The sequence below is a fragment of the Sander lucioperca genome, chromosome 16, assembly GCF_008315115.2.
Source record: "Sander lucioperca isolate FBNREF2018 chromosome 16, SLUC_FBN_1.2, whole genome shotgun sequence".
NCBI lineage: Eukaryota > Metazoa > Chordata > Actinopteri > Perciformes > Percidae > Sander > Sander lucioperca.
In genome coordinates, this window is record NC_050188.1 from 14,308,627 (window position 1) to 14,376,803 (window position 68,177).

The 68,177-nt window shown below is 39.4% G+C and overlaps 8 protein-coding genes across 25 annotated transcripts in view; 5 read left to right on the forward strand and 3 right to left on the reverse strand.

Annotated features, from left to right (window-relative positions):
- The window catches only part of akap9 (A kinase (PRKA) anchor protein 9), a 76,824-nt gene extending 73,961 nt beyond the window's left edge, over positions 1-2,863 (reverse strand). For 9 of the 10 annotated variants that reach the window (XM_035993336.1, XM_031296131.2, XM_035993330.1 and 6 more), the window contains exon 1: positions 2,618-2,862. In XM_035993336.1, coding sequence (XP_035849229.1) covers positions 2,618-2,665 — 48 coding nt within the window. In that variant the 5' untranslated portion in view covers positions 2,666-2,862. Of the gene's footprint in view, positions 1-2,617 lie in introns of all 10 variants that reach the window. The other variant, XM_035993329.1, reaches the window with a different exon arrangement.
- A 4,328-nt stretch (positions 2,864-7,191) lies between these two features.
- LOC116047372 (transcription termination factor 1, mitochondrial) lies at positions 7,192-10,354 on the forward strand. The gene is made up of 3 exons (XM_035993033.1): positions 7,192-7,318; positions 8,080-9,297; positions 9,639-10,354. Exon 2 carries the CDS (start codon positions 8,126-8,128, stop codon positions 9,287-9,289), a length of 1,164 nt encoding a protein of 387 aa, XP_035848926.1. The 5' UTR covers positions 7,192-7,318; positions 8,080-8,125; the 3' UTR covers positions 9,290-9,297; positions 9,639-10,354.
- An 863-nt stretch (positions 10,355-11,217) lies between these two features.
- Positions 11,218-13,834, reverse strand: LOC116047371. The gene is made up of 7 exons (XM_031296141.2): positions 13,450-13,834; positions 13,157-13,248; positions 12,373-12,687; positions 12,146-12,207; positions 11,956-12,053; positions 11,744-11,862; positions 11,218-11,623 (listed from the first exon to the last, which is right to left on the reverse strand). The coding sequence occupies exons 1-7, from the start codon at positions 13,790-13,792 to the stop codon at positions 11,315-11,317; spliced, it is 1,338 nt and encodes a 445-aa protein (XP_031152001.1). The 5' UTR covers positions 13,793-13,834; the 3' UTR covers positions 11,218-11,314.
- A 2,692-nt stretch (positions 13,835-16,526) lies between these two features.
- Positions 16,527-22,315, forward strand: dus3l (dihydrouridine synthase 3-like (S. cerevisiae)). 2 transcript variants are annotated; one of them, XM_031296134.2, is made up of 17 exons: positions 16,527-16,643; positions 16,864-16,974; positions 17,672-17,930; positions 18,026-18,377; positions 18,621-18,697; positions 18,795-18,884; positions 18,987-19,028; positions 19,226-19,378; positions 19,513-19,629; positions 19,874-19,939; positions 20,048-20,158; positions 20,355-20,451; positions 20,569-20,644; positions 20,916-21,104; positions 21,392-21,520; positions 21,637-21,655; positions 21,854-22,315. In XM_031296134.2, exons 2-17 carry the CDS (start codon positions 16,898-16,900, stop codon positions 21,953-21,955), a joined length of 1,956 nt encoding a protein of 651 aa, XP_031151994.1. In that variant the 5' UTR covers positions 16,527-16,643; positions 16,864-16,897; the 3' UTR covers positions 21,956-22,315. The 2 variants fall into 2 exon arrangements, with proteins under 2 accessions (XP_031151994.1, XP_031151996.1); XM_031296136.2 differs by lacking the exon at positions 21,854-22,315 and having other exon boundaries at positions 21,637-21,806.
- Positions 22,316-22,631: 316 nt separating this feature from the next.
- LOC118492916 (zona pellucida sperm-binding protein 4-like) lies at positions 22,632-27,613 on the forward strand. Of its 4 annotated transcripts, XM_035993030.1 has the most exons (13): positions 22,632-22,839; positions 23,482-23,735; positions 23,802-23,909; positions 24,015-24,168; positions 24,285-24,401; positions 24,512-24,681; positions 25,543-25,640; positions 25,727-25,878; positions 26,019-26,196; positions 26,271-26,406; positions 26,637-26,711; positions 27,173-27,287; positions 27,400-27,613. In XM_035993030.1, exons 1-13 carry the CDS (start codon positions 22,686-22,688, stop codon positions 27,402-27,404), a joined length of 1,716 nt encoding a protein of 571 aa, XP_035848923.1. In that variant the 5' UTR covers positions 22,632-22,685; the 3' UTR covers positions 27,405-27,613. The 4 variants fall into 4 exon arrangements, with proteins under 4 accessions (XP_035848923.1, XP_035848925.1, XP_031151997.2 ...); XM_035993032.1 differs by lacking the exon at positions 27,400-27,613 and having other exon boundaries at positions 23,482-23,724; positions 23,797-23,909; positions 27,173-27,358; XM_031296137.2 differs by lacking the exon at positions 27,400-27,613 and having other exon boundaries at positions 23,482-23,724; positions 23,803-23,909; positions 27,173-27,358.
- LOC116047369 (cytosolic non-specific dipeptidase-like) lies at positions 22,881-43,776 on the forward strand. 3 transcript variants are annotated; one of them, XM_031296140.2, is made up of 14 exons: positions 22,881-22,891; positions 30,768-30,773; positions 32,650-32,756; positions 34,140-34,217; positions 35,863-36,006; positions 36,205-36,367; positions 38,946-39,034; positions 40,191-40,391; positions 40,542-40,626; positions 40,726-40,886; positions 41,009-41,173; positions 41,739-41,880; positions 42,880-43,027; positions 43,569-43,776. In XM_031296140.2, exons 4-14 carry the CDS (start codon positions 34,158-34,160, stop codon positions 43,633-43,635), a joined length of 1,425 nt encoding a protein of 474 aa, XP_031152000.1. In that variant the 5' UTR covers positions 22,881-22,891; positions 30,768-30,773; positions 32,650-32,756; positions 34,140-34,157; the 3' UTR covers positions 43,636-43,776. The 3 variants fall into 3 exon arrangements, with proteins under 3 accessions (XP_031152000.1, XP_031151998.1, XP_031151999.1); XM_031296138.2 differs by lacking the exons at positions 22,881-22,891; positions 30,768-30,773 and adding an exon at positions 33,215-33,220 and having other exon boundaries at positions 32,712-32,798; XM_031296139.2 differs by lacking the exons at positions 22,881-22,891; positions 30,768-30,773 and adding an exon at positions 33,452-33,464 and having other exon boundaries at positions 32,716-32,791.
- A 1,568-nt stretch (positions 43,777-45,344) lies between these two features.
- On the forward strand, positions 45,345-59,426 carry recql4 (RecQ helicase-like 4). 3 transcript variants are annotated; one of them, XM_035993250.1, is made up of 28 exons: positions 45,347-46,125; positions 46,366-46,399; positions 46,515-46,630; positions 46,745-46,891; positions 47,041-47,192; positions 47,619-48,702; positions 48,784-48,866; positions 48,944-49,043; positions 49,398-49,566; positions 49,920-50,030; positions 51,064-51,231; positions 51,333-51,425; positions 51,587-51,723; positions 51,840-51,923; positions 52,223-52,411; positions 52,771-52,953; positions 53,155-53,356; positions 53,616-53,809; positions 54,206-54,289; positions 54,392-54,529; positions 54,704-54,814; positions 55,019-55,292; positions 55,576-55,705; positions 55,885-56,045; positions 56,558-56,735; positions 57,258-57,411; positions 57,501-57,609; positions 59,098-59,426. In XM_035993250.1, exons 1-28 carry the CDS (start codon positions 46,042-46,044, stop codon positions 59,217-59,219), a joined length of 4,791 nt encoding a protein of 1,596 aa, XP_035849143.1. In that variant the 5' UTR covers positions 45,347-46,041; the 3' UTR covers positions 59,220-59,426. The 3 variants fall into 3 exon arrangements, 2 of the variants coding, with proteins under 2 accessions (XP_035849143.1, XP_031152004.1); XM_031296144.2 differs by having other exon boundaries at positions 46,042-46,125; positions 47,616-48,702; XR_004895411.1 differs by lacking the exon at positions 59,098-59,426 and having other exon boundaries at positions 45,345-46,125; positions 47,616-48,702; positions 56,631-56,735; positions 57,501-57,519.
- A 3,122-nt stretch (positions 59,427-62,548) lies between these two features.
- Positions 62,549-68,177, reverse strand: part of slc39a4 (solute carrier family 39 member 4) — a 7,451-nt gene continuing 1,822 nt past the window's right edge. The window contains exons 2-12 of the mRNA XM_031296146.2: positions 67,481-67,807; positions 66,390-66,591; positions 65,951-66,099; positions 65,630-65,813; positions 65,147-65,319; positions 64,850-65,047; positions 64,222-64,326; positions 63,788-63,842; positions 63,524-63,676; positions 63,222-63,409; positions 62,549-63,126 (exon numbers count right to left, since the gene is read on the reverse strand). Coding sequence (XP_031152006.1) covers positions 62,998-63,126; positions 63,222-63,409; positions 63,524-63,676; positions 63,788-63,842; positions 64,222-64,326; positions 64,850-65,047; positions 65,147-65,319; positions 65,630-65,813; positions 65,951-66,099; positions 66,390-66,591; positions 67,481-67,807 — 1,863 coding nt within the window. The 3' untranslated portion in view covers positions 62,549-62,997. The remainder of the gene's footprint in view (positions 63,127-63,221; positions 63,410-63,523; positions 63,677-63,787; positions 63,843-64,221; positions 64,327-64,849; positions 65,048-65,146; positions 65,320-65,629; positions 65,814-65,950; positions 66,100-66,389; positions 66,592-67,480; positions 67,808-68,177) is intronic.

Sequence of the window (68,177 nt, forward strand, 5' to 3'; positions counted from 1 at the left end):
AAGGTGCCATATGAGTCTGTAAGTTTCTTTGACCTAACACAAAATCTTTTTAGCATCTTGAGCTTATCACTGCAGTTTCTCAAAAACTGACCCTTAACGCCTTATCTGCCCTGTAACTGTGCCCTGTAACTGGAGAACTGAGCTAAAGTCTTGCACAAGTAACTCCATTATGCTGGTTTCTTGTCGAAAAGTGAAAGCAACAATACATCTGCAGCCAATCACTTGGAACAATAGGTTGGCAACACCAGCCCACAATTAATGCTTCAGTACCTGGTATGACTCAGTAGGCAATTGCTTGGGATGGACGTCAATCCAAGCCGGCTATACAATAGATGATCGACAGTTCTCCTTTCACTTTAGACATTAACATGAACTCTTCCCTATACCTGATTTGAGAAACGCATTAGTCACTGGTCTTTGCCTCTTAATTTTAAACAGGAAAATCACAACACCTATCCTGATATTGTCATACTTCTTCTTAACTATCACCAAATATCTAATTCTGATTACATTTTGAGGCAAAAGTTGGGCCACACAGGCGCATACTAATTATACTTTTTTTTTTATCTTAAACAGCTAGTTTAAATGTTTTCCCTTTAGGTTTGGAAGTTTAGAGAGGCATTGGGTCATGTCATCATCTTAACACTCCCCTTAACTTGCTGACATATATCAGGTCAGAGGTTGGTAGGGCTGGGTACAGAACTACAATACTTTTAGGCACTGATTAAATTACCTCCATAGTATCGAGTATAGAAAAATGCCTTGTCAATACCAAATTTAAATACCTAAGGAGTAAATCTCATCAGCGTCAGTGAGCCAATAAGCATGCAGCATGCTTGTAACAAGATCTAATAATATTGGTGATTGGCTATCTAATGTTACACGTCATAGAGTCGTACAGGAAAAACACTGTTACGATTTTTTGGGGGCTTTTTTGGACTTTTCAAATATTATAATATTCGATAGGACAGCTGAAGACAGAAAAAAAGGGGAGAGAGAGGGGCATGACATGCAGCAAAGGGCCGCGGGTCAGACTCAAACCCAGGCCGCTGTGGTAAGGACTGAGCCTTGGTACTTGGGGCGCACGCTTTACCAGGTGAGCTACAGGGGTCCCATGATATTGAAATTTTCTGAACGATACCCAGCCCTGCATCTTGGACTCAATCCAAACTTACAAGATCCAATCTGACTTTGGGAGGCTATCAGAACAAATAATAATGAAATATCTTGTAAAGTTTCTCCCTGCATGTGAGGGCATGGTGACATGTTACTGTGTAAAATAACAGCAGACCCTCCTGCAGTACAGTGGGGCCTTTTATAAACCAAAATACCAAAGCTATAACAACAGAGATGGTGTCTCTCATGGTCTCTCCCACTGTGCTAACCTAAAAGCCAGAGCACCAGCTCCACACCAGCTCAAACATGAAACCTGCAGTGACCAAAAGAAACACCAAACGCAGCATATTAAATCTTTCCCTGCAGTGTCTAGATGGAAAGCATTTGGAGTGTAGCACCTTTCCAAGTCTGCCTGACAAAATGTATTTGTATTCTCAATACCAACACTTTTTAAATGGGTTCATAGAGAATCACAAGGACAAAAACTGCAATATTAAAAAGGGATGTTATATAACACAGTGATAGTGATATCTACGTGACTTTTGTGCCAAGATGAGGCTATAAAGATAACTTCTTTAATCCTTAGATTGTTACACTGATAGCCAAATATGTTTTGCATATAATTCCTCTCAGTAGCTACATGTCTTTAGGCTCGGTACAACACATCTTGTTAATATCTCCTTGCAGGCATGTTATGGACAGAATTTATACCCGAGATGTTTGGGTAAATAAATAGCAATAACAGAGCTGCTGCAAGGTAATGCCGTATCTCACCAGTCCAAGCAACGAGAAGTGAATAAAGCATAGGTCAGACAGAGCAGTGTACCATTTATTTCATTGCAATTTATAACATTAAACAACACTCATTTCTGTGACAAAAATAATGATGACATGGGCCTCAATCCAGGTTTACAAGGCAAAAGCATTACCTTGTTGTAGCAAGTAACATTGTTTTACATCAGTTATTGGATGGGTGGGGGTTGTCCTCCTGACCTAAATGTTGATGCTGATGATTGAAAAAGCCAATGTAGCACGCCAATTTGACATGTGGGGCAATGTTTGCGCTAGCTAGTGGGGATATGTCCTGTAAATCCTGTTACACCAGCCTGTCCGGCACACTTCAGGTGGCGTTAATAAGCCTTTGATAACGATGTGGCGGCTTGACTTGTGGGTGATTAAGTTGGCATTGCGTACACACTACTGCACGTTTCAGAAAAGTAAAATAAAACATCGGAGTAACGTTAGACAAGCAGGATGACAAAGGAGTCTGTGGCTAGCAGTAGCTGTGCTAACCCCGGCGAGCCAACCCCCGGCTGTCAGCAGGGCGCATGTTTGCTGGGACTGACAGCTGAGAAGGGCATAAGAAGGAACCCAAAAAAACAGATGACAGACCCAGCCGTGAGGAAATAAGTTGTCGACAACATTAACTTACAACTTTACAGCAATAAAAGCAATGTTAATGAGTTACCGGTATGCTAACACCAAAAACTGAGAATCCTACCTTTGCTTTGCCGGCCTCCAGCTTCTTTTGCCTCTCCTCGTCTTCCATCACCGCGGTCTCTGTGGCTGAAACAAGAGGGAAACTGCTTCATGCGAAATATCAGCGAGAAAAATCTAAAAACGAACGGTTAAATATGTCTCTCGTCTGTCTTCCAGCTCGCTGCCAGTCGCATTTACTAGGTGGTGCTGTCTCCTTGTTGGTAGTCCGCCGCCATGTTTTCCACGTAAACATGAGACGCAACTATGATGACGCCATGTAGGTGCCTTCACAGCCACGCCCCCTAGCATTACAGTTTGTTTTTTTTATTGCAAAAAAAGGGTACATAACATACAACAATAAAAACAAAAATAAAATATAAAACAAGATTGCCAGGGGAAGCTTATAGGCCATTACAAAGAGAAAGAGGACCATATGTTGACAGTTTTAACAGTTGACAGTTTTAACAGCCTGGCATTCCAGTTTGTTGCTTTCATGTGCTGTCAAAAATGTCGTAATTGATCAGTGGTAGAAGAGGAAATTTGAGCTGTTACTTAAGTAAACATAGGAGTAGCACGGCATTAAAGTACTCCATTACAAGAAAAAGTCCTGCATTCAATTTTTTTTACATTCGTATTAGCAACACAATGTACCTAAAGTATCAAAAGTAAAAGTATTCCCAGAGTATTCCATAGAAATAAAATGGATCAATTGTATTTTTACGAAGAATTATTTATCAGAATCAAATTCAGAATAAGCTTTATTCCAAAGGTAAGTTTTCAGTTGCATGGAATTTGCCTTGTTGTGTTTGGTGCATATAATAAACATATGAAAGTGGAAGTAGCCTACTGCAATAGTTAAAAACATAAATATACAGTAGAATAGAAATTTTACAATAAAAATACGTAAAAGAAACTATTATAGGCTACTACTTTAAATTTCATCATATGTTTTGTATGTCAAATCTCAATTTGTAAAGTAACCACAAAGTGTAGCTGACAAATAAATGTGGAGGATTCTAAAGTACAATATTTCTCTCTGGAATATAAAGTGCATCAAATGGAGGTACGTGTACCTCAAAATTGTATACAAGTAGTACTTTAATAAATGCACTAAGTAACATTCCATCACAATCAAACAGTTGTTGACTATCTAAAACTTCTTAAATAAACCACATGGCTATGTTATTTTGGTGCTTTTCTTTGTTATTTTTCATGTTTTCATCTATGAGGTTTGGACGAAATCTGAATTTGTAAAGGAAATACTGACATGGCAGGATCCTTTCATGTCTTAGTGTACAGTGATTTGTTTAAAAAGCATTAATGATATAATTAAAATATCTGATGATTTTCATAATGTCATACATGTCACTGTTTTATATGCAGTCTGAATCCTGCATAAAACCTCTGCTCAGTTTCTATGGTTACGAGAGAGAAGACAGAGCTGTCCCAGTTGAGAGGTTTCTTTTTTAACACTAGATATTTTCATTTCAAAGCTGTTTTTTTTCTTTCTAATAAAGACTTCACCTATCAACTCACATTTTACAGCATGGCATGGGCTATTGGCGTAAACTCTTGAAAAGAAAACATTTCAGCTTCCTTGGCTGAATGAGACAGCAGGTAACATAAGAGACTCAGTTTCCAGGACAGATAAAGGCGAGAAAGGACACAATGTACAAGCTATTTAACTTACAGACAGACTCCATGTGGAATTGATCTTCCATCTACAAATAGTTTATGTATCATTATAGCAGGTATTAGATCAATACCTGTTCAGGATATAGCTTACAGAATACAGACTGAATTGCTATTTTGGTTCACTTCATTCATTAATTCTTCCACATTAAACGTGAACAAATTGGAGAAGTTTGCAGCGATTCAGATGTCTGGAACCGGTGATGTAACAGAGCTGGAGTTAGGATTTTATTAGGTTAGGTTACAAATTCCCCCAACATAACTTCACCCTGCAGAGGCAACACATTTTTACTACCAAAGAAAGTTTTTGAAAAGATATCTGAGATACTAGTATCTCATATTGAATACTACTCTAAAAACAGGCATACTAAAGATCTTGAGTTTAAAAAACAATACACCTTGTGTATGCATATTTGTAAAATTTAAACTCAACCTTAGGTCATTAAAAACCTCCATATTCACAGGAACAACACAAGTTTGTCCTCAACTGAATATAGGTTGATGTAAAAACATTGTTAAAGTACTCTTGTAGGCCACAGTCCTGTCACCTTGTGTTTCAATATGGTTCATAAAATAATATGATTTTCTCAGAACACCTGCTGGAGCTACCAAAAAGAACAGATTTGTCTGCTTCTTCGAAACAATTAAAACATACCAGCAGCAGCAGGAGAGGATGCTCTGTGTCTTCGGTTGACAGGAGCCGAACAGCTTATAGTTTGGCAGATTTTGAATTCCACCCATCTTCTTTTAGACATTCTGACCAATTTGATACCACCTCTGAACACTCACTTCACGTGCAAGAGCGTCTAGGAACTGCTGAGCATTTGAAAGTTTCGACAGCTTTTGAATTATTGATTCGCTGAAGGAGTAAAGTGTCAGCAGTTACCTAAGCAACTTTACCAAGTACACCACAACAAATAGATCAGGACAGAAATCCATTTAATATTAAAAACACAACAGCAGACATATGCATGCATGAAGTAACCCATAAATCCACTCAACAATGTTAAGAGGTTCAGAGGGAGTGAGAAAATAGGCACACTGGAATTAAAATGGAATCAGATGAGCATAAAGGAATGAAAAGATGGCAAGTGAAAAGTATTATTAGCTATGATTAGAAAGTCATTTATGCGTTTTGGTTGAGGGGAAGAAGAGCCCCTCAGTTGCCAGTTTATTACGTACACCTGTCTGAAACTAATCCAGTCTAAACAACATGGAGGGAACAAAATAAAATAAACACTACTGAACACTATAAAATTGAATCAATATCCATTTAAAGCTGTTTTAACAAAAAACATTAAGGAATAGATGTATGCTATTTCAATGATCAGAATAAACCTACGTCAATTAGCATCTCTGTTCTTTTTATTTCTGCTATTTGATATACAATTTGTTTGAAAATCTAGTTTTTTGTAATTTGTTCTTGTAATCCCATGCAGGATGAGCCAACAGTCTGGCATGACAAAATAAAAACAAACTAACTGTATTAGACTGCATTATAGTTTTAGCTGGGTGTGCATAATAATGCACTAATATGTGCAAAAGATGTAACATTCATGAATTCTCTCAGTGTAGGAGCAAATTCATCCTTCTTTCTTGTGTCTTCCATTTCATCTCATCATGTGTCTTGTTAGACTCAAAATGATTTAAACAAGGCAGAAACATAGGCCAAAAGAGTTGCTCCCTCTCACATTATTATATGCAAATATACAGGCAGGAGTGCTTTGGACAAGTGTGAGAAAAGTGGAACTGTAATGACATATAAACTGGTCCTGTTGATGACTGAGACAAAATAAAACTGAAACCCTCACCCTATCATGGTTTCACTAAAACACCATGCTCACTTCAATCTTAGAGCAGCAGAGTAAAAGCTCATTTGCATAATGAAGATATCACTTTGAGGTATTAAAATGTGTGAGTGGGACTCATCAGTAAAGACAGACAATGGGTCAGTAGATGTTTCAATGCTAAGCTGTGAGCCTCAACACATGGCAAACGCTCTCTTGTGCCTCATGGGTATACAAGAACGTCAGCTGTATCACGTATGTCTGGCATAAATTAAGTATTAATGCCTGTAAAACATTAAGCTTGCCACATACAGCTATGAATGGACTTGAAAATCCAATTTCACTCTGATGGTTTTGCAAGTGAATGCTTATTTACAGTGTACATTTTGTGCAAATAACAATGCAATTATCCGGGGTCGTCTCCATTGAGAAGGTCAAGCACTTTTTATGGCCTCTGTGTATTTGAGAGTTTTAACAACCTTAGGACGAGTTCAAATTTTACATGTGCACACAAATGATAAATGATGAATTTCGAAGGCTGATTCCAGCAAATAGTATTAGAATTAATAAGATTATATTCAGAAATATAATGCAAGAATTTAGTATATCTTCACCTGAACTACATCCTTGCAGTGTAGAGAAGGCCATGAACCCTTAGGCCATCAATTATGAAGAAAAAATGTGCAGAACATGTAATTGAAAAGTTAATTGAATTGATAAGATGAATTGGGGAAAATCATAATAAAATCAAAAATTCTGCTTATGGCCCTGTAACCATTACTGGGTTGGACTCTGTTGTACTCCTCCCACTGCTTGCTTAAATGTAAACATTATTGTGAACAGTGTGAAAAGTAACCTATAACCTAATCCAAATACCTTATTTCGTATTATATCTGATTATATCATTCATTTATGGTTACGTTATAATCTTATCAATGTATCCTATAACAGGTAGACATTTGTAACCCCTGAATGAAAGTCATTTGCTGCCATCTAGTGGTAGAAAGCATTTAATGCAGTCTATGGTTGCAAATGAGCAGAGAATCCAATTTAACTCCAACACGCTAGATGGCGCTAATTAGCGATATTAGTCAGGAATGTTCTTTTTTCCCTCGGACGACAAATATCGCGAGAGTTTTACCAGTTTCACGTTTCCTCTTTGATTTCGCATGTTGATTTTTGCAGGACTGTCAAATATCCCTCACGACCATGTATGTGGCCAAGAGCCACTAAACATATATATGGTATGTGTTTTAATTACATTTTCTACTAGAAGACTATGGCTTGAGGCATTGATAAATGTATAATTAATTGTACGTGGTAAAAGTTGTAACGTTAACAGACTCAGATTTGGCCAGGACGTTCCATTTAACGTTAGTCATGAGAGCGAATAAAGTTTCTCAACGGTTTAATTTATAACGTTAAAGTAACGATTGACTTGAAACTTACGAGCAGATAGCTTAGAATATGACAGGACCTTAACAAAAGCAAATATTTGGCGTGTCAACACTGCATTTGGGGCAAGAACTAGGCTACGTTTAGCTACTCAAGTAGGCAGGCTAGCTACTGTAACACTACTTCACTTGACTACTTTCAATTAATGTAATGCTTCTTTATTTCTTGTACACCTTTTACTCCATTACATTTATCTGACAGATATGTTACCTTCCAGATTTAGAGTTTACATACAAAATCTGATCAACAAATAAAATATGATGCATTGTTAGTAATTAGTTCTTACAACACTAAAATGCTACAGACATGTTTGTGCATCAGTAACGTTACTTACTTGATAATACTTAACGTTACGGTGGTTTTACCTAAGTAAATTGGACTTTTAGTTATAATAGAGGATACTTTATATAGTGTGGAATTGCTACTTTTACTGAAGGATTTGAGTACTTATTCCACCACTGCATAATTGTGACCAAGTGGCTATGATAACTTCAGTTTTGTTTTTTTGACCAGATTATTAATCAACTAAATATGTTTATTTCTCTTTCAGGTCTACTAAAACTGGCAGTAATGTTACAGTGTAGCCCTCATTAAAAATGGCAGCAGTAGCTGGAGTGAGGGCTCTACTCAGCCTCCATCGATCAGTGACGTTGCAGCGCAGCTTTGGGTTAATTCCACTACAGTTGACATCAACCTGCCTTCCCAGGTGGTTTTGCAGTGCTCCTACAAGAAGTAATGAGCTACCAAAGCCACAGGTTACCCCAGAGAATGAATCTCTGCTGGAGAATCTGAATCTCATGGGAGTTGATGTGAAGATGGCACGCCAGCGTCAGCCTGGGGTGCTTCGTAAAGTCTTCACTAATGAGCAAGGTCTCGCTCAGTTTCTGCAAAGTAAAGGTGCCAGCCGCAAAGTTATAGCTGGCATCATATCCCGTTATCCCCGTGCTATCACCCGCTCAATTGAACATTTGGAGCAGCGCTGGGAGCTGTGGAGAAACATCTTCAAGACTGATGAAGAAATTGTGAGCATCCTGGATCGCTCACCTGAGTCTTTCTTCCGGTCCAGTGATAATGGGAACTTGGAAAAGAACATAGCTTTTCTGACCTCGCTGGGACTGAACACTAAAGACCTCCATCGGCTGCTGACCACAGCGCCGCGGACATTCTCTAACAGTTTAGAGCTCAACAGGCAGATGGTGGAGTTTCTGGAAGACATCTGTGCCGAACTTGGTGGGAAGAATCCAGAGCAGTTTCCAAAAGCCGTCATATCCAGAAACCTTTATATTCTCATCCGAAGCACTAAGAGAGTCAAGACAAACATCGATATCCTGAGAGCTTCTCTTAAGTTGAGCAATTCAGAACTACTTGCTCTTCTTCAAGGCCCTGGAGCAGAGATACTGGACCTTTCCAATGAATATCTGAAAAAGAATTTTAACAGTCTTCAACAAAAGATGGTTTTACTTGGCTGTCGGAAAGCTGACATAAAAAAACTAATCATCAGCTATCCAATGGTTCTGTACATTGGGCCAGACACGCTGGGCTCTAAACTAGACTGTCTCATAAAAGGAGGAATAACAATGAAGCAGATACTGGAAAAGCCCAAAGTTTTAGACTACAGCACACAGAACATAACAGGGCGACTAGAGGAGCTGCAGAGAGTGGGATATGACTTCCAGAAGAATGGCATCAACATCCTGGACTCTAGCCGAAAGCGGTTTGTTGCAAAGATAGAAAGGCTTAGTGCCTCACCAGACGACTAGTCTGGCTCAATAGCCGCTTTCCGACCAGAGGGATTTTTGTAGTTCCTAGAACATAACGCTCCTAGAACCCTTTTTTTCTCCGGTTCCAACTGGACCAATTTGGGGATTATTAAGATCCTCTGGCCACAGTTCCTGTAACTCTTTCAGCTCCGACTTCAGGGCAGGGTATTTTCCCTTTTCCGCATAGTAGTGGTTAGATGGCTATGATTATAATAACAAAAGGTCAGTTCCTATGGCCACTTGGCCAGTGTGAATGCAAATGGAAAAACCGGTTTTGGGGGAGAGTAGTTAGTAGAAGTGGACTGTTCCTATAACTACGTTCCTGTAACTACTTGGTCGGAAAGAGGCTAATGGATGTACATTGCTGGGATAAAGCCTGACATCCGGCGCTTTCGATATCTCCACTATCGGGGCTTAGTGCCGCCCAGATCAGTTGTAATTGGTTTTAAAAAAATACATACAAGCCAGAGTGTTTTTTTGGCTTCTCATTAATCATATTTTGGTCTTGTTCTAATTAGAATATGATTTCTGACTTCTTGAATATCTCTTTTGTAATATGTCATTGTATCTGTCGGGCTACAATGAACAATTATTTCACTATTGATTAATCTACCAAATATTTGATTAAATCTAAGTCTCTACAATCTACAGTCTCTACAGTGTCTTTAAATTTTTTGTTTTGTCCAGCCAGTGAACCAAAAACACAAAGATAATCAATTTACTACCACATAAGGCATCAGAAACAGCAAATCCTTACTAATGAGAAGCTGGAAATAGGACATTTTGGAATTTTTTAACTAAACAATGACTTAAACAGTTATCAGTTATCAAGACAGTTGCTGCTTAATTTTCTGTCCGTTTACTTATTGTTTCAGCTCTAATAGCTAGTAATTCTTTTTGTTGTTGTAACACTGAGACCTGCTAAAATTCCTTTCCCTTTAAATGTGCATGCATTATTTTATTTCTTGGTCAAAGATGTATAAAAAATGACATGTTGGAGAGCTGCTCTTGGTGTTCATGTGAGGATGGAATCTTGAAATAAAATTGATATCCAAAAAGGCATAACATCTGACTACATGTTTCAATCATAATTCTTTATAAAGTATGTAATTAACACTGCATGAAAAGTGGGATTTGCGTCCCTGTAAGCGCCCGGAAATCTCCTTAATTTTCAGCAGTTGACAATTTACAGCCTGTGAACGTTGCGTTCGTCTGTGCCACATATCTTTCCGACCAAGTAGTTACAGGAACGTAGTTATAGGAACAGTCCACTTCTAAACAGTTCTACGAACTACTCTCCCCCAAAACCGATTTTTCCATTTGCATTCACACTGGCCAAATGGAACTGACCTTATCTAACCACCACTATGTAGAAAAGGGAAAAGACCCTGCCCTGAAGTAGGAGCTGAAAAAGTTACAGGAACTGCGGCCAGAGGAACTTAATCCCCAAATTGGTCCAGTCGGAACAGGAGAAAAAAAGGGTTTTAGGAACGTTGTGTTCTAGGAACTGCAAAAACCCCTCCGGTTGGAAAGCAGAAAACGGGAACGAATCATGACGTATGTAGAGAGCTCGCGGAGGAGTTAATGGTCCTAATTAGCATATGAATAGCAGTGAAACCGCACCTGGCCAGAGAATGTCTGGCCTGGCTTGAATTTCCTCATTCAGTATTGGATGAAACCACTACTTTTAAACAAGAAAACTCACTCGTGATTGGTTGGCAGATCTGTCACTATTGGTCACCCTAGATCATTATAAATGTAAACCCCAATAATAAAATAATAATGATATATATATTTATTCATATGATATGCTACTATGTTGTATATTCATGTCATTGTTATCCTATGGATACACTATTATTACCATCAAGGACATGAATCAATGTATTGAGGAAAGGAAAATTTGCCAGGAATGTGCTGTTTATTCGAAAGAAAGAGCCTTATTAGCACAAACACACAACTATGTACAAAGTGTAGGAGATCTGCCCACACAACAAATGGGAAGCTCATGAGAAGCCCAAAATACTACAGCACCGTGAAGTGTCTGTTTGCCGCCTCGGAGCTGTTGGTAACTGGCGGCATTCTGTCTGAATTCAGTCCATTTTGCAGACGTCTGTGGTGCGTTGCCCTGTACTTCGGAATCGCCTCTAATCTCGACTGCAGCGTGGCACAGAGCTCGGTGAGCTCCTGGCTGCGAAAGGACGGAGGTCGCACAATCCATCCAGACACCCCGCCAACGATGCCGTCTTCCTCATCAGACATCAGGTCTATGGTGGCGCACTTCCAAAGGTCCACCTCATCCTTAGCTAGCACACTCTGTCTTGCTTCCAGCAGCTGTAAAAACAATCAATAAAGACAATCAGTACTGCACGATGCACTGCGTGGACATAACACATCTATTAATGCACCTGAAAAATAGTCACATTGACCAAAAACTAATCTAATAAGTCTTACCCTCTTTCTTCTCGATCGACTCCGAGCTGAACTCTTCACAGCTTCCGCCTGCGATGCATGATCTGGTTGTTTGTACCTAAAGCTCCTGCGTACTGTCTCGTAATATGTCTTACAGGCAGCTGGAAAACAATTAAATGAGAGTGGTATGAATAAAAAAACATAAGTCACAGTAAAATTAAACAAGGAAGGAGAAAACAGTAAAAGTTACTTACACACAATGGCGTCATTATCAGCATCATGTAAATCAGGACTTGCAGACATAGCTCCGAGCAAATAGGAGGTCACAGCCTCGTTATGAGGAGAGGTTAGTCTGTGAAAACAAAATGTACAGTTAAGATTGGTATCTGTTAACGTATCTATTTCCTTATACAGCAGAATGAAAGCATATTCTTTAAATCATACCCGTGCTCCGGTTCGTAGCGCCTACAATTTGTCTCTGAGTTGTGAAGACGGCGTACTGCTTCCTGTAGATTACAAGACCAAAAAAATACACTTTTATAAAGCAACTTACACTGGTTCTGCTCACTTGTTCATTTACAAGGCTACTTTTAGCTTGGGCTACTTAAAATAAAAAGCTTTGCTTTTAGGCTACTTTTAGCTTAACTAGCAGTCACCAAACATATTCTTACTGCAATCTTGGGATTGTGCACCCGTCTTCTCTTCTTAGAGTTAGTCTCTCTGTCTCCCACACAGTTTTTCGACTCCAAAGCAGCCAACCTATCCTCTATGGACAGCAACCTGGAGTTTACTACGGTGAACTGCTCATTCACATCGGCAGCAAGCAGAGTAAGCTGACGAGACAGCCCACTGATAGCATTCAGCAGTTTCTTCTCGCCGGTCTGCGGACTGGCTGAAAGGGGTTGATCGTGTCCATGCAGAGGAGTTGAAGGGGAGTTGAAGGCGAGGCTTTCCCCCTCTTCATCCTCTTCAGTCACATACTCATCCTATGCAAATGTAAAGTACACATTTAAAATGCATGCAATGCCCATACTCAGCACCTCAAACGGCCGTACTCAGTGCATGAATATGTCCATTTGAGAGTGAAAAGACCAATATTGCCATTTGAATATGAAAAGATTTTAAAACTGTAGTTTGAAAAGATTTTAAAACTGTAGTTTGAAAAGATCATGTGCATCTCAAACAGCTAGCTTTAGTGCAATGAACCTGTTAAAAGTACTCTGTGGGAACTTGATTCAGGGTTTTTTTTGGAATTGTTTATAATTCAATTGTTTATTTTAGTTGTTTTCATAGTTCCCAAACAGAAATTTAAACTGTACACTGAGAGTAACAGTAGTAGTACTGAGAGTGGAAAACAATAATGTGGGTGAAACATGTTGGATTTTCCCGTTTGAGCTCTGGATTAGCATGTATGGAACGTTATACTTGTATATTCAAAGGTAATTTCATTCTTACCACATAGCAGGAGATGTCTTCATCATCTTGCACTGACTCTGAATCGCTGGAGTCCAGGAAAAGATGAATGCTTTGGTCATCTGCTGTTTCGTCTGGAAAGCAACCCGTCCAGAAGATAGTTATGCATTACAATGCGATATTCGTATTTAATTAATTATTTCTACAATAACCACAACAGTGAAAAGCAACCACATTTAAACTAGACAATTTAAAGGGGAGACCGGGTACAGTTACAATATCTGTAGCCCACTGCTGTACAGGTGTAACAGTTAAATTCAAATTGTGGTGCTCACCGTTGTCTGAACTGTTAGTCGCTGGGTGCATTTCTTCAGATTCTTCCATCACTTCTTTTTCTCGGTCCTCGGAGTGCATTTCACTTTCATCAATCTCTCCAACTCCAGCCAAGTTATCTTCGAGGTCTTTACACATCGACGGTCCATAACTCCCGCCGGTTCGGTCATGACTGGATAGCAGCAGGCTCTGTACGTTATCTGACCTAGCCCTTTTGGATTTCTTCTCCCAAACTCCATTTTTGAAATAGCGCTTTCTATGGTCAAAATACTGTGTATGACAGAGTTCAGTGTTGCAATGTTCACAAAGGCGCCGAGGTCTTTTCTTCAGTCTTGGGACTTCCATCTTTCAACTGACGGCACACCGTGTTTACAGGCACACCGTGCTTGTTTATATCATAGACATTGTGCGAGCTCGTCTCGCGAGTTCTTCCGTATAACAATGACCTCGCATGTGATTGGAGGAGCCCGACGAGCCTTCTAGCCCTCGTCCAATCACGTGCGAGGTCATGGGCATGACTTAATTAATTTTGTTATTCTGTATGCAAAATTCTATATTCACAAGCAGAAATTTTGTAACTCATCTCCTAATTTTGTACCTTTTCTCATAGAATTTAAATCTCTACTGAAGTCACTTAAAACGTTGGATAACAAAAAAAGTATAAAATTTGTGGAAACTGTAGAGCTTTTTCTCCCTGAAACCTCTGACTAACTGTAAATTTATATCCTCTTATACTGTTTTGTAATGTCTATGTAATTTATTTCTTTTTTTTATATTTTATGTTTTTTTCTCGTTTGTATTGCTTTGTATGTTTCTATTTATTTACGTTTTTATTTTCACAAGTTTGTGCACTGGGGCCTGTTTCACAAAAGCAAAATATATAAATCCAGGATAACCGATAAAGTGAGGCTTGACCTAGTCTAATCTGTGCATCCTGGCTTGCTGCGTTTCACGAAGGCCAAGCCAGGCTGAGGAGGAGCGACTAGGTCGAGCCAGGCTGAAGTAATTCAGATAGATGCGCGTCCACGGCTTTCCTCAAAAGACCGCGAGGTCGATCACAGATTTACTGATGCCAAAATGGAGAATACGCATTGTTCATACTTTATACAGAGTGAGCAGCAGCTTCTTGTGGAAGTATGATGACGTGAAACACATTATTTGTATAAAAAGAAAAGAAACACGGCCGCTGTAATGAAACAGCGAGAGAAAGCGTAGCAGACAATCACGGACCGACTGAATGACTGAATGCGTAAGTAGCCTAAATATATACATTAACTGACCACTGCTCTGAATTGAAACCGTCATAATAAAAGTAATAATAATATAATAATAATAAAAATAAAGTAAGCAGAAGATAATGTTACTCAGGAAATTTACCATGAAGATCAATTTTCTACAACGCTAGAGTATGATGCGTAAATATCTCTTTCACTCTGTTTCTCCCTCTCTCTTTAATGGGCTAAAATACATTTCCTAAGTCATATTAACTTCCACTGCTCGCTTTTAATGCAAAGTGTACAACTGTTCGTTTTTGCAAATGACAAGGGACTCATTGAATGGTTTCAGTTAAGAGCAGTAGTTCATAAATGTATATTTTTAGATATATCATTCAGTCGGTCCGCTATTATCTGCCACGCTTTTTCTCGCGTTTTTTTATTTTTTATAGAGGACGAGTTTCCTTCTCTACATATTATATTCCTTGCACCCTTGTATATATGGACATAGAAGACACTGAAGAAATTGGACTCTAAAATCTAGAAACTATAAAGATAATTAAATTAGATTAAAATTAAATGATACATTCCAAGCACACTGTAAACATGAATGGAACAGAGTATATTCATCAGTTATCCCCCCCCAGCTAAATATAAGGTCAAAAACCAACGAGGTGTCCTCCCCCTGTTGTTACATGTTACATGTACAGTAGCCTACATCACTAGATAGTTACTGGTCCAGTAAACTAAGAATATAATTTGGGAGGATTGTACAATTAGGATATGTTCTTCAAATTGTACAATCCTCCCAAATTATAGTCCCAGTTTACTGGACAACACAATTTGTGTGCTAAGAATGCCAAATACAATGCACATGGAAGTGGAACAAACATGATCCTTATTGTTAAAGAATTAAAAAAAAAAAAATAATCAACTAAAATAATTCAAGGTGCATTGGTCAACTATAGAAATGTACAGCATTGTATGTATTGCCCTTAGTAACAGACTTCATTTAAAACACATTTGAAATTGTATCAGCCTTTTCTAATTATCTCAACAACTGCCATAATATATTAATCATACTTCTAACAACAATATGAACCGCAGTCTTCATACAGCAATATAACAGTAACAATGACTGTCACATGAATAATTATAATTTAAAACTTTAAATAATAACAGTACTTAAAGGAACAGCATTATGCACCTGTTGTATTTTAATCCAGGCTGATAACAACAGGGTAAAACCACTGCTGGGTGATCAGAAAAGGCTCCAGGATTAATAAATCCTGGCTGTTAACCTGGTCGAGAGCAGGCTAGCTGTACAGAATAAATCTCCATGGTGATTTATGTGCCTCCACTTTCGTGAAACCGAGTCAAGGCTTAAATCATCCAGGATAACTGATAAATCCCGGCTTAATCCCTTATCTTGGTTTTGTGAAACAGGCCCCTGGTTGTTCATGTCCTATCTCTGTTTACCTGATTTTTTTGTAAATTGCATTTTGTCAATAAAAAAAACAAAAATAAATTAAAAAAAAATAAAAAATAAAAAAAATGATGTAAACATATAAACGTTCACAGGCCATAAATTGTCGTTAACTGCCGAAAATTAGGGAGATTTCCGGGCGGGGGACGAAAATCCCACTTTTCATGCAGTGTAATAACATGAGTTTTTTTTAAAAAAGCAATACAGAAGATAGGTTTTTGGTGCCATTTCAAAACTGAAATATGTCATGTATATTCAATTAGCAGAGGTTATCTGATTATGTTGCATCCCTGGACAACAGACCTCCATTTAAAGTATTTAATAGTTTAATCTGAATATTGGGGAGACGAACAGTAATATGCGGAACCAATGTTCGTCTGCCAGTACACCACGGACTACACCAAACTGCAGCACAAGCGTTTTCTCACGCTCTTGCTGTGCATTTGGAGATGTGAGACAGAAATATAATCAAAGTATTGTATTCGCAACATAACAGGTAAGTAACTCTGCTAACGTTAATTTCAATTCAGTTTAATCAGACAGGCAACCCATATGGAAGTTAAGTAGCTAGACGTAACCTAGATTATAGTTAAATATGCAATACAGAGTTGATCTTAAGACAAAACGTTACTCGCTGCTCAGAACCAGGAGATAGCTCTTCTGTTGAGCAGTATGTTAGATCCAAAGTGATCATCTGATGTATCGACATGTTTCAGTAAAAAGGATTTGGAGAAAGCTTGTGAAGGTGTGATGGAAAAACCGGCGGAGGAAAGCGTTGAAAAGAGGACGGATGAAGCTGTGAAGGGTGAAGCTGCCCTCAAACCGCAGTAAGTTAGTAGCCATTTGTGGAATGCAATGAGAATCTTGAGACTTTTCTGTCCTCCATGCATCTTGGAAGTAGTTTAAGTTGAGCCAGAAATACCCACTCTGCATCATGTCTTGTCTGTCAGCTCCATCTTCACCATAACAGCCCATTATAAAGCTTAAATTGCAGCTTGTTCTTATGCTCCATTTGGTCCTCATTGGTATACCCAGAGATGCCCTTCGCTTGAGGCAGCAACTGTCTCTCAACCTGGTGGCGTAATCCACCGTTTTTCCAGCAGAGTAGCATGGACTCATACATTTTACACTGCACACTCCTTTATCTGATGGAGCCAACAGAACTACACAGTCAGCAAAAAGGCTCAGCAGCCGGTGAATGCACTTGACTTCTTGCACAGAGTATGGACATAGCTCTTGTTCCAGTTTTACAAGGTATGGCAGGTCCATATCAATAGCCCCTCTTGTAATTGTACCATTAAGAGAGTAATTAATGTGACCAAATATTCTTCCCTGACGCTGAAGTAAGGCACTGTGTCAAATTATATAGACAAATTGTAACAGATGGTTTTGCAGGGCATTGATGTTGCCCTATTCTACACAATGGTCGTTCCACTCTGTCTTAAAATATTGTGTTGAATGTCAGGATGTTACATCTTCAAACTGACAGGTCGATTAAATTTGTTTTTCTTCATGTATTTGCAGATTCCTAACAACCAAAGAAAAATTTCATGCGTTTGTAGACTCTGAGTGGCAGGGCTCAAAAGGAGAAAAGGCTAGTGAAAACGACAGAGTTGAGGAGACAAATGAGACACCTGAGACCAAAAAGCTCAAACTAGACGCAGATGAGCAGAATAAGGGCGGCAACCCAGACCGTAAACGTCTTCGGGGACAAAATAAGTCAAGGCCACACACAAAGCCTACCGCCTATGATGAAAAACGACTGTGTCTCTCAGTCCTTCAGGTATAAAACCAACCATTCACAAATGCCACTTAACAGTACTTTTCAATTGTTATGTCAGCTGATAGTTATTGTTATGCCTTTTCCCACCCATGCAGGCCAACAGGGAATGCCCCTTCGGTGACAAATGCCGCTTTCATCATAATGTAGCCGAGTACTTCGCCACTAAGCCCGCTGACATCGGGGAAAGCTGCTACCTCTATGACATATTCGGAAAGTGTGCTTATGGTCTCACCTGCCGCTTCGCCAAGGCTCACACTACACCTGACTTCAAAACCATGGAGAACGCAGAACTAATTAAGACCAACGAGGGCAGGAATGCAGTAAAGAACAGTCTGAGTAAGGACCTCCAGAATAGTCTGAGGAAGCGTTCGGTGGCCTTCAAGAAGTCAGAAGAGTACCTCAAAACACTTTCAAACTACAAAGACAAAAGAGACCAGCAAGGGAATGGTAAGAAGAGTTACAAATACGAGTCGCATTCTTTTCTCATTAATCCGTTAAGTAAGTTTGTCCTTTGAGACACTGACAGACGTGCCGAAATCAGCAGTGAAAAGGAAGTATCTCTGAAGTGAGTCTCTGTGGCACTTATTGGAGCTATTTTAGTTGGGCAACATGCATGCCATCTTAATCATTTAAGTTAAACGGGTGTAAATTTAAATTTTGTCTTTTAATTCAGTCTTTTGACACACTTAGGAGATCATCGTGCAGCTGAAGTATCTGCAGATCCAGCAGGAGGGGAGCAGCGTGCGTCTACTGAAGCTGAAACACAGGTACAAACTTCTACTCTGAGCAATTACTGTACACAGTAGGTATATATAGTGTGTTGCTTAACATATTTTTACCTGTTTGCTTTGTGACAAACTACAGGCCAGCCCAGATAAGCAGCCTCCAGTGAAGACTATTGGCCCATTGACTGATGTAGATCTCATCAAGTTGCGCCCATTTGAAAAGAAACAGGTATATCTTCAGGCAACTGTCTTTCCTCCAAAATTATATTTTCTTAAAATACATTGGTGACTCACAAGAAATATCATGTAATCTCCTTTCTCTGTGTTCAAGGTGGACTTTAAAGACAAGCTCTACCTTGCTCCTCTGACAACTGTAAGTACAACCAGACTCATTCGAGTACGGTCGTTGGATGTATTATTGATGTAGTTAAATGCTGCCCAACAAATCATTCCAGACAAGAGTTTATTTAAAATGTCACTCTAAAGAACCAGTAACATACCAAGCTATATCAAATTCTGGCCCATAAATAAGGTTTTGGCATGATAAAATACTTCCTTATCTTTCCTTAGTGTGGAAATCTGCCTTTCCGTCGTGTGTGCAAGCGCTTCGGAGCAGACATCACCTGTGGGGAGATGGCCATGTGCACAAACCTGCTGCAGGGGCAGCAGTCAGAGTGGGCCCTCCTGAAACGGCACGAAAGTGAAGATGTTTTTGGCGTCCAGGTGATGTCATCATAGGTTATTAAGACTCTCCAGAACCAGAGTTGTTGAATTACTCTGTTGAAGTTGTTGTTATAAACACGACTTGTGTGAGAGTGAAGATGGCCTCAGTTCTGAAGTCCGAATTGTGTTTCCAGGTGGAGGGCTGCTTCCCCGACACCATGACGAGGTGTGCAGAGCTCATCAACAACAACACTGATGTTGACTTCGTGGACATCAACTCTGGATGCCCCATTGACCTTGTCTACAAGAAGGTAAACTATCAAACTATGTAGTCCCATTCAGATTAAAGGAAAGTTCCACTCTGGTTATCACTCCTTTATGTTTCCCTCCCTGCATTGTAAAATTGTAGCAGCTTTACACACTTATTTAAATCGGTATTTCCAAACCTTTCTGTGCCCCTGTGTATAAATCACCGACACTGATGTTTGGCTGAAAATAGAAAATGTCAACATGACACTCAGTGACAGATGGTCTTTGTTTGCCTTCCCTCATCAGGGCGGAGGCTGCGGCTTGATGACACGCACCAGAAAGTTTGAACAGATAATCAAGGGAATGAACTATGTAAGCTTTTCTTTAACCAAATGTATCTAAATAGGAAATACCACTGTTATTAAATGTATATAGTATCTAAGTGTTAAATTTAATTTAAAAGTTTTTTTCTTCCTGAAGGTCCTTGATGTCCCTTTAACTGTCAAGATCCGCACTGGTGTTCAGGAGAAGTGCAACATAGCGCACAAACTCATCCCAGAGATGAAGAAATGGGATGTCTCTATGATCACAGTAAGTCTTGTAAAAGCAGCATAGATACATTCATAAATGTGGGAGATGTTTTTTTTCCAAGCCCCTTGTTTTTTTTTGTTAGTCCTGCATTATATTTTTGTTATTCCTCCTTTTTTATCATTTTTATATCTGCAACAAAATGCAAATCAGCGTCAAAGTGTGATAACACACCACTGATGATGTCGTTTTCTTACAGTTGCATGGTCGGTCCAGGGAGCAGCGCTACACCAAGTTGGCTGACTGGGACTATATCACCACCTGTTCCAAACTGGCCAGTCCTGTCCCACTTTTTGGTATGCACATTTGTAAAGATTACAGCTGCACACAGTAGATGAGGACAAAATGTTAGTAAGGGTAATTCATTGTTGGTGATGAGATAAACTAAGGTGACCATTGTTTATTGTATTAAGGTAATGGAGACATTCTGTCCTATGAAGATGCCATGAAAGCGAGAGAGACCGGAGTTTCTGGTATGATGATTGCAAGGTTGGTGCCACTTACACACATTATAGACTAAATAATAAAAAAAACAAAGTAAATGTCAAATTATTGTGTGGTCTACTCCACCCGTAGCTTTCAGGACAGCAGTACATCTTGTAGAAAAGAAAGCCGGCCACCTTCTTTCTCAGTAAAGAATGAATATTGGTTTTATTTAGCAATTAAGTTCATTTTGCAAATGCATGTTCTCTTTGCCAGTGCAGTTACAATGACCTTTGCGGTGAACTTGATTTTGCATGTTTGACTTTTGTTTCTTCAGGGGGGCTCTCATTAAGCCATGGATCTTCACTGAAATAAAGGAGAGCAGACACTGGGACATCTCGTCCAGTGAGCGACTGGACATCCTCAGGGATTTCAGAAACTTCGGTCTGGAGCACTGGGGCTCCGACACTCGAGGTGTGGAGAAGACCCGCACCTTCATGCTGGAGTGGCTCTCCTTCATGTGCAGGTGGGCAACAACATGCACTTCAGTATATTGCATTTCATTTACTGTCAACAAGCAATATTCATGACTTGCCATTTGATCCGGCCGGATAAATGTATGTTCTTCATCATATGGTTGCCTTGTACATCATATTTTTCGGTTTCTACATTCGGACATCTTGCACATGAAGATAGGAGAGATTCAGCTCCTACAAATGAGAACGTAACACTAAAATATTCATCAAACCTTTTGGGGCTTAGGGACCCCAAAAGTCTAGGGCCGGCCCTTATAGCACTATCTCTGTCTCTCAGATATATTCCAGTGGGCCTGTTGGAGAGGGTGCCTCAGAAGATCAACGAGAGACCTCCGTACTACATGGGCAGGAACTATTTGGAGTCACTGATGGCCAGTCAACATGTTGGGGACTGGGTCAGGATTAGGTAAACAATTTTTAAACCATCAAGAATGACCATTTAAAATCAAGCTACATGAAACTGATCTGTTAAATATATGTATTTATTGACTATAACTTATTTTTTTTTCTTCCCCTCTCCAGTGAAATGCTACTTGGACCTGTGCCAAAGAATTTCAACTTTTTGCCCAAACATAAAGCCAACGCCTACAAATGATTTTCTCTTTGTTTGAACATCCAGTTCTTTTGATTTGTTTGTTTTATAGGCTCTGGAGAATAAGACTTAAAGAAAAATGATGTATTGTTTTAAATGATAAAGATTATTGAATAGTCTGTTTATTAGACCTGTAGTGCAGTAGCAGAATACATGGGGTGTTTGTGTGTACTTAAAATATATGCAATAAAGTCTTTTGCCACACAAAGTTATTTGTCTTTATTTTATTCTGCTTGGTATTTAAAATAATAAGCCATTATGAAATATCTTTATGACTAACACAAAAATCCAATAGTGCTACGTGAAATACATATAAACTACACATTATGTGTAAAAGAAAAAAAGAAAAATAAGATGAGTTACTCATTTTGTTGTGATATAAAATTGAGGTACAGTCGGTGGTCATAATTTTACATTATGTTAATGAGATATAAATTACCAGTTTATTATGTACAACAGTAAAATGTTATGTAATACAACAGCAAAGCAATAATTCCAATCTGTATCTAGCATGTAATGTGTTTTTTCAGAGTCAGACAAGTGTTGAATCTACTTTCAGAGATGAGTAGCGGGTGGCATATTGTATTAAATATATTTAAGTGGTTTGTTTAATTGTTAAAAACGTCTGGACCAAGTTAATAAAAAGTTTTTTATTCACAGTTCATGACTGGAAAATGTATGCTAAGAATAGGTCAGAATTGGCCTGTGTTACAAGTGGGCCACTTTTGTACATTTACTTAAGTAAGACTTTGAATATAAGTAAAACACATTTTTTACACTGTAGTATTGCTACTTTTACTCTGGTAAAAGATCTGAGTACTTATTCCACAGCTGCACTGTGAGACTTTACTTGAGGAGAAATTGCCAATTAGCAGCTACCAGATGCAATCAATTAACTTCAAACCAGTACTTGTAGCACGGCAGGAGCTTGCGTCTTTTTCCAGGGCTCAGCAGCTGCAGGAGGGTTTCACGTGGATCCATGGCTGGTGTTAGGGTTGAGCTGTTGCTGGTGGTGCTGATTGCGACTCTGCTGCTCGTTCCAGTACAGGGATGGAAACCTATCAATGGCACTCAACTTTTTAATTCCGACGAGTCGAGGCAGTGGCGTGAAGCACAACACGTCACACCGACAGGTAAACTAATACCAATGAGACTATAGGTGGAAGTTTTGTTCACTGTCGATGGGTTGTTGCAAAGGTTTTCTTTTTGTTTTCCTATAGCAAGAAAACCACTCCATCAGGTTAAAGTCTGGACCGGGCCTGTATGTACTGACGTATAAAGCCAGACCATGTGCTAATGTTTGGAAAAGTGAAACTTTTAACTCCACCTAAAGTGGTTCTTGGTGGCTATTTTACTTACTTTGTACCGGAGTCACATACTACTTGATTATATGGCCAGGCTGTATTTTGCGAGTTGTCTAACTGCAGTTAAACCGTTTGGTAGAGGATATTTCCATAATATCAAACATTTGCATCATTTGTAGAATTTATTTCTCCAAAATACCCTTTTCAGATAAGTTTTATGGCATATTTTAGTTATAACGAGGAAGGTGCTTATGGCTTTTGACTGGCTAAAATGTTAATTTATTTGTGCTCAAAGAAATGCAGAGTTAAGAGTCTGCACTAGCATCAGACTTGTTACTAGCAACTGCATTTTCATGAAAGGAAGAAATTAAGACTATTTTAACTGGTTCTGTCCACACAATTAAGGAAATGTCTGAAGCTTTTTGCCTGCAGTCTCATGCAGTTGGTAACCACTACCACTCGCCCCTCCAGATGACGGCAGCTACTTTGACAGTGAAGAAGATGGATTTCCTGAGGATGTACTTCCTGAAGTTGAAGGTGCCTCCACTAGTGAAAAATTCAACCCTTTTCCTGACCATGGATTCCAGGTAGACGCAGTAGATGCCCCTCCGAAGAACTGGACCAGCAGCACTTGTGTGTTAGAAGTGGTTTGTAGTGATGTTGGCTTCCAGATTACTCTCATGACAGGTTCATTAAGTGAAGTCACAGTTTTGGGTATGTACTTGACTTTTCTGCCTATTTGAAATTATGCTTAATGCGTGTCAATTTACTAGGATTATTTTCCCTTTTCAGGCTCAAAGGAACTATCTGTCATGGATGCGCCAAAATCTTGTGGTTATGAAGTGAACTCTTTCCAGAACACCTTGACTGTACCCTTTACTGGGTGCAATGTGAAGCATGTAAGTTAATGTAAAGCAATTGCCTTGCTCTTTTAAAATGGATATAAATGTACTTGTTTTGAACTTTTCAGTTCACATCTTAACCAACCTTTAAAATTATTACAGACTGATGGCTACAGCCTGCAGTTGTTGTATGTAGATGAGATTGGTCAGACGAAAGTTGCTACCGCATCTTGTGAGAAAAATCCAAAGTTTGGCCCTCGCTTCAGTGGCACACCCAGGTGTAAAGACCCAATCCCTACCCCACCACCAAATCCAAGTGAGTGCAAACTGCATACAGCAAATGAAAAACAAGGATTATGCATCACTTGTGGTATGGCGAAGAATTACTACAGCTATAAGGGATGACCGACCATTTAAAATGTGTCGTTTCAGGGTGTGATGTTCCCTTGGAGGAGCAGGTGACTTGTGGTTGTACAGGAATATCTGCCTCAGACTGTGAGATGAGGGGATGCTGTGTGTCTTCTTCCGCCTGCTACTACCCGCTGGATGGTAGGGTTTCCGTGTAGAGTGCTGTGGTATAAAATCATCCTCAATTTTAACTTCTAATTTGAAAACGTCTATTAAGTGACTTATAACTTTTTTTTCTCCCCTTACTTTAGAGTGCAATGCGGGAAACTTTGTTTTTGCCATTCGCTTCAACTCTGCATCCATCCCTTTGGACCCCACCAAGCTCATTATTCCCGGGAGTCCAAATTGTAAACCAACCATTGTTAATGACAAGGTTGCCATCTTTAAGTTTAAAGTTACAGAATGTGGAGCTCGTGCTTTTGTAAGTTATCCCCTTTGCTTGTTTTACAATGCACTTTCCACTTTGTTACTCTTACAAACAAGTATTTAGTGCATTTATGATATGATACATTGCCTGATCAAGTGATGAGTGACAGACTTGCAGGCTCACAATTGACATTGATTGCTACTGCTTATTACAATGGCAGATTTAAAAGCTGAAGCCTTTGAGTTTGTGCATTTTCAAATTTCAACACCATAGACTGGTGTTGTATGACATTGATGCCAGACTCCTCACCCTGACCTGCTATTGTTGCAAAGTAGGTCACAAGTTGATAGTCCATATCCACGACGTTCTACTTCCGGGATTGCTCCGGTGCCACAGGAAATTCCGCCGGATGCATGTCTTTTCTCCGATGTCCGTTACGTCTGCTTTCTTTGTGTTGGAATTTTAAACGCTGTCGATTTGAGGACTCTAGCTAACTGCTCCTCAGATCTCTGCAGGGTAAATCCAGACAGCTAGCTAGCTAGCCTATCTGTCCAATCTGAGTGCAGGTGGGTGGGTTTTTTTTTTTAAACTAAAAAAAAAAAAAACCTGAACATACAAGTTTCTTCCCAAGGCTATATTGCAACGGCTCTGGGTGGAGTTTAACACGCCCATGGCAAGGTTTGGTTTAAAGAAATGCCAATAAAAAGAGCACGTTTTACTCCAACCCCAGAATGTTGTGTGGACTAGCCAGACCCTCCTTTGCAGTGCTGTGGAGGAAGGTTGTGATCTTGCATCTCTTCTATATGCATCTTTTTAAAGGGATTTAAAAAATAAACATGCTGGCAGTTTTTGCCTCAAGCAGTAAATCAGTTAGACCTGAAGCAACACCTGAGGAATTTTTACTTTTCTTGACAGAAAGTTGGTGAGACGACTATCTACCTGGCTGAAGTGCAATCTGTTATCCAAACTTTGACTCTCAAGTATGGCATAATATCAAGAAGCGATTCTATCAAGTGAGTGGGTTATACATTTTACATGTGGTCCTGCTTGAAGTGTTCTCTGTGCATGCACGTAGGATCAAACTCTACGTCTTTTGTAGGTTCATGGTTGAATGCCGCTACAGCAAAATGGGGGCTAGTCCTCCGCAGGAACTGGCCAGTGTTGGCTACATTGTCAAGACCCCGTGTTCCAGCTTGCCATCGTCTATTATCTCAGAAGGCTTATATGGTGTTACACTAAGAATTGCTCAGGGTGAGGTGCTTATTCATTTTCCAAACCAAATGCTAGTACAATCTTGATAAACATGGCTGGAGTGAGATTGTACATAAGTAGTGGTCAAATGCTAACATTTTGTCAATTTTAATAAACTTGCTCTTCTATATCTCCTATAGATGAGACGTATTCAAGCTACTTCCCAACTTACCATCAGCCCTTGCGATTGCTCCTTGGCAAGCCAGTGTATCTTGAACTGCTCCTGAAGTCTCCAAAACCAGATGCTGTAATTCTTGTAAACTACTGTTTGGCTTACCCTCGCTCTGCAAAGAATGCTCTGGTGCTCATTTTTGAAGGGTAAGCATGACTGATCCCACTGTATTAAGGATAACTAATGGCCTAGTCTAACCATAACTTGTGTTGGTCTGTAGGTGTGCCAATCCTCATGATCCGACTGTGTCTATCCTTAAAGTCAGTGACCTTCCCAAAAATCGTTACCAAAGGCGCTTTGTGGTCCAGGCCTTCCAGTTTATGGATCAAAAGACAAACCAGTACCTTGATGAAGAAGTGAGTCAAATTATTCAGAAGGCCATGCTGTATATAATTGCAGACTAAAATGAACACTACCAAAAGGGGCCCTGATGCAGATATGTGACTTGCTCAAAGAGGTCCTTAAATCAGCTGTTTGACTCTAAACCATAGCTGAACTTTCACTGTTCTTACTGCAAACATGAAATGAGAAAATGTGGCTCAAGGATGTATGAATGTTTTATGGTGTTTTTTTTTTCCTCCTGCAGATCTATTTTATGTGCTCCACAGAGGTTTGTAGGACAGATGAAAAGACTTGTAAAGAACAGTGTTTTGATGGAAAGGTCAGTCTAAACCTTGCAGATGTTACCACCTGTCTTTTAAAATGTCTAATGAAATTATTTGCTTCTAGACAACATAAGGATTTTCAGCTTTAAAGGATTTGCAGACATTAAGGAAAATGGATAACGAACTGAAACTAAATTTAACATTTTATACAGTATAACCTGAGTCTCTGAGATGTGGGATTTCTACTGGTGTAGTTTTCAGTGGGGTCAGATCTGTGCTGCAGTGTTTAGTAACATTCTCATTAGGCAAACATAATGGTCAGCACACACTTGACTACTTGATCAATCTTAACTACTGCCCCCAAATGTACAGTATAATGTATCATGCCCATCCATTTTGAGGGGGCATCTGTTTTGGAATAACTGGACACTAAACACAAATATTCATCAAACCTATTGTGGCTTTGGGACCCCTAAAGTCTAGGGCCGGTCCTGATAGCACTATCTCTGTCTCTCAGATATATTCCAGTGGGCCAGATGGAGAGGGTTCATCAGAAGAATATGAGAACTATGTACTACATGGGAAGGAACCATTAGGAGCCACTGATGGCCAGTCAACATGTTGGGGACTGGGTAAAAATTAGATGAACAATTTTTAAACTAAGAATTGACCATTTGAAATCAAGCTACACTAAACTGATGTTAAATTTATGTATTTACTGACTTTATTTTTTTCCCTCTCCAGTGTAATGCTACTTGGACCTGTGCATTCTTGCCCAAAATAAAGCTAACTCCTACAAATGGATTTTCTTTGAACATCCAGTTGTTTGGCTCTGGAGAATAAGACTAAAAGGATGTAATGTTTTAAATAAGACTAGTCTTTATTTGACATGTGGTGTAGTAGCAGAATTTTTTTTTTTTTGCATGTACTTGAAATGCAATAAAGTCTTGCCACAGAATGGGTTCTTTTATTCTGCTTATTTAAAATAAGCCATTATGAATTTATGACCAAAAAACCCAGTAGTGCTCTGTGAAATACATATGAACTACAGGTTTTGGAGTTTGCTCATTTTGTTGTGATAAAATTGAGCTGGTCAGTAATAAACATGTTAATGAGATATCAATTACCAATTTATGTACAACTAATAACCATTTTATACAGTAGAACATGGGTCTGTTTAAGATGTGGGGTTTACTACGGTGTAGTTTTAAGTGGGGGTCAGATCTATGTGCTGCAGTATTTAGTAACTTCTCATGAGGCAAATGTAGAGGTGAGCACACCCAACTACTTGATCAATCTAAAACTACCCCATATGTACAGTATAAAGCCAAGGGGGTAAGTCTCTCCTCGGACCGCGAACCTCCTATGGCGCCATTTTATTGCTACAAAGCCATCACCTCCCGTTAGCATTCCATTGACTGCCATTCATTTTGGCACCTCTTTCACAGTGAATAACTTTACATCTGAAGCGTTTAAAGTCTCTTTGTCCATTGTTTGTTTTTAAAAAAACACGACAATGTATAAAAGGCTCCATTACCTTGTACCTCACGTTATGGCTCCGTAGCAGATGTTTGTATAAAAATAGGCTAACGATTGTGTCATAACCACGTGACTTACTGTCGCATAGTAGAGGAATTACCGTATAGTACAGGAGAAGCGCGCAGGCAGTTTCGTCTCACATTAGCGGTTTAAGTTTAATTACTAATGTTAACTAGCATTTTAGTTGGCAATAATTAGCCTGTACCTATGTTATCGCCTTACATATACCTAGGCTCTCCTTCTCTGCAAGAATGGGAATGATTGAGATTTCTCTTGGCACAGCTACCAGAAGACTTACAACTTTCAGACACGTTGCTCACGGCACATTTATGTCTATCTCAGTTGGAGGCTGCGCAGTAACCCTAGCCATCACCAGAAAAGTGCTTCTATTGGCCTTCACTGGTCTCCGCCCAGAGCAACGGGATCTGTTGGTCCATTCTTATATACAGTCTATGTATAAAGCAGCATCATAGACTGTATATATGAATGGACCAACAGATCCCGTTGCTCTGGACGGAGACCAGTGAAGGCCGTTAGAAGCACTTTCTGGTGAGCGCTGAGTGTTACTGCGCAGCCTCCAACTGAGAGAGAAGACGTAAATGTGCCGTGAGCAACGTGTCTGAAAGTTGTAAGTCTTCTGGTAGCTGTGCCAAGAGAAATCTCAATCATTCCCAATCTTGCAGAGACGGAGGGCGTAGGTATATGTAAGGAGATGACATAGGCACAGGCTAATTATTGCTAACTAAAATGCTAGTTAACATTAGTAATTACACTTAAACAGCTAATGTGAGACGAAACTGCCTACGCGCTTCTCCTGTACTATACGGTAATTCCTCTACTATGCGACAGTAGGTCGCGTGGTTATGACACAATCGTTAGCCTATTTTTATAAAAACGTCTGCTACGGAGCCATAACGTGAGGTACAAGGTAATGGAGCCTTTTATACATTGTCGTGTTTCTTTAGAAATAAACAATGGACAAATAGTCTTTAAACGTTTCAGATGTAAAGTTATTCGCTGTCAAAGTGGCGCCAAAGTGAATGGCAGTCAATGGGATGCTAACGGGGGGTGATCGCTTTGTAGCATTAAAATGGCGCCATAGGAGGTTCGCGGTCCAAGGAGAAGCTTACCCCCAAAGCCCGTCTACGGAAAGCCGTTCCACTCCCTATTTAGCCCCATTGTACCTACTTTGGTTGCAGTTCCACCAGAGTTCCACTGGGGGTGATCACGGTCCAGTGCAAAATGAATGGGACTCTATGGAGCTAGACGGCTAAATTTGTCTCTTTCGCCTGATTGTCGTTGAGAAATCTCAGATTTGATTGTAGTTTTTGCAAGTTCAACATGGGTTATAGGTCAAAAGTTGAATGAACGAGTACTTATGCCCTTTCGATTTGTTACAGGTTGAGTCGTTGTTGCCCATAACACGCTAGCATTCTGCTAATGAATGCTGATTGGTCAGTGAAGGACTGATTACGATCGGAGATCCCGCTTGACGGCATCCGAAGCAGAACCAGAATGTCAGAGTGAATATTTCGGCGTGGTCTTTAAAACATTAGCAAACCTCTTTCTAGCATGTGTATTGACAGGGAGAGTCTAATCTGTCAGCTGTGTTGTCGATGCCTCGAGAGAAAAAAGGAAGCGACTCAGAGCTTGCCGTAAAGCAGTATCTCTGGCCGTATATGTGTATGACGTCATTGACATTTTAAAAGGCTTTTTAGAACAAAAAAGCCACTTTAAAAAAATCTAACACCCAGCAGTGTGTATTTTCTTAGCCTCCCCTTTCAAATGCAACATTCAAATTACTAGACAAAAAATTATATTCTGAGAAAAGTGGATTTTGAGGGGTATAGCTCCATAGAGTCCCATTCATTCTGCACTGGCCTGTGAGCGCCCCCTATATGGAACTCTGGTGGAACTGCAACCAGTTCAGAAGCCGGAAGTAACGAGAGAGTGGAACTTCTTCCCATATTAGAAATTCTTTGTTACCCCCTTGAGCAGCATGACCATCCATTTTGAGGGATGGGATCTCTCTCTCTTGGGTTGAAAGACAAGCTGTTCCACTTAGTGCTCCCCCTAGAGGTCTGGAGAACTTCCGTTGTGTAAACTGGATGCAGCGTTTTTCTGTTGCATTTGTTTTTGGTGCTTTTCATTTTGCATTGTTTCTGTATTTGCAGCGTGTTTATGTATTTGGCTTTTGTGTGTATTTGCAGCGTGTTTGCTAAATGCTGCGCATGTGTTGTGAAATTAATGAAGATATTAATTTGCTTGTGTTTTGCATGTGGTTTCTGAAGTTGCAGGGCGTTTTCCCCTGTCGGCCACCGTAGACAAACACCTCCTGTATACAGTGATGCTAATGCAAGTTCAACACCATAAGCCTACTACTTTCTCCAATAAAGTTAAATCAACAGATCAGTTTAAACAAAATGAACACTAACCTTCATGATGGTAGGATTTATTGCAGGGATTTTTTTAGATTGCATTAACTGGCACCTGATGTGTCAAGTACTATTTACATAGTTGTACATTTGTATTCCCAACTTGGGTAACACTTTACTTGAAGGTATCCACATAAGAGTGACATGACACTGTCATGAACACATGAAACTGTCATGACACATGAACTCTAACCCTAACCCTAGTTTGTACATTCTCCACTTAACAAAATATATATATATTGTTTAGATGAGTAGAAGTTTTGGATGAGAGATTCATCTTCTGGAGAACATGATGAATATCCACAAACATACAGTAGCAATCAATCCACTACATTGTACACAAAGTTGAGAGAGAAGCTCTGCATACATTTGCACAGTACATAAAATAATGGCGATCTACCCATAGGATTTGATATATCTAAAAGGTGCTGTACTCTAAATACTAAATGTGGATTGCCTCCACACGGCTTTCACACACCGTTCCCCAGTTGGTCAAACCCTGATTACAACTCCTACAGAGGGAGTGTGACTCTGCTCAGGACGCTGCTATATCTTTACATAGCAAATTGTTGTTCAATGCTATTTTATTTCTGTTTATATTATGTTCTGTATATCGAGTGCAGAGTGGAAAATAATCTAATGGTCGTGCCAGAAAAGAGGTCACAAAAAAACATCAAATAAATGGAGAATGCTGAATAGGCATGTAAGATGAGACATGATGTGGTTCTTCAGGGTCTCTGTTACCAGTGTTAGATATAACTAGTAACCTACCCTTTCAAAATGTGCCTGTTTGGAACGGGCGATTGCTTGGCCTGTGGTAGCCTATTGCTGAGTGTAGCTTTCTCCAGAACCATTGTACACCAAAATTACTTACAGAAGGACCCACAACCACTTAATATGCAACTCTACTGTATAACATAGGCTACTACTGACTTACAGTGTACTTCTACATCAGAGTAAGACATACATTTACAGAGAACGTGGCAGATTCAGAATTTAATCACAAAATATCACAATTAAAATGTGGAATAATCAGACAGTTGCCTCATGGTAATCTATTTTAGTGGTTTTATTTTTTAACATTGGTATTTCTTGTGTGCAGTAGTCTAATTGTTTTACTGTTTACATTTGTGCAGTTTTATTAGATTATCAATCCTCCATAAAGCACTTTGAAGTGCACTAACCTTAAGCAGAGTGATATAGTTTGATTAAAGTAGCCAAAAAATAAACGGCAAAACAATCATCACCAATCGTTAGTTTCCAGTGGTGGAAAGAAACTAATTACATTTACATTTACAAGTACTTCAGGGACTTAATGTAGTAGACTACTTCTGTTTTCTGCCACTTAATAGCCTACTCCAACTCCACTACCTTTCAGATTCAAATATAATACTTTATACTCCAATACATTTATTTGATAACGTTAGTAACTAGTTACTTTTCAGAGCCAATTTAATAATACAAAATATAGTAAACAAATCATATTATATATCAAAAATACTTTATTAATCCACAGGGGAAAATTCATGAGCTACCCAGCAGTATATAAATAAGAGGCCTATTAGGCCTATATATAAAAAAATTAAAAATTAACCCCACACTTACTAGCTGCAATGTTTAAGTGATGACACATTAATGCATCAATAATAATAATCTAAACATGTAATATACATTATTATGAAATAGGCAATTCTGCAAAATGTGGACTTTTCCTTGTAATTAAATTAATTTTGATGCTGATACTTTTTTATACTCAAGTAACATTTTAAATGCATGGCTTTTATTTTTTACAACAGAGTATCTACACTGTGGTATTACTACTTTAAGGTAAAAGATTGGAGTAATTCTTCCACCACTGTTATATCAGAGCCCTTCTCAGATCTGTCAGAGAGACTTGCTCTCCTCTTTAAACCGTTTCTGGACCATATGGATGAACATGACAAAGCATCTGCCACTGACCCACAATTCTTTGCGCCGTGAAAACAATCAAACAGCCACTTTGTGCCCACTCATGAGAAGAAGCCTATCTGGTCTATTTCATTTTGTCCGTAAATTCAAACATTTAACCATTTCAACGCTTCAAATACGTGTCAACGTCATTAGGAAACCACAGGAAGTGTCTGTCAGGTGAGAAGAGTCACATGTGGACATCAGCTGTACGAGAATTAACCATAGACTGTATATAAGAATGGACCAACAGATCCAGTTGCTCTGAGCGGAGACCAGTGAAGGCCAATAGAAGCACTTTTCTGGTGATGGCTAGGGTTACTGCGCAGCCTCCAACTGAGAGTGACGACGTAAATGTGCAGTGAGCAACGTGTCTGAAAGTTGTAAGTCTTCTGGTAGCTGTGCCAAGAGAAATCTCAATTATTCCAAATCTTGCAGAGACGGAGAGCGTAGGTATATCTAAGGAGATAACATAGGCACAGGCTAATTACTGCTAACTAAAATGCTAGTTAACATTAGTAATTACACCTAAACAGCTAATGTGAGACGAAACTGCCTGCGAGCTTCTCCTGTACTATACGGTAATTCCTCTACTATGCGACAGTAAGTCGTTAGGCTATTTTTATAAAAACGTCTGCTACGGAGCCATAACGTGAGGTACAAGGTAATTGAGCATTTTATACATTGTCGTGTTTCTTTAGAAATAAACAATGGACAAATAAAGTCTTTAAACGCTTCAGATGTAAAGTTATTCACTGTCAAAGTGACGTCAAAATGAATGGCAGTCAATGGAATGCTAACGGGAGGTGATGGCTTTGTAGCATTAAAATGGCGCCATAGGAGGTTAGCAGTCCGAGGAGAGGCTTACCCCCTTGGAATTAACACGGAGTGAGTTCTTTAAACGGAACAGTTTTTTTGTTTTAATGCTTATTAATGCGTTTCAGAAATGAGCAGAGCAGAATATAGGTCAGAAAAAGGCTAGCTCTGATTCAGTGTAACGTTAAGTTAGCCAGCCTCCTGATACGTTTGGGGATATTTTCTTAGCCGGTTAGCTATCAGTCTGACTTGTCACCTAACGTTAGCTGCTCTGCTTTCACAGTTAACTAGAGATCTGTTGAGCTGCTCCAGGCCTGTTTTAGGCAATCAGTCTTGCATCAATAGTTGTGATTTTTAGTTAATAATGTTAGTTAGAGAGTGCACATTCCAGTATTACATGTATGGCATACATGTAGATATGTAATGTTCTGTTAACTGAAGTGTGTACAAATAAATATGAACTATATTGCACAAGTACATATTTTTTGTCGAAGTTGTATATGTATATTAATTCCTGATGGCACGGAGTCTCACACTCCTCATGTAACTAATATAAACTACAAGATGCACAAAGTAACAAAGTACAGCTGTGACCACAATGTTGCAAAACTGTCACCACCTCAACATCCCGATTGGAAGAGCAGTAGTCAGCAGGTTTAGAGGAGGGCCTGGTTTTGGCCCTCAAATATGACTGCAAAGGGCTGGAGGTAGACTCGTCTCACTCCACTCTTCCTGTTCAACCCTCAGCTCCTGTTGTTGGCAAAGATGGCTCATCTCACAGCGCTTTTTAAGTATGTGGACGAACACCAGGATCTGTACGTGCAGGTAAGCTCATCCTGAGTGTTTTGATGTAATAGTTCAATGTAAGTTTACTCCCTTAATGACCTCCTGCTGTTACGGTAATGGCTGGGTATCGTTCCATAAATGTCAATACCAATACTGTGACTTCGATACCGGTTCCTAAACGATACTTTTTTCGACACCAATTTTATACAACAAAAACAAATTACAACAAATCTTTTGATTTATTTTTCAGCTCCTACTTTGTGAGCTCTGTGTAATGCTGGATTTCCACAGGCAGTTGAAATAACGACAGAGTGGAGCGATTCAATTCATTCCCTATGAGGACAGCGGTATGAGCGAATTCTGCTGACAGTGACAAAAGTCCCCAGATGTTCACCGCTCTCCCCTCTCTCCCAAAGTTGACTCAGAGTCAATGCGGTAGCCAATGAAAGGGCAGACTCACGAACGTGCCTCCAATATATTCTCCTGTGTATACACTACACTATATTTGAAATTACGCCAAAAATAAAAAAGCGGAAAAATTAACATCAGAACCACAACCAAAATCAGAATGGAGGAAAAATGTATTAATGTGATAGGTGAGTTCCCTATTCGTTTTGTTAATAGAAAAAAACCAAGCTTGCCAAAGGGTATCCCAGGCAGTAGGCATTTCTGGCGAGTAACGTTACATTATTTATTTTTTATTTAGTAACGTTAGCACTTTAGCATGACAAACCGCTAGCTGGGTGGGCAGTTCTCTTTTTCGTAAAAAGATAGCATGTCATCAACAGTTTCTTTCTACGGTCTATGGTGCACGAAGAAATGACAGAAACACTGTATGCAAATAACCAAACACAACTTTTTAAGCGGCAAAGTGTGTGATTGGAGTAAATACCTTTTTAAAATATAAATAAAAAACTTTTTCATAGGTCAGATAGAAAATTAATGCACCACCAAAACGTGTACACCGTTGGCACTATTTTGTGGTGACACAATTCTGCTTGGAATTCCCTGCATGTCAATGCACGTGACCAACGACAGCGGAGTTGCAATTGAAAAACGCTGCCTGTGGAAACCCAGCATAACATAGAGTTTTTCCAGCCTGCCTCTGCGATATGTAACGTCAGACAGCCAATCACAAACTTTATTAGATCTTGGTAGAAGCATGCCTCATGCTGATTGGCTCACTGACACTGATGAGATTTACTCCTTAGGTATTGAAATTGGGTATTGAATGACGAGGCATTTTTTGATACCTGATACTTGAGAGGCAATTTGGTCGGTGGCAAAAAAGTATTGAATTCGGTACCCAGCCCTAGTTATGGTCAACTAATCAATCATTGTGGTAATCAGATTGCATCCAAATGGTGTTAATCTTGAACAATAAGCAGCATTGTAACTCTTTCACTCCGGGTTAGAAAATGTGCCAAATGTAATTTCAAATGAAAGTTGATCCACCAGACAACATGCAATCACATCAGTTTCAGTGACATGTTGCTTTTGTAAAACTTTGTGGAACCCTAATGTACATTCAAGGCCCATTCACTCTGACTACAATTTGCAGTTTTGAATTAAGCTTTAGCAAAATGTGAGCCTTACACTTCTCAAACTTGGACGTGCTGTATGAAACACCTATCATGTTTTCTTAGACAATGTTAAAATGTATGTGAATTGTTCTTGTTCCTAGCGTCTCGCAGACTGGGTGGGAGTCCAGAGTGTGTCTGCTTGGCCAGAGAAGCGCGGGGAGATCAAGAAGATGATGGAGATGGCCGCCAAGGACATTGAGAAGCTTGGGGGAACAGTGGAGATGGTGGACATCGGCAAACAGAAGGTATTTAAGAGTGTGCTGTGTAATGTTTTGGACTTAATCCATTTGTTTTTCATTGCTTTCCCTATGTATACTGTTTTGGTTATTTGGTTCTGTTAAAGGTTTTAATTTAACAGAATGGGCACTTTTTGAAAAACCTTAACTCTTTTTTTTATTAATTAAAATTAAAATGTAGGCTGTTATTTTTCTTTGTGCATGCAGCTTCCTTGTGGCGAGGAGATCCCCCTGCCGCCTATCATCCTGGGTCGTTTGGGTTCAGACCCGGGCAAGAAGACGGTGTGTATCTACGGCCATCTTGATGTCCAGCCAGCTAACATTGATGATGGCTGGGATACAGAGCCTTTCACTCTGGTGGAGAAAGACGGTGAGAACAGAAGTTTTTTGGTTTCTCTTTGACACAGAATTATCCTGAAGCTGTTCTCATATGATCCGGAAAGTTTGTCATTTAAAATCCAAACAGCTTTATTGGAAGTTATTGAAGTAGACTGGAACGTTGTTTTGGCATGTAACACGAGGCGTGGTGTGGTTAACTTCAGGGTTTCTGTTCCCAAGCTTTCATGTTATGATTACACTACTTTCTTTTTTGGCTTGGCAAACATGTCATATCACATTGCATTAAAAAAATGACCAACATGTCCTGCAGAGAAGGCCTGAAGGCAGAACCAAATAGGACAGGTAAAGGGAAATGTAGTTTACTGTAACTGAGCCATGACCAGGCTACAGAATGAAATAAAATTGGTAATTTAGTATTTTCACTATTACTACCATCTCTACTTAAATGTAACATCTGTATATGTTCTTTGAGCTTTTATCAGCTTTGAACTTGTGATCATATCACAGTTTGCTGCATATTGCCAAAGTCCAGCCTACTTACCTCATGCTTTAGAGTGGAGTTGTTCTCTTGATCAGGTATTATTTGCAAGCCTTCCAGATCAAGTTGAATAAGTACTGTTGCATTTAACAATAATAAATTCATGGCTCACGTGAAGCATTTTACTTAGTGAATGTATTACATGATGACAGATGTTCAGTCTTTTTGGATCAATTTATTTCCCATATTTATCATTTTATTTTTGTCTGCTATTTAACCAACTTGCCAGTGTTCCTAAATTAGTTACTATGAATCATTAAAATCTACACAATAATTCAAATGCTATAATCATTTTACACTCTGAAGGTGTATTGGTCATGCGTTAAACAACACAACAGAATTACTTAACTCTACTGTGTGTGAACCCCTTTGTAAAGTATCAGCACTTATTAACCAGGTCAACTCCCCGGCCACTTTATTAGGTCCATCTGTTCAACTGCTTGTTAACGCAAATATCTAATCAGCGAATCACATGGCAGCAATTCAATGCATTAGGTACGTAGTCACGGTCAGGTCAATCTGCTGAAGTTCAAACCAAGCAGTAGAATGGGGAAGAAAGGTGATTAAAGTGACTTTGAACATGGAAGGTTGTTGGTGCAAGATTTCAGAAACTGCTAATCTACTAGGATTTTAATGCACAACCAAAACAGTCCAAAAAAGAGAAAATATCCAGTGAGCAGCACTTCTCTCGTGCTTGTTGATGGCAGAGGTCAGAGGAGAATGGCCAGACTGGTTTAAGCTGATAGAAAGGCAATAGTGACTCAAATAACCCCTTGTTACAATTGAGGGATAAAGAAGAGCATCTCTGAGCGCACAACACATCGAATCTTGAAGCGGATGGGCTACAGCAGCAGAAGACCACAACGTGTGCCCCTCCTGTCAGCTAAGAACAGAAAACTGAGGCTACAATTGGCACGTGCTCTCCAAAACGGGACAATAGATGATTGGAAAAACGTTGCTTGGTCTGTTGAGTCTCGATTTCTGCTGCAACATTTAGATGGTCGGGTCAGAGCCTGGATCCATCCTGCCTTGTGTCAACAGTTCAGGCTGGTGGTGGTGGCCCCTTAGTACAAATTGAGCATTGTTGTAACAAAGCTCAAATCATAAACTGGTTTCTTGAACATGATGATGAGTTCACTGTACGCAAATGGTCTCCTCAATCACCAGATCACATTTGGGATGTGGTGAAACCGGAGAATCGCATCATGGATGTGCAGCTGACAAATGTGCAACAACTGCGTGATGCTATCATGTTAATATGAGAAATCTCTGACGAATGTTTCCAGCACTTTGTTGGATTTATGCCACGGAGAATTAAGGCCACTATGAAGTCAAAAAGGGGGTCCAACCTGGTACTATCAAGTAGGGGTGCAAGATTCAGAAAATGTCACGATTTGATTCAATATCGATTTTCAGGATTTTCGATTCAAAAACTATTCTCGGTTTTTAAAAAAACGATTCACAGTATGTAAATGTAGTTACTTTTCCCATGTGACTGCAGTAGAGTTTTTTTTTTTTTTTTTTTTTTATTAAAAAAATATGAATCGATTTTGAATTGGTAGAGCTTGAATCGCAATTCGAATGTGAATCGATTTCTTTTTTTTTTTTTTTTTTTGCACACCCGTACTAGCAAGGTATACCTAATAAAGTGGCCAGTGACGGTATATTTGTAGTTTATTTTTTTATGACAAAAGGATTAATACAATTTTTTTTTTTTTACCTCCTTTCTTTTTTATTTGTTGGATTTTTTCGTGCTACCCAAATGGTCTTGTGTACTTTCTGGTGATAGTCAGCTGACAGAAAGTGCCACATCCACTTCTCCTGTCTCATTCCTGTCTACTCAGCTCTCTTCTTGCTTATGTCATGTTTTACTATCCAGTTGTTTAGTTGCTGAAGAGTGACTGAATCTGCTGACAGACACCATATATCTGCTCTTCCACTTCCCCTAGGTCAGCGTCCAGCCCAGGGGCAACAAACTTCAACTAGAAACGTAAAAATAATAATAACTTGCTGATGTCATATAAAAGCCCAGGGCTTTAAACTAAAACAGTGTTTGTGTTTTTTCTTGCAGGTAAGCTCTATGGAAGAGGTTCTACTGATGACAAAGGTCCTGTGTTGGCCTGGTTTAACTGCATTGAGGCCTACCAGAAGATGCAGCAGGTAAAGTTCCCACCACAGCTTCATCACTAACTTATTGTGTCTTTCTTTACCCTCCGACGGGCACTGTGATTAGGGAAAATTGTTTGAATTGGCTCCAGGGGCAGAGTTGCCAAAACCACATCTGCAGTATCCAGTTTACAGTAGTACATCATGCTTCAAGTAATCAAACATTCCTGTTGGTCCAGCAGCAGCTCAAATTTTGAGTGATATAGGACCAGACATCTGTAGCAAGAATTGTGGTGTAGTCACAGTCTACAGCCAATATCATTGATGATGGTGTTACAGAGCTTTTTACCGTGAAGATAATAAGATCCAAAAATAACCTGAAGCTCCTTATTAGCTAACTGGGTGTGGTTGAACAGTGATGGGAAACATCAACACGAATCAGAACTTTACTGGATGGAATGTTGTTTGGTAAGTGAAAATATACCTAGGTGTGGTGATTTATTTTATGAAGAATTTATAGATGATAAATGGAATGATAATTCTAGGTTAAATCCACATCTTGTATACATTCACAGAGAACATTTCTTGAATTTTCAAAGCTTCCCTTTTTAAGAAATTGCATCTGCAAATTGCAAAATTCCTTTTGTGTGTGGGTACAACAGGGATAATACGGAATATTGTTAAATTACTAAACAGTATTGCTTTTGATATTGTGACAAGGAGTTTTTTTTTTTTTTTTTTAAATGATTCTGCATCATTCTAAAAAATAAATTATCTCTGTGTTAAAGTACAGGGCTGATCCTGCAATTGCCTGTTGATTACTTTAGAGCCGTGAGCAGGAGAAGTGGTCAAAGGTCTCTGGATAGAATCTGTGATTGTCTTATCCAGACGTCACTTAATAATTAAACCAAGTCATGCTACCTGCGTGTTGTTTTGAATCACCTTTACTTTTCCCTAAAACATGGAAACTGTTTGTCTGAAGGGAAAAAATCCCAATGACATACTGTAGGACATGCCGATCATTATTTAAGGAGCTTCAGTCAACACACATAAAATATGTTTTCCAAATGAAAAGGTCTGATGTTTTTGTTTTTTTTTGCACCGTTTCAACTTACCATTAAAAAATCCATACACCTTTAACCTACTGATCTTAAAAATGTAAACACAGTGAAGCCTGGTGATACATTTAGCCTTATCTCTCTTCTTGCAGGAGCTTCCCATCAACATAAAATTCTGCTTCGAGGGAATGGAGGAGTCTGGATCTGAAGGCCTGGATAAACTGGTGTTTTCTCGAAAAGACTCCTTCTTAAAAGATGTGGACTATGTCTGCATCTCTGACAATTATTGGCTCGGCAAGACCAAACCCTGCATCACCTACGGTCTGAGAGGAATCTGCTACTTCTTTATTGAGGTAAAGTCTGATTTTAGTTCTGTTTGCATTTTAGTTAAACTGTGGGAAAAATAAATCTAGTTTCACTGTAATGCAATTCTTCCAGTATAAGTTTTTTGTGAAATTGTATTTTGATGAAGCACAATAAAAGATTTCTTTCTTAATTTATAGGTGCATTGCGGTGACAAGGACCTACACTCAGGGGTGTTTGGTGGCTCTGTTCATGAAGCCATGACCGACCTGATTGCACTTATGGGCAAGTGATGCTGACAAAATCTGATTCTTTAAACTGCACTTTAGACATTTGTAGGGTTTAAATCTCAAAAGAGTTTAAATATTGTGTCTTTCTTAACAGGCTCCCTCTTAGACAATAAGGGGAAGATTTTGGTTCCTGGGATAAGTGATGATGTGGCCCCTCTGACAGATGAGGAAAAAAAGCTGTATGAGAAAATAGATTTTGACTTGGAAGAATACTGCAAAGACGTTGGAGTCGGACAGCTACTGCATGACACCAAGGCAAGGCATCGATATCTGTTTCTACATCACTCAAAGATAGAAATGTACTGCACTACTCTGGATTACTCCAGGCTAATCATCTTAATTTAATCATACTGTTCTTTTTTTTTTTTTTCCTGTAGGAGAAAATCCTGATGCACCGCTGGAGGTATCCATGTCTTTCTCTACATGGTATTGAGGGAGCTTTCTCTGAAGCAGGAGCCAAGACTGTTATCCCCCGCAAGGTCATCGGCAAGTTTTCCATCCGCCTTGTCCCCGACATGGACCCCAAAGTTGTGGAGAAAAAGGTAGACCCTGAAATATCTTAACTGTGTAATTATAAAATTATAATTCTGTCATCTGTTAGTATTCATGTGACTAGAACCCAATAAAGGTTGTGGTGTGGAACATGTTTAAGTCTCTGCCAGTAGAATTTAAAACTTGATGACTTTGCCAACCACTTGAGGGCCTTAGTGGTAGTGTGTCACAAAGATGACTCTCAGAATATTGCACCTACAGCTAAAATCTTGCAAGTAAAGCAGATTCACAGAGCAGCCTTCATTTGTTAAATTCTTAAGATAAAAAAATGGTTCAGAAAGCTACTCGATCTATTCTTCTTGACAAAAAAAATCCATGACTTGTCAGGAGGAGTTGTGTTAATGAGTTGTATAAGATAATCTTGCCACTACTAGTAGTTCTAATAATTCTTAAAAGAATGTTTAAAATAATCAGAGCAATTATTCATACAACAGTTGTTTCTTGTTTTCCAAGTGGGGGAAAAAAAAAGTATGTATGTATGTATGTATGTATGTATGTATGTATGTATGTATGTATGTATGTATGTATCTCACATTTTTCTTTTTCATTATCAAGGTTATCGATCATCTGCAGAAGAAGTTTGCTGAACTGAAAAGCCCCAACAAACTGAACGTGTACATGGGCCACGGAGCCAAGGCCTGGGTCTCTGACTTCAACCACCCGCACTACATGGCTGGACGAAAGGCCATGAAGACAGGTACAGAGGCTGAGTGATGCAAGACCAATAGAGTTGGATATGGTTAAAGGATCAGTTCACTCAAAACACATACTCCCACTTACCCCCCCCCTGTTAGCTAGCCATGTTTATAGTTTCATTCTTTGTACGCCAAAGTTTTTGAAATAGTCACTTGTTTGTGGGGCTCAAAGCACCGAAAACCAAAAGTAGTACGTCTTTCCAGAAACAATGTCCTGGTCACTCAGAGTAATCCACAGACGATTTTAAAAGGCAGAACATAGTTTCCATTTTTTTTTTTTTTTTTATTGAAGGTAGTTAGTGATAACAAAAGCCTGTCTCAAACCCTTAAACCACAAACAAAACTGACGTCAAGATGCCACAAAGGCTTACGCAGGAAATGTCATTGTACTTTGGGTGAAATGAAAATCATGGATAAGGATTTTTTTTTTTTTTTATTACACTCCATCCCTCATGTTGTAGACTTTTTTTATTTTTTATTTTGACCCTCTTCACTCATATGGCTATGCATAGCCATATTCTACTGCTCTTCATACTATCCATCCTGCACATACACTTATTCTTACTACTCTTATAATGTGACCACACTGCACATAGCTGTACATATGTCTATATGGTTCATTCAGAATATCCATATTTATTCAGTTTTTCTTATTATATATTCTGTTAATACACTGCATATGTCTATATCTATATTATTCTTACTACTAGTATGTCACTGCCACTACATTGTACATAGCTGTACATGTTGTTCATACATTGTTCATATTACATAGCCATATTTATTCTGCTCTTATAACACTACAATATATTTCTTGACCTGCCTGTCCATGCTCCACCTGTCTATACTTTGTATATCACATTGCACTTTTCTGCTTTTTTTTGCACTTCTGGTTTTGTTGTTTTTGTACTTGTACTCTGCACAATGACAATAAAATTGAATCTAATCTTGAATCTAAAATCATATTGAGCCATTTTCTCCTCCTCCTTGCTGTGCCATAGTCTTTGGTGTGGAGCCTGACTTGACCCGTGAGGGTGGAAGCATCCCCGTCACCCTGACCTTTCAGGAGGCCACAGGACGTAATGTCATGCTGCTCCCTGTTGGATCCTCTGACGATGGAGCTCACTCCCAGAATGAAAAGCTCAACAGGTCTGTCACAGTGCTTCACTTCTCCTTATTTCCCTTTCTACATGAATGACTGTGATTGAGAAGAGAGGGGGAATCTCCAGAACCCGAAGAGTTAAAAGATATTCTCATAGGAGTTCAGTGTCTAGTGTCACTAGAATAATCATGATGGACAACTTTACATGTAATATTGAGGAAAATAAATTATTTAATTAAGGCAAGGCAGCTTTATTTGCAAAATTGCAATAGCAAATTTCAGCAACAAGGCAATTCAAAGTGCTTTACATAAAGCATAGAGCAGTTAAAATGAAGGCTAAATGAAAGATTGTCATAAGGCTGAGTACTGTCTGTCACGTCCACATTTTGTTTTACGGTATGTTGAATTTAGTGATAGTTTAAGTACCATTTTAAGTTCTTCCACCCAAACGTTATAATTAAAATGAGATGCAATAACTTTAATCTTTATGAATGATCTTCACGACTTACCATTCTGTTGCAGCTTGTAATAAAGGCAGCTATTTACCGATTAAACAAGCTCATCACTGTTTTATCTTTCCATTTTCAGAACCAACTACATTCAAGGGATCAAGATGCTCGCTGCATACTTCCATGAGGTTTCCCAGCTGGAATAAAGTGATGTCTCATTATGAGAAAAATGTAAAATATGTCCATCCTCACTATCAGAGCCATAGCCTTTATGGTGTGATTTACCTTCCACAGTTGGCAATTTTATACCCACACACTTCTGATAAAAGTGTTTTTCTTTGTTAATATCTGTTGTCCTGTTTCTTTTATTCCTTGCACTGCATCACTTATCTACTTACAATGATCTACAATGTCACTGGATTTAATGAATAATGTTAGTTTATTTTCTTTTAGTCTACTTATTGTGTCTAGTGAAGAGTGATTAAGCGGGTATTAACTGTTCAAGACCTCAGTGACAAATGTATTGCTTAGTACAAGTACAACCAGTCCAGTACAAACTAAACCCCAGTTACTATGAAGAGCCTTACGGCTCTACTCATTTTTCTGCACAGGCCAAAGCTAGTTGGAAAAAAATATGTATTATAATTTACAAAACAAAATGCACACGTGGTTTCCTGCAATGGACACTTGAAACATGAGAGTGCTGGACAGTCGGAGACTATCTATGGGTTTAAGGGTTTTGGCATCTTGAAGGATTGTGGAGGCCAGTTACAGACTAGCAACAGGCTTCATTCTCAGACTGCATGGTGTAAAAAGATCATATAGTGATTGATTTAATTTCTAATCTTTTGACACATTGACATAACAGTAACAGAACAATAACCTCAGGGAAATTTAAACTTAGAAAAGGTATTTTTCAAAAAAAATATTGTCACTTTACACAGTGTAGTATACAAATATTGGCATCAAAATATACTTAAACTACCAAAAGTAAAAGTACCCATTTCAGAACAATGTGCATTACATTATTGGATTATAATTATTGTGTAAGCATCAGCAGCTGATAAAGGTGGGGCTAATTTCAACTACTCTATATACTCTGTCTGAAGGGTAGATTATGAATTTCTCCCTGGCGAATAGCACATCATCATCATCTGTTTATTAGATTTTGTATTATTAATCTAAATCTGCAAGTAACTAAAGTTATCAAGTAAAGGTAGTGGAGTAAAACGTACAACATTTCCCTCTGAAATGTACTGCAGTAGAAGTATAAAGTAGCAGAAAAGGCAAATACTTACGGAAAAGATTATTTTCAAACTGAAAATTATGAGTGGAAAGGAAAGTTAACCCTTGGATTGTCTTCCATTCGACATCGTCCGCCTGCCCCGGGTGTTAAAACTGAAAATCAACACTTTTTCTGAAGTTTTTGTCTCTTTTTCGACACTTTCTGGTGCTTTTTTCAATGTGTTTGGTGCTTCTAAACTTCTTAACGATTCTTTTCACTACCATGTATAAACACCACTAACACCAACTTATTACCAGTTTTACAAATATTTTTGGAATTCATGGTCAATAAACCTTATTTATAGGAAATTATACCTAATTCAAAATGCAAAAATTATGAATTATTTAGACTAATATTAAAGGAAGGATAATAACAGAAGGGTCAACGTTCAGTAGGGATACTGTTTCGAAACATTTTCATTTATAAAATCTATAAAATTTAAACACCCAAAATTCACTGAAAGTAGAAGTCCAATCTTTTGTTGTACTTACGAAGGGCGTTGTATGGAATCATCCATGTTGTTTTTGGGCAATCAAAATTAGGTATAGTTTAAAAAGAAACCCATATTTCTGATATAGACATTTAGAAAACGGGTCAAATTTGACCCGAATACAACACAAGGGTTAATGACTTTTCTCCATTTCTCTCGTCCCTATCCCTTTAAGAGGCGGCGGAAGTGTACGGATCCTAGAGGAAGTGGAGCCTGACATGCTCAATCGACATCTACGGGCTCAATCCCCCCCCCCTCCCCCGTGTTTAAACCTAAACGGATGTGTTAGAAATTCAAGAGATTCACAATTATTACATAGACTACTTTTTATATTACTTTCGTATTCATGTTCTTACGCTTATAAAGTTGTTTCACCTTGATTAAAAACCCGAAAGCTATCGGTATGTTTTGTGAGACTGGAGGATACGAGAAGGAACCTGGCAACACAAGCTGTCATTTCTCCGGCGCGGGAAAATCGTAAACAACACACAGCGGAAGAAATCCCTTTAATACAGTTTTCCAACATGATACTTATGCCCTACACATGTAACGCTTTGTCTTTTTGAATCGCTATAACTTTTATTATAGACGAAGAAGAAGCTAAAGTTATTAAAAATCAAGGGTTTCGCTGCTAAATCCTGAAAAACGCCAGCAATAATGTCGCGATAATAACGTTAAGTTAGCTAACGTCATCTAACGTTATCGTGTTGCTGTAACGGTAGCTGTCGCCCGACAGGCGTTATGCTCTAACGTTAAATTATGTAAGTTATGCAATAAATTAAAGTTAGATAATTCTGACAGGTAACGTTACGTATCGGCCCTGTAGTTGGCGTTAGCATGGATCGATACAACGAGGTGAAACTGCAGCTGAAGAGCTGGGAGCAGGGGTTCGTCAAAGACCACCAGAGGAAACCAAACAAGGTAGCTAATTTAAACGCTACTTAAACATTAGCCGAGAGTTAACAGGAACCAAAATAATGTGAACCCATTGCTTTGGTTCACAATAACAAGATATGTTGCATGGTTATGCATGTCGTATGTTTTTTGTTTTTTATTGTTGTGGTTTCGTTATTGTTCTGTTGGTCCCAGGACATGTCATTGCTGTTACAGTTTCCCTTTTTTCCACAATAGTTAACTATTAAAATGGTCTTTAATTTCCAGGAGGACATTGATCAAGCTCCAGAGGAGACCAGGAGTGAGTATGATCCATAACTTGCAACACAGATAAACAGAAGTATATCTAGTCCATCTCCAGCATAGATGATCTGTTTAGAGACAGAAGCATGTTACATTATGTATCTTTATTCCAGAGCTGTATAAAGAGTACCGCAGTTTGAAACAAGCCAAAGAAAACAGCAGCAGTGATGCAGCCAGCGGACATGCTGAACAGCCCAGATCTACAGCTGAGGTCATAACAGTCCAGAAGGTACTAAAGAAAGTGTGTTTGTGACTGTGTTTTCTTTGTAGAAAAAAACCCATAGACAAGTAAAGCTATTTGTTGCCTATGCATGTGTCTATCTGCTTTGATTGATCTATGTAGGACGGGGACTGTTGGGGTGCCCATCTAAACCGCAGTTCACAGCCGGCATCTTCTCCCAGACTGACATCAGAGGAAAAAGACAGTCTTAAGGCCTCTGCCCAATACTATGGACTAAAGCTTAAAAACAACCTGGTGACACTCAGTAAGGTGAGGCACTTTGGAAAAACCTGACCACACCACATTATAGAAAGAGAGAGAATGTACACTTAAACATGTGGCCTTCGTCATTGTGCTACGATTAAGTGACAGACGGGTCACATTAACAATTATATATTTGGTTTCTTTTTATATTCCAGGAAAGACCTGTCTCACTGAGGAAATCAGTCCTTCCCGGTCGATTGCCTCTAAACTCCTTGAAAGATCGACAAACTGGACAGACAAACAGCCCTGTTGCTGCCACTGTCAAAACCACTTTCACTGACCCTGAATCCAGCCCTTTTACACCAAGGTGATAGTTGATTATTTTATTCGACACACATTTTTCAATGTTTTTGATTTTCGGCAACCATTTTCTAAAACTCAGATACTTTGTCTTTGTTTCGATGTGCTTAATAGTGCTGTTGTTACATCTTTAACAGCCACTACTGTGACTAAACTTTTGACAATTTGGAAATGGATGTACCCAATGTTGTGTTAATTATGTCCTCCAATGTCTTTCAATCATTTTTTAATGACTTTTGCAGCTCACCTATGTCCCCCATATTTACTTGTATTTCATGCACTTTATCAACACTGCCAATAGTTGTGGTGCTGCTATCTTATGTTTCCAAGCCAGATAGCCATTACAAAACGTTTGTTCGAATAGAATGACGAGTAATGGCTCTCAAATGTTTTGTGTGAGCTTTATCTGTAATTTTGTCCTTCTTTACAGAAAATTTAAGACTTGCCTGGGATCCCTGGCTTCAAAGACACCTCAGAAAGTGGAGCCTGAAGAGCCGTTTGAACCATTTGAACCTGTCAGAGAGTCTTGTGAAGAGCCTGCAAGTGCTGCCAGTAGTTGTAGTAGTACTAGTAAAGTTATTAGTTCAGAAAATCAAAATGTCTCAAGTGTAGCTCCCTCTCCAGCCAGATCTTCTGCATCATTATCTTCTCCATGTAGTGTAGTAGGAACTTCAAGAGGAGGTGTAGGAGCCACAGGAAAGTTAAATGAAAGTATAGGAGCTTCAGGAGACAGAAAACAACATGTTGAAATTTTAGTAACTCCACATAAGGGTATTAGTGATGCAGATGTTGGAACTTTGATTAGCTTGAGAGGAAGCCCTCGGGTTCTTGGAGGTTTCAGAGGAGGAATGGGAAGTAGAGGCATTGGAGTAAGGGCTTCCCCTGCCAGCAGACTGAGTTTTGTCGACAAGAACTGGCTAGAGAGGTGTCAGGTGTTTGGAGAGATGGGGGCTGAGGTGAAGCCTGGAGCAGGCAACCAGGAGATAAATCTGGAGAAAGAGGGAGAAAGAGGAAGAGAAACGGAAGGGAAAATACAAAGAGATGAAAAAGAAGAAATAGATGCAGAGGGAGAAAGCAGAGAGGCAATAGACTTGGGAAGAGATACAGGGCTTAAGAGCATTACAAGTGACAAAACAGTCAGTGATAGTGCACCGAAACCTTCTCTACAACACACTGGAAAAAGCAGCGGAGGAGGGAAAGAAAAAGCGAAAAGGAAGGAAGGTGAGGAGATGGAAAGAGGACTGTCGCCACCTTTAACGCCAGAAGACGACACAGAGACCAGTCACAAATCCAAAGGTACAAAGAAGAAAGGGAGGAAAAGGCAGAGGGAGGAAGAGAACGTGCAGGGAGAGACAGAGGAGGGAGGAGTGAAGAAGAGACGTAGGAATGGCAAAAAGAAAGAGGAGAGCTCTGATGTAAACCCCAGCCCAGCTCAAGTAGGAGGGAAGAAAAGGAGAACCAAGAAAAAGGGAGATGCAGACGCAGAAGAAGAGAAAGAAACCAAGGAACCCAAAAAGGTAAGTCAGTTAATTTGTCTTCATCACCACATACTGTGCATACTGTTCAAATTAGTGAAACATAGTATTATTTCTGTCAAGGTCCCTCAGGAGAACTTGTTTGGTGAAATAGAGGAGGAATTGGCAGCCAAGAGAATGTATCACAGTCAGCCTGTCAGAGCCAGGTAAGACGACACATGTCCTACTGTGTTGAAACATTTCTATTTGTATTCTGTGTACAAACACGTCTTTATTTGTACAGAGGCATGAAAGCCACAGAGGGTAACTTTGTGAAGATAAATCTGAAGAAGAAGTCTCATGTCAAAGGATACGCACTCAGAGGTGCTGGTCTACGCAAACAGGTATGCTTTGTGTAAGTGGCACTGATGTGTCTGGGACTGATCGCTAGTGTTTAGAGAAGTTGTCTTATAATCAAATATTAAGGGTAAAACTGAACTCAGTGCTCACTCAGTGAATGATGCACTGTGTTCAGCGTTAAGAATCTAAATGATAAAACACACTTGTTTGTTGTGTAATTCCTTGCCAAATAAATCAGCTGTGTTTATTGCTTTTAGAAAATAAGGCAATAAGTATACACAACCTGTCTTCTGAGGAATGGCTGTATTTGTGTGCCTTTTGTCAAAGAAATCTAAACCATACATCAGTTTTACATGACTTATCACAATGTTATCAGTCATAAATCTACTGTGTTTCAGATGTACATGCAGAAGTTCCAGCTGAAAGGCGAGCGGTTTGGTGGAGCTGGTGGAGGATTTTTTGGCAGAGGAAGGAGGGGAGGATTCAGAGGGGGGCTCAGTCGCCAGGGTGACACCTGCTACAAGTGTGGAGGGACCGGACACTGGGCCATGGACTGCAAGGGACGAGGTAATACAAAGTGATGCGTATTCACAAATAAATGATTGTTTAATTTACTTGTTTGACAAAAAACTAATACTTTTTTTATTGCTGATAATTCTGTGGGCAGTTGTTCATCTCCTCAATTAATGTAATCACTTTTTGGTGTCAACTAAACAATACTGATTACGTTATCAGATCATTAAATGCACATAGCTGGCTGACCAGCTGTAGTATGAGCTACAGTCCTGTGACCACTTTTTGAAAGGACAGCCTATTTGCCTGAACATATCAGGACCATGCGATGGATTCAGCTGTTTTACACAAGACTGTAAAATATCACCTCTGCATTGGTGGTATTATTGAACAACTCTGTTTTGCAGCCCCTCCCCCTCCTGTTCCTGAGGACCAGCCTGCTGAGGAGGAGCTGTTTGAACTGCCCACCCTGGAGGAGGTTGCCAGGGCAACAGGCACACTGCAACCTCAGCCACTGGGTACGCCTGTTGTTGAACTTTCTGTTACTGAGCATGCTGCTTTCCACCTCAGCTAACCAGTTTTTTTGTGACAGTGTTAGTTCTAAATATTGGGAGTTTTTTTCTCCTCTGCATGAATGTAGTTTTTCAGGTTTGTCTGTTTGTTAAATAAATGTGTCCAGCCCCCCCAAAAAATTAGTGACAACAATATTTAATGCAACTTAAATCAACACACGCACACCACACACAAGCCATGCAACTTTGCAAATCAGATCTTAAAGTGCCCATATTATGAAAAAAACACTTTTCCTGGGATTTGGGGTGTTCTTTTGTGTCTCTGGTGCTTCCACACACATACAAACTTTGAAAAAAATCCATCCATTCTGTTTAGAGTGAGACACGGTTTCTGAATGTGTCCTGCCTTCAGTCTCTGGGTGAGCTGTTCCAAATCGGCACGGCTTGTGACGTCACAAGCCGAAACGAGCAGGCTAACCGCAACCATTAGCTCGTAGCGTTAGCATGCTAACGCTAATGCTAACGCTAGCATGCTACCTCGTTCTCAATAGCAAAGCACTGCTACAACACACACAAGTTCACCATAATCTACAAAAGAACTACTTCCATGTGCGCCCTCATTTAGAAGTCTCCCAGCTAATCCTGCCTTGTAACTGACCGAAGTTGTAGAAACAGCCTTTCTTTTACTGTCTATGGAGCTAGCTAGCTGACATGATCTACATCTGAGCTACTGGGCATGTGCAGTGCAATCAAAGATAGTACAGAAGAAGAAGAAGAAAAGATGTCTCACTCTGTAGCTAAAACAGAGACCAGCTGAAAAGAGGATCTGCAGCAGTGAGAGAGAGCACTACAGTACAACACAAATATGGTGTTTTTTGAAAATTAAACCATGTAAACCTATTCTGGTACAACCTTAAAATACAATATGAACCTGAAAATGAGCATAATATGGCTGCTTTAATATTATTTGCTGTATCACAGGTATTTTTGTGTTTGTTTGGTGTGTGTATTTAAATCCAGATGTGTTTGTGTGTTCCAGTGGCGCCTCTCAGTATCACAGAGGAGCAGCCGTACCAAGATAAGGAGGCGGACAGTAACCATAAAGACGAGGTGTTGCTGAATGTAATCCGTCCTGACTATGAGCGCCCTGCTCCTCCACCACCAGTGGAACCACTTTATTATCTCACAGACGATGGGAAAGTCCAGGGTAAACACTCACTGTGTTGCTTATAATCAAGAACAACAAGATGAAAAAAAGACACAGGAAATTTGCTCATGTTAACTTTGTGGGAATGTGTGTCTGTTTAGAAACGCCTGCTGAGGTGTACGCAGCTCTGAAAGACATCGGCTACCAGTCGTTTAGACCAGGACAAGAAGAAGCCATCATGAGAATCCTGTCAGGTATGCACAGCATACACATATAAGAAGACACACACACACACACACACACACACACACACACACACACACACACACACACACACACACACACACACACACACACACCCACCTATAATCTCTGTATTCATGTTTGTCTCTCTTTCCCCCACTTTTTCCTGCAGGTCTCTCTACCCTCGTAGTGTTGTCAACAGGGATGGGTAAATCATTGTGCTATCAGCTCCCAGCCTTCCTGTACGCTAAGCGATCAAAAAGCATCACTTTGGTCATTTCACCTCTAGTGTCACTAATGGACGATCAGGTAAACACACACACACACACACACACACACACACACACACACACACACACACACACACACAGAGTGATAATTAATACATTTTGTCATACATGTCTTGTGTGTTTGTGTGTGTATAGCTGTCTGGCCTGCCAGCCAATCTGAAGGCAGCCTGTATCCACTCCAACATGACAATGAAACAGAGAGAAGCTGCCATAGAAAAGGTAACAGACACAAGACTCAAGACTTCAGAGTTTGAGGAACACTACAGTTGTAGGTTTTAAACTCTAACATCTTCCTTCGTGTCTCAAAGAGTAAAAAATATATACCACATTTCAAATCCAGAATCAAAAGCCATTCCCTTTTTCTGTAAACCGTACAGAGGTATTTTGATAGTACAGTAATGCAGTTTAAAGTGATTGTGATTCTCAGTAATGCAGTTTAAAACAAAGAGTAATCTTGGAAGTTTGAACTATCATATATTCAGCACATAATGTGCAATCTCCTTTCTCTGTTTCTCCAGGTGAAGTCAGGCGAGGTGTGTGTGTTGCTCCTCTCTCCAGAGGCTCTGGTTGGTGGAGGCGGTTCAGGGTCAGGGTGTCTGCCCTCCGCTCAGGAGCTCCCTCCTGTGGCCTTCGCCTGTATAGACGAAGCTCATTGTGTCTCAGAGTGGTCACACAACTTTAGACCCTGCTACCTGAGACTCTGTAAGGTGGGTTAATGATGGTGTTTGTGTCGGTTCCATACTTAACATTTTGATATTAATACTACTGTTGTTTGAAGGTCAGCAAATAAACTAACCATACAACAATAGGTACAGATACTTTTAGAAGATGTGAACGACCCAATTTCAGCACAGTTAAAACCACCTGCTTCAACACCAAGCTGCTCATTTTATAGCATATTTATAAATTTGGATCGTAGTTTTCTGAGGAATGGTGTTTCTCCTGATGATGGTAACAATCTTAAGCATCAGTGTTGGTCTATCTGCAGCCAGTCACACATAAACATCCCTGTATGAACTAATAATTGCCACAAAAGACAGTCACAAAAGACTATGTGTGTTTGTAGGTACTAAGGGAGCGGTTGGGAGTGCAGTGCTTGCTGGGACTCACAGCTACGGCCACACTGTCCACTGCTCTGGACATTGCGCGACATCTGGACATCACTGATGAAGACGGCATTGCAGTTCGATCTGCAGCAGTGCCTCCTAACCTGCATCTGTCCGTGTCCATGGATAGAGAAAAAGATCAGGTGTGATGAGTAGCATGTTTGTCTATGTCCCTGAGCATTGCAACGCAAAGTTGAAATGATGCTGGGTCTAAATGTTCCTTGACATTTTCAGAGGGCCTGAATTTGTCATCCATGTCAGATGCCATCTGCCTCATTGTGTCTGTCTAGAAAAAATTGTTCTCTTAATATTTCTCTCTGTCTCTCCCGTCTTTATCAATTAAGGCTTTAGTGTCCTTGTTGAAAGGTGATCGTTTTGGTTGTCTGGACTCCATCATCGTCTACTGCACCAGAAGAGAGGAGACAACTCGTGTGGCGGCACTGCTCCGGACCTGCCTGCAGGGGGTACTGGTGAAAGAAAACAAGCACACCAACAGCAGCAGACGGATACAAAACAACCCTGTAGGACAGAAAAAGAAAGAGCTGGGTAAGACTGGAATAATTCGTATTTGATTGATTAAAAACATATTTATCACTGAAGCGGAGAGAGAGAAACTTGTTAGGGGAAGGAGTGGAATGTAGCATGTCTACATCAGACATGCTGCATTTAAAACTAGAACATAGTATGGAAAGCTGCTGTATTACATCCCTTAAAAAGCATTTACTTTATTTGATTGTACATGTCTCTCTTTGACTTAATCACTCTGTCTATTGTTTTCTTACTACCCTGTGTTTTCTACTTTTAGCAAGGAAGAAGATTCGTAAACCGCTGAAATGGCAGGCGGAGTCGTACCACGCGGGCTTGTCAGCGTCTGAGCGCCGTCGTGTCCAGAACAACTTCATGTGCGGGGAGCTCAGAATCGTGGTGGCCACTGTGGCTTTTGGCATGGGCCTCGATAAATCTGACGTCCGCGGTATCATACACTACAACATGCCTAAGGTGGTCTAATTTATCTAAAGCAGAAGCTCCTCAAACTTTGTAATCACATTAAAACCTTTAGATGTAATCTGCAACTGTATCAGCTTTGATAACATTTTTGTGAACATAAAGCATAGGTAAATTTAAAAAAAACAATTTTACCACATTTAGCAGTTGTTCTGGAGCTTTTGATCATATCACATCATTTTCCTCAGCAGGAGGACTTTGCCTGGTTGTCATGGTGTGATGGATTTTCGAATTTCCATTAAAAACAATTAATAAATAAACGATGAAGATTCAAAATACCTGTTTTCTACCTGTTAAAAAAAAAACACAGCCAAACCAACCAAAACTCTGCTAAAACCAGGGCCCAACTCTTGTGTTTATCTGTTCCCTTTCTGGTAAATGTGTTACCAGAGCTTTGAGAGCTACGTTCAGGAGATTGGGAGGGCAGGAAGAGATGGAGACCCAGCACACTGTCACCTCTTTCTGGACCCTGAGGTAAGACTGTAGCTATCTGTATGGCTCTCTTCTCTTGTCTTCTTGGTGCTGTCACTTAAACAGCATATTTGAAGTATAAATATATTTTTTGTGTGTCTGTAGGGTGCCGACCTCCATGAGCTCCGTCGCCACATCTATGCGGACACAGTGGACTACTACACAGTAAAGAAACTGGTCCAGAAAGTTTTTCCGCCATGCAAATGTAAACAGATACACCAGAGACAACAGGAACTTGTAAAGGTAACTCTACAACTCTAACTACGTGTCTGTGTGTGTGTGTGTGTGTGTGTGTGTGTGTGTGTGTGTGTGTGTGTGTGTGTGTGTGTGTGTGTGTGTGTCTGACTGACTGACTGACTGACTGACTGTCTTCTACATACAAACTTTCCACTGAGTAAAAACTGTCTGTGTGTAAAGGACATTGAAGATTCGGAGCTTCTGGAAATGATGGATGTGTGTGATCAGGAGAACCTAAACCCTCCCACTCAGCAGGACATAGTACATACAGACACACCAGTAACCGCACAGGTAATAAAAAAATAATAATAGGTCTTTCATATCTTAACCTAATATCTCTTTAATTCTTTTTTCTTCAATCTTTCACCCGATAAAGGACAGTTCAAATTAAAGCAAATAAGTTAGCTGGAAAACTGTTTATAAATTATGTGCGTTTTTAGTGAGGACACATTTCACAAAGTTATATGAATGATTTGACCTTGTTTTCACTGCAAGGAGTCGTCCCATCCCGATGCAGCGGAGCTACCCCTCCATGAAGGTAGAGATGAAGGAAAGGAAGAGGAGGAGAGGAAAGAGGAGCAGACAGTCGAATACGAGGAAGCTGACGGTTCGATGAAGCACAGGAACGTGGAGGCGAAAGGAGCCGGTGATTGGCTAATGGACCAGGAAGAGGAGCGCAGTCAATGGCCCAGAGAGCGAGTGTGTCACACGCATGAAAGAGCGATTCCCATCCAAGAAACTGTGGAGGCTCTGGACATCACAGAGGAAGGTAAGTGGAAACATGACTGAAAATAGATGTTGAAGACCAATAGATATGTAAGTGGCAGGACAGGTAAACATACAGTACTAGGCCCCTATAGAGTATATTAAGAGAAATTGCCAAAAATACAGGCCCAGTCAAGTTTCATGAAGTAGTCACATGCCAGGCTTCAATGTACAATTAGAATACAGTAAAACGTGGTGGCTATAATGCTCCAAATGCATATAAAACAGTAATAGGAGAAACAAAACATAGGTGTCTCTTTTTTTCTTTGTGTGTTTGTGTATTTCAGGTGTAGAAACGCTGCTCTGCTATCTGGAGCTGCATCCTCAGCGCTTTGTCGAACTTCTCCACCCCACGCTGTCTGTGTGTAAAGCCAGCTGCTATGGCGGACCAAGACAGCTGCAGAAAATCATTAAAATGTATGGAATGTTTGTCATTCTTTAGGCTACTCCAGTACAAAACACTGAAAAAGATAGTGTGTGCACGAATATGTGTTTATTTATATAAAGATATGAATGTTGTCATTAGATATTTGAAATGGCAAAGATATATGTTGTTCAAATTTATCCTATTTTACTTAATTTATTTTGCCCCACAGTTGCCCTCCGATTGCTGTGGTGTTGGCCAGAAAGCGGATGGCGGGCGAGCGGGTGGAGACGTGTGATCAGCTGGAGTTTGATGTCGTCGAGGTTGCGGACACTATGGGATGGCAGCTTCCTCTTGTGAAGAGAGGACTCAGACAGCTGCAGTGGAGCAGTGGTACGTGTGAGCACTAATTTAAAGGCATGCATAGTTTGGAGCAGCCCATTACTCTTTTACTGACATTTCTTACCAATACATCTTTGTGTTAAATGTGGGTTTGGGTTTGTCAGGGTCTATAAGTTTCTATTGTCTTTTTTCTTTCCTTGATGTTGATTCAGTAGTCTTCAAATATATTTTTTATCACTCTGGGGTAGATTTTGGTTTGCAGAATTCCAAAACCTCAAGCAAGTATCCACACAGACACAAAAGCGCAAAACACATAGCAGGAAAAAGATGTCACTGTTATTACTGAATTAAATCAAGTCTGATGTAAAAGTGCACACGGTGCAAACAGTGAAGAATTTTACAGTTGTAGTTGAACTGGTTTTACTCAAACTGTCTACCTCTTACCCCCTTCCTGTGTTTGGGAAAACATTACCATATAAACTAACACTGCCACTAAAAAGTGAACAAATCGAAATGTATGAATGGAGACACTCAACAATTAATCACAAATATTTGTGTTTCAGTTGGCGGACGTAGCGGTGTCCACATTGAATTCTCCTCCTTGTCTTTCTACTTCCGTTCCTTTGGCGACCTTAGCGACGAGGAGATGGACAGAGTTTGTCAGTTCCTCCACAATCGAGTGCAGAACCAAGAGAGAACGCAGCTCTACCAGCTGACCGCCTGCTTTAAGGCCTTCAAAAGGTACACACACAGTAAATCTGTTTTTTTTTTTTTTTTACCCACAAGGTAAATTTATCATAAAAACCTATTTATATTTCCACAGCCTCAAAATGTTTTCTTTTTTTAAACTGCCAAAAGATAAATTGTTATCCTCCTTTCTCCTCGATTTATTTGCCTGTGTTGTTCCCAGATGGTTGCAACTGAACACATCAACAAATACCCAAAGTTAATGACAATAAAATCTGAATTTGTAATTCACTTACGATTTTGTAAACCAAGTCCATCTGTCACTTCATTCATGATGCATTAATGGGTGAGATTGTTGGTGAATTAGTGGTTTGCTAATGGATAATAGTTGTTTATAAAGGTTGCTACGAAATTATGTAAATCACGACTAATGTATCCCAATATAAAAGCTTTCACACCTTTAACACGTTAAACTTTTTAGAATGCCAACAGAGACAGTAGAGTCCCGCAAAATGTTTGTGTGTGTAACTTTGTGTGTAACTTTGTGTGTAACTCTGTGTGTGCGTTGTGTTGCAGTGTTGCGTTCCAGAGTGCATCGTCCTGTCTCGAAGATTTGGATGAGAGTCGCAGCCTGAAGCTAAAAGACCTTCTCTCTGAGTACTTCGACAAGAGGCGAGACCGAAGCCACATGCTCGCACCAGTGGACATCGAGGAGCTCGACAAATATAAGGTAAAACACACAGGATGATTATCGGCTGAATTTGTGTCTTGAATGTTCTGGATATTGTAGCTTACTTGTGTTTATGTGTGTGTTTGCAGTTGTTAGACTGGGAGAATCAGATTAGAGCCGACATCAGAAGTTTTCTTTCCAACCGAAGCGATGAGAAGTTCTCTGGAAGAGCTGTTGCTAGAATCTTGCACGGCATAGGTGAGAGAACACAAACGCATAGATCTGATGATGCTCTTACAAAATATACAAGTATGTAAGTTAGTAGGGGTGTAAGAAAAAATCGATACACTCGAGTATCGCAATATTTTATTTTGCAATAATGTATTGATTTTCAAAAAGGCAACAATAAATCTTTTTTTTTTTTACGTGCAAAAATATTCATGTAAGACAGTGGTTCACGTTTCTGTTTTGTTTAAACCCACTAGCGCTAGATGGCTATGCTGAGACGCACCACTAGTGTCCTTGCCTAACAGTGCCTAGCCGGGCCTGACTTTTTGCTAGAAGCTGACAATGTAGCTATGGCTGAACTTTGGCCTACTTTAGCATATAAAAATTTGCTCACTAAGAACCACAATCCCAAACTGGCAGTTTGATTTTCTGTGTACTGAATTGTTTACCTAAAGTAAACTTCTTTGACTTTTATGCACATCATGTCTTTTTTTAATATTAGTTTTTCTAAAATTATACTTAAAAAAATCCCAATATATCGCCTTACGCACAGTATCGAAATATATTGCAATATATTGAATCGTGACCCATCTATCGTGATACATATCGTATCGCTAGATTCTTGCCAATACACAGCCCTATAAGTTAGGAGATCACAGATGCCATTATGGAGGTTTAACTTGACCTTACAGGTTACGGCAGAGTGCAGAATTTAGATTTTTTTTCAACCAGCATATAAACCATGTAGCTTTATTCTAATGAAATGACTTTAACAATTCAGCGCCTCAACTACAAACAGCTGTGAAAATGATCAAAAGGACTATTAACCTCTAGAGGGTGTTATAGGATCAGCGAAAACATTGTGAGTTTACAGTTTACTTTTAATCATGCCAGGGAGAGAAACCCACCACCTTTAGCGTTCTCTCTCATACAGGCAGATTAATTTATTTCTCTACACTAAATAAATCCCCTGCTCTTTTTCAAACTGTCTTAACTCTCCTCTATACATGGGGTTTAATTATGATGTTGTCTTCTCGAAAGTGCTCTTATTTTACGCAGGCGTGGTCACATCTTCACGAACCTTTATCGCAGCTGTCCAGCAAACCTGTTACGTGCTCCAGCTTTGTTGTCATTATTTCAAAAGTCTTTTCTCTTCCTACTCTTTATTTGTCTCAGGTAAGAAAACCTTGACCTGCCTTGACCGTCTAGATTTTTGCAAATTACAATAGGTGTGAAGTTACCCCTGTATCCAAAGTGAGTCAGCCAGCCGTTTGCGTGGAGCCTAATTTAATCTGTAAAAAAACCCTGAATAAATTCTTCTAACCCCAAACAACAACGGAATAAATGCAGGACTATGTTGTATTTTCATAAATATATTATATATAATGTCAATAAAACCAAATATTTTGCCAAAAGTTTCTATAATCTGAGCCTGGCGTAAGTGCAGTTCTCAGCTGTGGATCAACGTATGTGCTTCATTTAAAGACTTGTATACTGTATACCCAATCTCTCTTTCAGCCAGTCCTTGTTATCCTGCTCAAACCTACGGCAGGGACAGACGCTACTGGAGGAAGTACATCCAGTTTGACTTCAACCAGCTCATCAAACTGGCCACCCAGGAGATCATTCGCTTCAAGTGAGCAACCAAATGTGCGCACGTACACAGGTCTGCACACATGCACTTACTCGCTCACTCATACTCTTGAGGTTATTTTTGTTTCTTATATCACTGTAATATAATGTTATTCCATCATGTTGAATTGTTTAATCTGTGTAGTTTTCTACAATGTATAGTTTTCTACATATACATAGTATACATACACTTTTTTTCTTTGTATATTGTAATTAACAAATAAAGTTTTTCTGTTTTAGCTTGGTCTTGCATTGACATTATTTATTTAAAATAACTCAGGAATATCTCCATAACAGATTTGTGTTGCACAGATAAATAGCTCTTATCCACTTTTGGTTTGGTTAGTACATGAACTCAAATTTCAGAGAAAATACAGTCCTGACCCAGAGATGAACTTATATGAGGAAAATAGGAAAAACAAAGTGGGATTTCTCTTACTATTGTACTGTAGCAATGCCACTGTTGACTCAAGAAACTTTAAACATATGATAAGAATGCAAATTATTAACTTGAATATATTGTAGCCCCTGTTTGAAACTTTAACCATTAAGTTTCTGAATTAGTGTGTTGGATTTTCCTCGATTTCTCTTACCGTTGTTTAATGTTAACTTCAGCAGACGTGAACCTTGTGAAATATAAACATTCAGACAACGGGGCTTAATTGTGTCTTGTTACTGTAAAGAGCAGCAGGGGTATAAGGAGCTTCTTCTTACTTCCTTGTGTTTTAACAGTGGACTCTGGCTTTTGCATATCTGCTTCGACTCTGACATGTCACAAAATGTGAAGAAATTTGCCTAATGTCCGTAATATTCATTACTCACTCACTTTTATTATTTGCATCTGTGCTTTTCCTACTGAACCATATCAACATGTCTTCTTAAGTGACACAGAGGGAAACACTTTATTTTATTAGAAAATTCTGTCATTAGAAAACAAGAGGAAGCGTCTACATCTTTGCTAGCAGCTTTGGGAGGCAGTACTTTAAGCTAAATGCTTACACATGCAAACTAAATGCAAACATTAGTTTAAAGTGTTGGTATCACAGTATCAGTAAATACGAACCCGAATGGAATGCCATTAGTTCTGCAGATTTGGTCCTAAATGAAAGCATTGGATTGGTTAAAAATCTGTATAAAATGTAATCTCACTCCAACAGTTGAGATATTTCAGTCTGGACCAAACTGGTGGACTGACAGACCGACATTACCATCTGTAGAGCGATGAGACCAGCATGGCTAAACTAAGAAACATTAAACGGTATTTTGTTGGCAGGATACAGTGATGTAAGACTTAAACTCAACCATGTCATTGACAGTGAAATTATTCAAGAAATTCAAGAACAACCTCATTCAGTTGCAGACAAGATCGTTCTTCATTGTCTGTAAAATCTGCCGGTGTCTCTACTGTAAAAGATGTATAATGCATATAATGACTGAAGCTCAGAGGTCCAGTTTTCGAGGTAATTATCAAGTGTTTTATTGGGAGAATAAGTTACTTGACTCCAGGGGCTCATAAAACCTCTGAAAACGTACTGTAGACATTTCAAATTATGGATAGCTTTTTGGAAAGCTGACTTCAGGGAAATCCATTTTCCTCTGTCAGCAGTTACATGCTGTAATCTGCATTTGTTTGTTTTTATAGCACATGCTTAAAGGATCAGTACACAACCCAAATGTCATTAAATGGATCATTTTGTCTGAGAGAAAGTTAGACTGGTTATGCTTGTGACACATATAGCATACTGTACATGTGACATCTATGTGTCATGTTGTCAGTGGACTCTGTCCCTAATGAAGACATTCACGTAACCTGCAAATCGAGGAGATTAGACGAGACATATAAAGATAAAATCCAGTTCCCACTGCACCTCTCACTTCAGTCACAGAGATTACAAATTCAAAAGGTGTGTCTTCAGGCCTCAATGCAGAATCTGTTATCATCACATACAAAGAAATGGGTAAACTCACGGCTTAAAAAGAGTTTGATTCCCAAATTGATTGACAGGTCTCACAGAAATGAGTACATAATGGGTTTTAAGAGTTACAAAATATACTGTATATATACTGTATACCAACATGTATATTAACACATTTTCATGGGGAAAACAAAATGTCTTAAAAGTCTTAGAATTCTAAAAAACACAAACATTTCACACAAACAATCTGAACTTTTACTGCCAGCAAAACAGCCATGGGTTACAGGGACCATAAGCAGTCTCAGCATTTGTTAAAAAAAAGGTAGAATATATCATAATATTACCATTGATAAAAGTTTTTTTATTTTAAAAACACATATGTACACTGAGATTCCAGTTTAATAGATACTCGTAGCTACACCCGATGCAGTCCACCACAGAAGTCCTGTGATAAATCCTACCTTTTATAAAAGTTATTATATTAAGTTTTTGTTGAGACTGTCAGCTCTCCTGTTTGCAGTTTGTGGCATTTGTGTCTTGGAAGTTGTTTGTAATATTTTGCCCACCACCATGGCTGCACCTGATAAGATGATTGATTAAAATATACAGGAAACATCACAGGGAGGCCACTGTGCAATTTTTCTGCAAATGATGTTATGCAGCATTCCCACTGCATGGCTCAACTCTACTCGCTTTTATTTTTATTTGCCATTAGCAAAAGTGGCGGATAGTACCTGTTACTTTTTTGTTACCCCCTCTTTCAAGTAAGCTGAGCAGATACTAAAAGGTGGAGTCAAAACACTGCAGACCACTATTTGGTCAGACACAACCATCACTAGCATGATACGGGACATCCTGCACAAACTCACCATTTGTAAATAGCCATGCAAACCCAATTTTGTTATTCACTCTTTCATCAGCTGAGGATCCCACCTACACTAAGGGGATACTATGCACAGTGGAAAATTAAAGAAAAGCACCTGGTAGAAAAAAAAACATATTTGTGTTGCACAGATAAATAGCTCTTATCCACTTTTAGTAGGTTTGGTTAGTACATGGACTCAAATTTCAGAGAAAATACAGTCCTGGCCCAGAGATGAACTTATATGAGGAAAATGAGAAAAACAAACTGGGATTTCTCTTACTATTGTACTGTAGAAATGTCACTGTTGACTCAAGAAACTTTAAACATATGATAAGAATGCAAATTATTAACTTGAATATATTGTAGCCCCTGTTTGAAAACTTTAACCATTAATTTTCTGAATTAGTGTGTTGGATGTTCCTCGATTTCTCTTACCGTTGTTTAATGTTAACTTCAGCAGACATGTGAACCTTGTGAAATATAAACATTCAGACAACGGGGCTTAATTGTGTCTTGTTACTGTAAAGAGCAGCAGGGGTATAAGGAGCTTATTGGTCAGACACAACCGTCACTAGCATGATACGGGACATCCTGCACAAACTCACCATTTGTAAATAGCCATGCAAACCCAATTTTGTTATTCACTCTTTCATCAGCTGAGGATCCTGCCTACACTAAGGGGATACTATGCACAGTGGAAAAATAAAGAAAAGCACCTGGTACCAAAAATGAGTCGAGCCGAACTATGCAGTGGATATAGGACAATAGTGAACAACATTCGAAACATGCTCAAATAACCACATCTGCGGTCGAGGGTTTGGGATTTTAAGGCATTTGGGTGCACAGCAAGTTTTATTTTGTCTGACTGGATTAGTTCCCATCTGATACCTTTTTGTTATTGGGAACAAGGACAACGCCAGGTCTTGTGACTGAATAAGATTTTACAATCTGCATAGATTATACCAGAAATAGGATTAACCCACTGAACAGACCGATGTCCGTGTTTTAAAAACTGATTCTCTCTTCATAAATTGACAGCACCAACAGAATACTCCACCCCGTCAGGAGGCCGACGTTCTGCAGCAGAAACATCAGCCAGGGTCTCTTGTTGCTGATGTGGACCATGGTGGGGAGCTGAAAGGAGAAAGAGGAGATATACATGTTACCATTTTAATATCAGCTACAGTTTGTATTGTCTGGTAAATAGTTCTGTAAACACAAATACTCACCATGTCAGCCAGCCCCACGTACAGGAAGAGTCCTGCAGTAATGGCAGCTATCCACTGTTTGGTGGCGAGGTCAGTAGCTACAGACAGAGCGATGTACAGGCCGATGAACGAAATCATGGCGCTGCCAAGGTTTAAAAGCAACGCCTTGCGGACAGACACACCGCTGTGGAGCAAAATGGCAAAATCACCTGGAGAGAAGAAAGAGCAACAGGGTGTTGTTAAGAAATCTTTAATGGAAAATGATCAAATGTGTGTGTGTGTGTGTGTGTGTGTGTCTGTCTGTCTGTGTCTGTGTTCTTTACCCAGTTCATGTGGTATTTCATGGCAGAGGACAGCTAGTGATGTGGCCAGACCAGACTTCCATGACAGGGAGAAAGCTGCGCCCATCGCTAAGCCATCTGCAAAGTTGTGGATCCCGTCACCGATAGTTATCATATAAGGCAGCAGACGCTGTTCTGTAGAGGCAGACAACGTATTAGTTAGTGGTGGAGTAGCCACCGATTAGCACCATCCTCACAATTCAATGATAGCATATTTATTTTTGTACTGGAAAAAGTTTTACTCACCTCTGGTGGGCTCTTTCAACCCTGAAAGGGATTTCTCATGGTCTTCATAGCCAACCTAAAACATACATATTATATATAAACATTCAATAATAATAATAATAATAATAATATTAAAACATGTTATTTTAGGTTGCTTTACAGTGCATTAAAAACATTAACCATACAAGTAAAACATACAGGTAAAAACAGTGAAACATGAAATGACACCAGCACAGAATCATAAAACAGGAAACATAATATTGAATAGTTTGTCTCTGTATCTTTACGGTTTCAAGATTTTGCTTAGCCATTTTAACAGGTAATAGTATTAGCAGTAGTAGACACTTTGTTTGCAGATATTTAGTGGATTCCAAGAGGCTTTACAGAAAAGCATTTGCCTGCATTTTGATTAGTATTCCACCTCAAACATTCAAGTGTTAATGTATGTTTCTAACCAGTTCTGCTTTTGATGTTGACTGTGACTTGTCTTTTTGTTTCCTCTCCTGTTGATACATCTCTAAAACCCTCCCATGGTCACAGTGGTGAGGCTCTGATTCTTCCTAAAGAGAGAAAGAGACAAAAAAATGAGTAACCTTAGCCTGAAGGTTGGGGCAAAGGGAAGGTCATGAGTAAGTGGTAGGATTTGAGGAAGTAAAGAACAGAGTGGTATGTTGGGCAGGAATAAGATTGTAAAATTCACCTAGAGGCAGGACAGGATAAAATAAATACAAATAAAATCATTTTAGACATTTCTTTGTCAGAATGTAATAATTGAACGCTGCTGCACATTTTGGAAAACGAGAGCCTGTACAGATGCAGGATACAGTGGAAGATTTTGTACTTGTAAATTGCTGGTTTTATTTCTGGGTTAATGTTTTTGTATTACATTAATAATTTGACATGATTTATAGCCAACTTTTCCTCGCCAGATTTAGGTGTGCAAATAAAAGGACAAGATCCCACTAGGTTCCCATATTTTCAAAAGCAGTTTTTTATAAAGTCAAAATGGTGAGTCAATATTTATATTCTTATCAGCTTAATTCTGTGTTTTATTCATATTGGTATGGTATTTTTTTCTCTTACCCCATGATGATGTTGATGATGGTGATGATTATCTTTATATACGATGAGAGAGAAGATTGTTTCCATCAGATAAAAGTAGTAGATCCCTGCGATCAATACCAAGATCTTGTAAATGTAGTCTGGAATTTCTTCCTGTTGACCATCCTGCGATTGCTTCTGGCTGTTGGTGTTGTGTGAGTGCACATGTAAATCTAGAAACTGGACACACAGACCGCAACAAAAATCACCATGATTGTCTTTCAGCTCTAGTATAAAAGAAAAAGAATATTTTGTTGCAGCTTTAAAAGTTTCGCTCACCATGGGTATTAAGTGCAGTAAAGCATCTCCAGTCAGTGAACCTACAGCCAGGCTGATGCAAAACTGGATACACAATTGAAACACATTGGTGCAGGAGGTACACAGCAGAACCACAATGCCAAACATGGATGCCAGTGTTATTACAATATTGGCAATGGTTGCATAGAGGTATCCTACAGGAGAAAGAAAGAATAGAAAAAGGGGGGTCAAGAACAGACTATATTTGAAAGAGTTATCTGGACACCTTTATTAATATTTTGCAACAAAAGAAAAAAGAAATATGAATGTAAAATAAGCCTTTATTACCACAAAACCTTCTGACTTAGAAGCTTGTGAATCAGAATTTTATTTTATTTTATTTTATAAGGTTGCATGCTTACACAGTTACAACCTGAGGGTATTTTCAAGTGCAACATCACCTGCCATTTTTTCAATAAGAGGTGGAGGCAGGTTCCCTGTGGCTCTTTCAGAACGGTCACTTACTCTCAGCCTTGGTGAGCCCATCTGGTGTTGGTGGTTCTGTAATGTCTGCACACGCTCCGCTCAGAATCTGCTGGAGGAGTGCAGGGCTGAGCCGAGCCAAGTCGGTCCGACCCAGGCCAGAAGAGGCAGAGCTGTTGTCTGCCAGACCGTAGATCAGGACCAGCTCTTTAGCTGAGAAACAGAACTGGTGAAACATATGAGCACAAATTGTCTGGTAAGACTTGGGTGCTGTAGTAAACTCTTATGTCAGCTGTACTGTATGTGTTCACCACAACCACTATGGACTTGCATTTTTCTGCTCATTTAACATGCAATATGTACCTGATCCCAGGTGGTGTTTCCTTCATGCCCCGCGCTCCTCTTCCTCCATCTGAAACCACTGTAATTGTGATCAGAGTGTTCGTTCTGGTGTTGGTTCTCATGTTCGTGGTCAGGTCCGAGGTTCAGACTCCTCATGACGGCCTCCAAATCTACACAACACAGATACAACCTGCACCTCAGCAAAAGAACTCCAGGATTCAACTGGTTTTAATTGATAATATGACTAACCTTTCCTTCTAATATGACTAACTTTTCCTTATGTTAATAGAAAGAAAATAACCACAAGGTGTGTAAGTTTGTACATACAAAAATACCTATGTGTATAATAGATCTTGCAATTTTAGTCTTCTAAGTGGTAAAAGTTTACAGAGTCTTTGAGTGATGAATCTCTATCTATGCATGTATCTGTGTTTTTCTGTGTTTCTGAAAGGACATTTACCCCCGACAGTGAAGTTCTCTGACCCCAGACGGTCAATGATGAAGTCCAGGAAGAAGCTCTCCTCAGGCAGTGAGTGGCTAATGAAGCAGTGACCTTGCAAGGCGTGATACAGGACACGGCCCAAAACTGCACCCACTTCCTGTCTCTGTTCTGCTGATGATTGGTTGACCTCTGCCATGATGTCACTGGCTGTTACACAGCTCTGGTTACCATGGTGATAAGAGAGAGAGAAAGGACAAAAAAGGTATGGGTATAACCAAAAGAGAGTTTTACCTACTGACTCAATTTAAAGCTGAAATTGTCAATTCGTTGATTAGTTGATCAACAGAAAAATAACCAACAATCATTTTGATGATTGATTAATTGTTTAAATCATTTTTTAACAGTTACAGCTTCTCAATTGTAAAAATGTTCTGCTTTTGTTTACCTTTATGTGATTATAAATTGTATATATTTAGGTTTTGGATTGTTGGATGGTCAGAACAAGCAATTTGATGACGTTGCCTTAGACTTTACATAAATGTATGGTAATTATTTACAGTTTTGTGATGTTTTTTGCAGATTAATCGATTGTTGCAGCCCAAATTCAATTACAGTACTGTTGTCAGGAAATCACTGAGCTGTCATTTTGATCAGCACTCTTCCTGAGGGCTATTTCAATTCAGTAGCAAAGCAGAATTGAAAGTTTTCCTAGATAACTGAATACAACTATGCCATACTCTAGAAAGGGTTTGGGAAGGTGATTCAGTTTTGTATGTTAATGATGTTAATTCCGGAAAGCGTTCTCACAATTCTTTGAGAAGTTATTTGGCTAACTTTTTTAATCCTGATAAATGTCTTCATGCGACACCTCATCACATACCTGTGACAAGCAATCAAACCCAAGGATAATGTTTCCTTTCCAAATAGTTTAACTTGAGCAAGTAAAAAAGTAAATATTTGAGTCGTTTTTGTGTAGCAGTAATGTTTAATGTCTCTTGGGAGGGGCCATAGATAGATCAAGCACAGATGAACAAACACTAAACAGTACTTTTTTTAGGTTTGGTCTACTAAAAAATACTTGTTATTTGTTATACTTGTCTTATGCTTACTTCACTTTCTGAGGGCTTGTAGTGGTCGTGGAGCTTTTTAAGCAGTGCCTTCAACCCATGAATGTGTATGTGCTCGTGGTCATGGTCCTGGTGCTGCTCCTGATGTGTGATTTCATGTAGGAAATGTTCGGCTTCCTCTACCCATCTCCCCTGTCTCACCGTGGTGCAGACCAGGCCAGGGGTTGAGAGGTACAGGACGCATCCGGCAGCGAGAGCAGTGAACTGAGACACACTGATGGTTACATGTTTTCTGCTTTTTCCAGTTTCATCCTCTCCATGGGTGGAGTGATTCCTGATCAGCTGGTTAATGGCATCTGTTAGATCACACTACGCACAGAGTAAAACACATACAGATCTCATATCACTTTATAGGTCAGTTCAACCAAACCCATGGTTAGATTAGAAAAAGAAATATGCACATTGAATTAACAGCAACCTGTAGTATAATAATTATGGCTATCAGCTGCTTTTATTGCCTTCTATGCAAAACAACTTTTTCAGATTAGAAGTAGGCTACAATATAAATCAATGTACTATATATGCTGACAACAATCAATCCTGACCCAGAACCTCTAAGAGAATAAGAGTTTGAAATATGTACAACTTTAACAAATGTTGTGTATGTTTAACACAGGTGTGCCTCACTTACCTCTAATTGTATTTTGCCATATGTTATTTGGCAGGCTTACTTGTCTCT

Coding starts and splice junctions, on each gene's coding strand:
- LOC118492916 (XM_035993030.1), top strand. CDS start 22,686: ATGGCTGGTGTTAGGGTTGAGCTGTTGCTGGTGGTGCTGATTGCGACT. Junction 24,169..24,284: donor TACCCCACCACCAAATCCAA/GTGAGTGCAAAC, acceptor GTGTCGTTTCAG/GGTGTGATGTTCCCTTGGAG. Junction 25,641..25,726: donor TCAAGAAGCGATTCTATCAA/GTGAGTGGGTTA, acceptor CGTCTTTTGTAG/GTTCATGGTTGAATGCCGCT.
- dus3l (XM_031296134.2), top strand. CDS start 16,898: ATGGAAAAACCGGCGGAGGAAAGCGTTGAAAAGAGGACGGATGAAGCT. Junction 18,885..18,986: donor GCCCATTTGAAAAGAAACAG/GTATATCTTCAG, acceptor TCTGTGTTCAAG/GTGGACTTTAAAGACAAGCT. Junction 19,379..19,512: donor AAGATGTTTTTGGCGTCCAG/GTGATGTCATCA, acceptor TTGTGTTTCCAG/GTGGAGGGCTGCTTCCCCGA.
- LOC116047371 (XM_031296141.2), bottom strand. CDS start 13,792: ATGGAAGTCCCAAGACTGAAGAAAAGACCTCGGCGCCTTTGTGAACAT. Junction 12,054..12,145: donor CGCTACGAACCGGAGCACGG/GTATGATTTAAA, acceptor TTGTTTTCACAG/ACTAACCTCTCCTCATAACG. Junction 11,863..11,955: donor TGATAATGACGCCATTGTGT/GTAAGTAACTTT, acceptor ATTGTTTTCCAG/CTGCCTGTAAGACATATTAC.
- LOC116047372 (XM_035993033.1), top strand. CDS start 8,126: ATGGCAGCAGTAGCTGGAGTGAGGGCTCTACTCAGCCTCCATCGATCA.
- recql4 (XM_031296144.2), top strand. CDS start 46,042: ATGGATCGATACAACGAGGTGAAACTGCAGCTGAAGAGCTGGGAGCAG. Junction 46,892..47,040: donor ACCTGGTGACACTCAGTAAG/GTGAGGCACTTT, acceptor TTTATATTCCAG/GAAAGACCTGTCTCACTGAG. Junction 54,530..54,703: donor GACAACAGGAACTTGTAAAG/GTAACTCTACAA, acceptor CTGTGTGTAAAG/GACATTGAAGATTCGGAGCT.
- LOC116047369 (XM_031296140.2), top strand. CDS start 34,158: ATGGCTCATCTCACAGCGCTTTTTAAGTATGTGGACGAACACCAGGAT. Junction 36,368..38,945: donor CACTCTGGTGGAGAAAGACG/GTGAGAACAGAA, acceptor TTTTTCTTGCAG/GTAAGCTCTATGGAAGAGGT. Junction 41,174..41,738: donor CCAAAGTTGTGGAGAAAAAG/GTAGACCCTGAA, acceptor TTCATTATCAAG/GTTATCGATCATCTGCAGAA.